At 44.3% G+C, this 72,089-nt stretch overlaps 1 pseudogene across 1 annotated transcript; it reads left to right on the plus strand.

Annotated features, from left to right (window-relative positions):
* Window positions 1-17,272: 17,272 nt before the first annotated feature.
* On the plus strand, window positions 17,273-36,911 carry LOC308640177 (repulsive guidance molecule B-like; annotated as a pseudogene). The gene is made up of 2 exons: window positions 17,273-17,891; window positions 36,804-36,911. The product of its transcript is annotated as a repulsive guidance molecule B-like (transcript).
* Window positions 36,912-72,089: the final 35,178 nt, after the last annotated feature.

Raw genomic sequence — 72,089 nt, forward strand, 5'->3', positions numbered from 1 at the left:
GATATTCCAAACAACCCAACCGTGCAATTTCAGTAACCTAAGGGGAAATGGACTATGTCCTTGAAAAACACAACTTAAAAAACCTACCCCCCCAAAAAAAAAAAACGAAGTAAGGCTGTATCTAAAAATATTAGTTGAAATAGCTATCAAAGAAAACTCCAGGCCCAGGTGGCTTTGTGGATGGGTTCCATCTGAAATTTAATGATGATCTTGGTTATAAGCAAACTCTTTTAGGAAATATGAGGAGGACCCCATCTGCTCTGGACACCTGAGAGAGGTTTTGCTACTAGAGGACTTGGACACCACATTAGACCATCTGGGCCTAAGACAGAGGCCACGAGGCCTCAGAGGGACCTTTAAGGTAGGATCCTGTGGGCCCCCAGTGATCCCAGGACACTGCGAGGGTGCTGGGAGCTGTGCCTCCCCATGGCAGAGCAGCTCTTGGACATGTTCTAGTGGAAACCAGGAAAAAGCCTGGCCAGGGCTTTTCACCAGAAGGCTGCCAGAAAGGGCCTTGTGGAAAGACAAAGAAGCCAGGGAGCAAAACCGAGGCTTTCTGTTGCCCTAATGGCAGAGGTGAAGGGTGGAGAGTTGGCAAGGCAGCCTCCAGTCATGCAAGGCTCCTGGTGGTGTCGGTGCCAACAGAGGAGGGAGGCACCGCTCCTCACCTCCCAGGCATGGAGAATAATCAGCCACAGCTTCCTGGGATCTCCCCAGAGCCTGAGTTTAGGGGGAGGTTGGATTTCATCCTGTCACTTCCTCCAAACTCAGGAAAAAGTCTTGAGAGCAGAGAGGAGCCAGGGCCTGCGGGATCCTGACCACAGGGCAGCCAGGCCTCAATTCCCCCAGGTCCCTCTTTCCTTCCACCAAAGGCTGAACTAGAAGATGAGGGTGTAGTTGGGAGGAAAGGCCTTTGGGAGGAATCCAAGATGCTATTAAAGGTCCTGGGGTGTGAACACCCTTTTCTCCTCTGCCGTCCACCACAATGTCCAGAAGGTACCTCGGATCCTGAGTTGGACCTGCTGCATGTTGTTCCTGGACTTTAGACTATAGAACCGTGAGAGTAAATCTCTTTTCAAAAGTAGCCAGTCTGTGGCATTCTGTCCCATCAGCACTACATGGACTAGGACCAGGGGAAGCCCAGGGTTGGACAGGGAAGGACAACACACCTACAGTCACTCTGGGTGGGATAAAGGTGGGGATGGGCCCACCCTGCCCTCTCCTTGGTATCCACCCAGTGAGAGTCTGAGAAATGAATGACTGAAAAGCAAGTAGTGACTTAGGACTCATCAAACCCAACGGCATGGGACATGTCCTCCGAGACTGTCTGGCCACCCCTCCAGTCCATCTAGCCACATGCATATGGCTTGCTGGGCTGTGCACTCACCTGGCAGATGTCTGCTGCCCACATTTCCTGTGCAGACCACATCTACTCCTTTCCTGTCTCTGCTGTGCCCTTCACCTCACTGCAGCCTCTGCAGCTGCTCCCACTCCCCAGGCACAGCCTCATTCCCAGCCCTGCCCCATCCTCGAGGGGCACCCGGCCTCAGTCTACCTGGGTCTGAGCTCTTCAGGGAAGATACAGCTCAGTATTCCCCACAGGATCTCCTCAGATGACCCAGGGGACCCCCAGAGGCTATGCTCCTCACACACACACAAACCCTCAGACACACATGGACACATGAGCCCACATGTACAGCCTGAAAGCACAATGGAGAACTCCGAAGGATCTCAAGGGTGGCAGGGATCCCTTTGTTATGGCTCACACCAAGCTCACTTCAATTGATCATTTGATTATCCAGCTTTATTTTTTATTACAGATGTGATTCTATCCCTGTGGAAAGTCCTGTCAGTCATCTCATAAATAAACATTACACACTGGGGCTTTCACATGACTTTCCTAACTGGATTTAGAAAGTACAGTGATTTTGATTAGACTTTTTAAAAAATGAGAAATAGAACAAAATAAGGTACTACTGAACAGGATGGAAATATAGAGTGTACCACATACAGGCAGGATTCCTATGCACCAGTTATGATGGAAAATATATTCCTTTCAGTGTCTTTTAGTAATAAAAAATAAGTTCAAAAATACACTTGCTAGGGCTCATCCTACTGAAAGTTAAAGGGGTAAGAGGCAGCTTTCCATTGCTGTGATAAAATACCTGAGAGAAAGAACTTGCAAGGAGGAAAGATTTCAAAGGTTTTAGTCCATGGTTATTTGACCCTGCTGCTCTGGCCTGTGGCACCACAGCATATCATGGCTGAAGTGTGTGGCAGAGGGGGCCTGTCCACCTCATGGCATCTGGGAGGCAAACAGTCAGAGCAAGGGCCAGGTCCCCAAAGACCTGGCCGCCTCACAACAGGCCCCACCTCCTGAGGATTCCACCACCTCCACCTCCCCAAAGCGCCACTAACTGGAACCAACCTTCAACCCAGGGGCCTCTGGTGGACACTTATCTAGACCACAGCAGGGTGCAGGTAGTCTCCAGAAGCAGAGTGTGGAACTGCAGGAGCCCAGTCGTGGTTCACTGGTGTGCTGGGCAGGCACTAGTCTCTGGCCTGGATCATGGGATCAAATATCCCAAGGCCAGAGAGAGTTGCCAGCACAAATCCAGCTGATGCCAGCCTGGGGTGGTGTCACTCCAACTGAACCCCTCTCCTGCCCTTTTATAGTCTGAATGTTTGCCTGACCCCAAATTCAAATGGACTCCTCAAACTTAATGTGATGTTATAAGGAGGGAGGCCTCCTGACCTGCCTAGGTTAGGAGAATGGACTCCTTCATAAGGGCCTTAGACACCAGGCACAGTCAGCTCCCTACCCAGTCCCCCAGGTGATGTACAGTGGGAAGAGCAGACTCAAGATGTGCTGTGCCTTGATCCTGGTCTGCCAGACTCCAGAATCCTGAGCATAAATTTCTGTTGTTTATGAGCTACCCAGTTTGGTTTTTTTGTTGGCAAAGCCTGAATGAACTAAGACAACTAGTACCGAGAGCAGACAGGCTGTAGCAAATACTGTTATGAATAACTAATTAGAAAATAAAATAAAAATTAAAAATTATATTTTAAAAATAAAAAACAGGACACTCTCTTAAAATTCTCATATTTTCCATCTCAAATTGTAATAAATAAATAGTAGTAAAGCTAAACCCTCAACTTGCCTTAGCATCGCCGACCTGGCCCAGGAGGTTTCCTTCCTGAACCGTCTGTCCTCTGGCCTGCGAGGTTTCCTTCCCGACGGTTGGGGGCGCGCGCGAGGTTTCCTTCGGAACCTTTAGGGGGCGCTAGGCAGGGGGGACGCGGCCACCCACCTCCCTGCTCCCCTCTGGACGCCGCGGAGGGCTTTCTGCGGGCGCCCGCTCAGGCTTCACAACGAGGCTGGGGTGCAAAAGGTCTTGTGCCACCAGCAAGAGATGGTTTCCTGCTCCCTCCCCCAGGATTCAGTCCCAGCAGGGCCCTAGCTTGATGGAATGCCTCTGCTCTTGAGCATGATCCTCCTGGCCATGCTTCTGATCCCAGCCTACTGGGGGAGGGTGAAGCAGGAGGATCTCAAGTTCCGGCCAGCCTGTGCAACTAATTGAGACTCTCTTTCAAAATAAAAAGTGGCTCAGTGGTAGGGCACCCCTGTAGGGGGGACGCTCTCCAAGCCTCGTGGCACACCTGGCCAATTCTTTCCATCCAGGAACCGGCCTTACCCATGGCCAACTGTGAATGGGGTTTGAGATTGCCAGCTCGCACTGCCTGGCCAGGGAGACTGCACTAGGGAGGAACGGGAACAGGGACTGTCCCGCTAGGAGGCACTAGTGGTTGCTAGGGCAGTGACTCCAGCAAATGTCCCAAAGCAGTGTTACCTTTGCCCATGCAGAGATTCAGAAACTTGGAAATTGAGGGAGGTAATGCCTACGAGGACAGCCAGCCGGCCAGTGGGCCAGCAGTGCTTGCTAAGATGCCCTACCCTTCAAAGGGACAGTGACACTGTGCAGGGGTTGACAGGCAGGAAGGATGTGTGTGAAGGTGGGGGAAACACAAAGTCCTGTGGTCCATTTTCCAGAATTTAGTATTTAGCTAGCTAGTCTGGTGTAAGAGCCAATTGCACCCATTTTAACTGCAGCCCTTCCCTTTTCCTGCTCCAGTTTCAAAGTCAATCACATAGATGGTAGGCCCTGAGCACGTCTTATCAGAGCAAGGGGCAGTGCTGCCTTAGGGATAAAAAGAGGCAGCCTGCCCACCCAGGTTGCTTTCTCACTGAACTGTTCCTTCTGCAGAAGTAATGTCTGCCTTGCTGAGTAACTTGAGCAGTGCCTGATTTCTTGCAGCACAGGGTATTTCCAACAAGGGGCTCACCAGCCTGAAGGCCCAATGCAGCTGCAAGGCAGGCACTGCAGGGAGACTGGAACATGGGGTGGAGACACTGTGACTGAACCTGGAGCGTTTCCAGCTCAGACTCTTGCCCCACTGGCTGCAGGTGCATCTGAATGTCAGCTGCCCGACCCTCACCATGCACTCAGCACCCTGGCCTGAGTAGGGTGACAGAGCTGGGTTTTTATTACTGTTTACATGTTGTCTTGGTCTAATCTTGAGACTCCAGCTGGAGCTGGCCAGTATGGTCCTTGAGCAGCAGTTAAGTTCAGTCCCTAACCACTTCCCTTTTCCTGCTAACAGGAAGCTCTGCCCTAATAGCCTCAGGGCCCAGTACAGGACAACTAGGGGAAGTCCTATGCCCCTTTGTCCACCCAAATTGTTCAAATTAACCAATCAACAGAGAGCAGGAAAAACCTAGCTACCCCTACCCTGTGAGCCATTTTCAGCTCCCTATAGTTCCAGAGGGCCGTCACCCAGCCCCAGGGACACCCCCTGTGACCCTACCTGGCAGCTTCCTCTTGGTTAGAGCTCTGCCTTCCATCTCCCCAGGGTCACTCTGGGAGTCCACATTGAAAGACCCTTTAAGTCTTCTGTAACAGGGCTCTGGGCAGCCTCTGGCCCCAGCCCCAGGAGGATGAGGCAGGGTGATCCACAGGAAGATGCCCTGAGTGTGAGAAATAGAAAGTCTGATGCCTCTTTTTTACAGTCTGATATTCAGCCTTTATTGGATCCTAGGCAGCCCTTCCCTTTTGGTGGCCCTAATTTTAAAATTAGCCAACCATGTAGATTGTAACCCAAACTCTTCTGATGGGAGTAAAGGGTGTTGCTGCCTTAGGTTGGAGACCAGCTGATTGCCCACCAAGGCACACTTGCTGACCAGGTTCCATAGCAGCCCTCCACGAGAAGCAAAGTTTGCCTTGCCTGCCTACTTTTTGAGCATGCATTTTACTTCTTGCAGCACCTTGGTATTTCTAACAATTTTGGCAGCCAATGTGGGGCTTCACACACCAGTTGGGGTTCATGGGGACCCTCCTCTTTGGAAAAGATATGTCCGCTGCATTGTTGGGGTGATATCAGAGCAGGAGAGAGGAAACTACCCTCCCTGAGGCTGACAAAGGACCCCAAACCCAACAAAAATTGAAAGTGCATCAGAGACACAGGCAAAGGGCCCAGGCAAGTGCCCAGGTGGCCAAGTAATTCTATGCATAGACTAAGGTAGGAAAATCTATTCTCAGTTTTTAGGGAGAAGTGCTCCTTGGTGGTTGGCCCATCCTCAGAAGTTTGTGAGTGTGTGTGACTCACAAACTCAAGATTGTTACCAAGAACTCAGTCCTTGTCCCCAATGTCAACCCAATACGGAGGATGTAGTTTGAGAAAAAGGCAAAGAAATTTTATTTCTTTGGTTAACAAAGGACAAACACAGGGGACTCCTATCCCAGAGGCTGTGATTCTGCCCAACAAGGAAAACAGAGGGCTTTTTAAAGAAGCTGTTCAGTGGGTCCCGGTGCACCCTGATGGTGAGTTGAAATTCACTTGTCAATTGGAGAGACAGTCACTTCCCAGTTCTTCAAGTGACATCTCCTTCCTATGGAGGACAGATGAGTCTTTTACTCCACCCCCAGGTTAGGGAGGGAGAGAAAGGAGAAGAGGAAAAGAAAAACACATCCTTCTTAAAATAAGCAGCCAGTGCTATATGAAGGTGAAGTGGATCACTGTTAGAAGATCACACACAGAAAATCAGTATGGGAGAGTATTCAAGAAATCCCTAAATGAGATGGAGCATACAGGGACCTAAAATATGGAAGAAATCCCCAGAATAGGGGTTTGAATACATGATGAGGTCACAGGGTATGTAAGAAATCCCCAGTAAGGGGGATTGAATGGGGAGAGGGAAGGAGAAATTAAATGCACAGGAGGTAAGCCAAAATAAACTAAACTGGAACAGATCTTAACAGATTAGCAAGCAGTCTTTGTTCAGCAACAGCAGAATATCTAATTTTCAGTGGAGAATATGGCAACTGGTTACATGAGGGGTCTTTTTTTTATAGGGTTTAATGAGAGTTAATCATAGCAGAAAGTTTAATGTGACTTAATAATTAGGTGCCATTGAGCAATCAGGAAACTAGTTGTATAGGTTTAAAATCTAACTCAGGAAAACAGTTGTAAAAGCTTGAAACTCATTTTTACTGGGATGAAAGTCCAGAGTCCAGTGGCTGTTGTTTGCCTCCTCCACCAAAGACCCAATGCCACTCAATGGGAAAGGACGAGCTCAGGGGCCCATAGTTTGCCTTTCCTCCTTCCCCCCAGGATCACACTGTCCTCCTTTTCTTCCTGGGGACTGTCATTCCCCTTTTCTATTTTCCATATCCTTCACAGGGGGAAATTTAATTACAGGAATCTAACAAAAACAAGGAATAAAAATTGTAGAGCTAAATACGGGTAAGAACAATGGAAAGAACCCATATGTACAAAATCTTTTTTTTTTTTTTTGCCTTTAAAGAGTTCTGAGCAAGAACATGAACAGTGATAACATGGAATAAGAATATCTTAGTTTTTTTCAAACATGGGAAGTACACCCGGAGGAGGCTAAGTGTAGACGTATTAATGAGCACCATCAAGGCATATTTCAAATGTAAATGACCTTGAGGCTCCCCTGTGGGAACTAACATCTCTAAACAACTCCTTTCTCCCAGAGGTTGAAATCTGAAGATGGAGGTGAACCCAGATGGAAGTTACAGGAAGAAAGTGGGGTGAACCCAGGGGGAAAGTAAGACTATGGCCTTGATAAGATGACTGTTTAACATACCTTTTGCTCCATGCTCTACCCAGAACCATGTATAAATTCCTAAGCTGGCACACCAAAGTGGGTTTCTCTGCTGTCAGGGCCCCTCCCACATGGCAAGATTTATCCCTTCTCCCTTAAGTAAATCTTGCTCCTTGTACTCTTCTCTTCCATGATTGTCTGTGGATTTTACTCTTCAAAATTTGGGAGACAAGAACCCAGAAGAAATTGGCGAAGTCCTCCATGAGGCCACAGGAAGCCACGCTCCTCCTGGGCACTGGAACCACCAGCTGACTGCTATCTTGACACTTCTCAATCTCAAGGACCTTGACTTATATGTAAGTCTCAGAGAGGTTCCTTGTCTGCCACAAGCTGTGGACACAGGGAACTTTGTCATCATGGTAATTGCCATTCGCCACCAGAGGGCAGGGTGGCAACAGCTCTGATCTCCATGATCCTGAGGGCCTGGCCCTGCAAAGGCACAGTCACCCTGGAATTGAGGGAGGAAGCATACACACACATGCCAGGTGCACATTATATAGGACAGAAGAGGCTAGACACCTGAAGACTTTTCAAGAAGCAGGTTTACTGACTGAGGGGTCCAGAGGGCTATCACCTAAACGATTCTCTGGACCCTGAGTCTGGAAATTCTTTGAACTTTATACTCAGTGGGAGGAGGGGTTTGAAGGTTTCCATGACAAGTGCTTTTTGTTCCATTTTTTAAAGACTAGACAGAGGTTTTACAAGCTTTTTCTTCTTCTTCTGCAAAGCTGTTATTTAAGTAAGAGAAAAGTACCAACCACAGTGCCCCCTGCAGATGTTTGTCTGATATCCTGTGTAAAAAGCTTTCTGAAAAAAAAGAGGAAATTATGTTACAAATAGGATGGAAATTTCAGGTTAATTATAGTAGGGGTTGTCAGGGTGAGGGGCATTGTGGAATGCTTCCCGCACACACCTCCTTACATATCACACAACACACACACAACCCAACACACATGTCACACACATTCACTCAACACACAGTACTACAACTCATAAGCCACAAAACACACCATCCTGTACAATCAACACATGACATGCACAACACCCTACTATCCAACACAAACATAGCACACACAGGGCAGGTACACATCACACACACACTTCACACACACTTCACACACACCGCATGTGTACACATTACACTACACACTCACGCCATTCTTTGAATGCTATTGAAGTGTTTTTGTGGCTCATTATATGGTCAGTGTATGGACATGTGTCCCTATGTCCTGAGGCTTCAGATCATGGTCCCTGTGTCATGTGGGGTGGCCATGGGGAAACTGGGGTCTGGAGGAGGGCCTCACACTCCCCTGGGGCTCATCCTCCTGGGCCCTGTTGACCCCCACCCCCCACTCCAGCTGCCTCTGGTGATACTAAGGGATCAGGGCCCAGCCCTCTCACTGACCATCAGCTCAGGCCATACCTGGGAGCCCACGGGTTAGCAGCCATACCACACAACCCAGCACCCTCATGCTCTAGAGCTGTGGGCTCCCTCCACCCCTCACCCTCATAGCCTTTCCTTCTGCTGGCCCAGATGCCAAGGGCTTCAGCTCATGCAAGTTGCATGGTATCCTCCATTTTCTCTAGTGGGATGGACTCCAGCTGCTGCTTCCTGGAATGCAGAATGGGAAGGGGGCTATTAATCAGGGGGTGTGGCTCCAGGGTGGGGCTCAGAGACCCTCCTCTCTGAACTTTCCCTCTAGTCCTAACTGTGTGTAGCGACATACCCTGAAGCCCAGGAGTAGCTTGGGGTGGTCTGGGCAGGTGGGGGCTCCATGCCCTTAGGAGAACTTGCTCTGGGGGCCTGGCACAGGGGGAAAAGGGAAGAAAGGTGGGGAGTCCAGGAGGGAACTGAGGGGACTCTGGAAGCTAGAACACCACAGGCCCAGGCTGGTCATGGCCACCAGCTGTGTAGGGGACATGGACAGTGCCTCAGTGAGCAGCCTAGATTCAGCAGGCTGTGGACCCTTGGGAGTCCCAGAAGGGGAGCAGGCATTGGGGAAAACCTTTTCTATTCTTGGGGCCCAACAATCTGGAGTCTCTGCTGACTGTATTGGGGCATTCACCAGCATCAGAAATAAGAGAAGGCAATGTAAGAAGGAAACATGGATTTAATCTCAATTTGGCCAAAATGGAAGAAGAAGCTGATCTGCCTCCACCCGACCATAGAAGCACTGCGGTCTTCAGGAATGAAGCCAGGAGACACCAGGGAGAAGCTGATCTGCCTCTTCTGTCCCACAGAAGCACTGCTATCTATGGGAACGAAGTTGGGAGATGCAAATATGTAGTTGGATGGGGGCAGGGGCCCTGCTAGGCATTGTGGTGAGATCCATCCAGCCCTGAATTTTCCTAAGCCAGGGCTTTGGCCTGGCCAAAGCTTCCATCCTGGGCATGGGACAGTTCATCCTCAGGGAACTGGGATGTTGGCAGGAAATGACAGGGCCTGAGAAAAAAAGAAATTTGGAGCTTCTTTGAAAATTTCTGAATTTATTTGTGCCCCATCACAATTCCCTGTATTGTCCATCCTGCAGTCTTGAGGGATATGGGGCTCTTTATTGTGAAATTGGTGGTGAGATCCCCTTAAGGGCACAGAGAGCCTGAGGGTAAAAAGAGCCAAGTGCAAAGATTCCCACTGGCCTGACCTAGTGGAGGACTTGGGAACCCTCTTCCTAAGCCTTGGCAATGCCCGCTTTGGGTAGGGTTAGCATGTGCCCATCTTCATTATGACAATTCCCCCATCTCTGAATAAGTTTTTCTGAAGACATCATTGATTGTCCCACCAAGTGGTCTGGGCCCATGTCATTGGGATGGACTTGTCCCATCTTTTGGTCTGACCTGGTCCCTCCCTCATCAGAGGGGAAGTAACAGATTATTAAGAGTCAATGTCAAAAGATCCTTTTTAAGGCAAGTTTGAGAAAGAAAACAGACTTAGAAAGAGTGGTTCCCAGGCTAAGCTTTTACCAGAAGTCCTGAAGCACCTGCTGCCAGGTGCAGCACCAAGTGGGCTTGCAGTGGAGGTGCAGCCCTGGTCGGCATCTGCCCTCCAGCCCAGCTCCAGACTCCAGGTTCCCTGGCTGCAGTCACTGTCCTGTGCAAGTTCCCAGGGCCCCCTTTCACAGCATAGGACTCTACTTCTCTCCAGGGGTCTGTGAGTATCTACCATGAAGTCAGTGGAAATGCCTCTAAGGACGTCGGCCTCTTGTTGAAGATGCTATCCTTCCTCCATTGCATGTTTTTAGCCCCTTTATCAAATATAAGATAGTTGTAGTTTTGTGGATTAGTCTCTGTGTCCTCTATTCTATACCATTGGTCCACCCGCCTGTTTTGGTACCAGTACCATGCTGTTTTTGTTACTATTGCTCTGTAGTACAGTTTGAAATCTGGTATTGCTATACCTCCTGCTTAGAATTGATTTTGCTATTCTGGGTCTTTTATTTTTCCATATGAATTTCATGATTGCTTTATCTATTTCTACAAGAAATGCCGTTGGGATTTTGATTGGCATTGCATTAAACCTATAGAGAACTTTTGGTAATATCGCCATTTTGATGATGTTAGTTCTGCCTATCCATGAACAGGGTATATTTTTCCATCTTCTAAGATCTTCTTCTACTTCTCTCTTTAGGGTTCTGTAGTTTTCATTGTATAAATCTTTCACGTCTTTTGTTAGGTTGATTCCCAAGTATTTTATTTTTTTTGAGGATATTGTGAATGGAGTGTTTTTCCTCATTTCCGTTTCAGAAGTTTTGTCGCTGATATACAGAAATGCCTTTGATTTATGCGTGTTGATTTTATATCCTGCCACTTTGCTGAATTGGGAAAACTGGAAATCCATATGCAACAAAATGAAACTGAATCCCCTCCTCTCACCATGCACAAAAGTTAACTCAAAATGGATCAAGGAGCTTGATATCAAATCAGAGACTCTGCGTCTGATAGAAGAAATAGTTGGCTCCGATCTACATATTGTAGGGTCGGGCTCCAAATTCCTTAATAGGACACCCATAGCACAAGAGTTAATAACAAGAATCAACAAATGGGACTTACTTAAACTAATAAGTTTTTTCTCAGCAAGAGAGGTAAATAGGGAGCCTACATCATGGGAACAAATTTTTACTCCTCACACTTCAGATAGAGCCCTAATATCCAGAGTATACAAAGAACTCAAAAAATTAGACAATAAGATAACAAATAACCCAATCAACAAATGGGCCAAGGACCTGAACAGACACTTCTCAGAGAAGGACATACAATCAATCAACAAGTACATGAAAAAATGCTCACCATCTCTAGCAGTCAGAGAAATGCAAATCAAAACCACCCTAAGATACCATCTCACTCTAGTAAGATTGGCAGCCATTCTGAAGTCAAACAACAACAAGTGCTGGCGAGGATGTGGGGAAAAGGGTACTATTGTACATTGTTGGTGGGACTGCAAATTGGTGCGGCCAATTTGGAAAGCAGTATGGAGATTCCTGGGAAAGCTGGGAATGGAACCACCATTTGACCCAGCTATTGCCCTTCTCGGACTATTCCCTGAAGACCTTAAAAGAGCATACTACAGGGATACTGCCACATTGATGTTCATAGCAGCACAATTCACATTAGCTAGACTGTGGAACCAACCCAGATGCCCTTCAATAGATGAATGGATAAAAAAATGTGGCATTTATACACCATGGAGTATAACGCAACACTAAAAAATGACAAAATCATGGAATTTGCAGGGAAATGGATGGCACTAGAGCAGATTATGCTTAGTGAAGCTAGCCAATCCCTAAAAAACAAATACCAAATGTCTTCTTTGATATAATGAGAGCAACTAAGAACAGAGCAGGGAGGAAGAGCAGGAAGAAAAGATTAACATTAAACAGAGACATGAGGTGTGAGGGAAAGGGAGAGAAAAGGAAAATTGCATGGAAATTGGAGGGAGACCCTCATTGCTATACAAAATTATATATAAGAGGTTGTGAGGGGAATGGGAAAATAAACAAGGTGAGAAATGAATTACAGTAGATGGGGTACAGAGAGAAGTTGGGAGGGCAGGGGAGTGGGGATAGTAGGGGATAGGAAAGGTAGCAGAATACAACAGTTACTAATAGGGCATTATGTAAAATTGTGGATGTGTAACCGACGTGATTCTGCAATCTGTATTTGGGGTAAAAATGGGAGTTCATAATCCACTTGAATCTAATGTATGAAATATGATATGTCAAGAGCTTTGTAATGTTTTGAATAACCAATAAAAAAAAGGACGTGGGCCTCACAGCACATGCTTAGACTGACCTCCCATCTTATTACCCATCCTCCCAACCCTGTGTGCATGGATAACTTTGCTATTTGAGCCCCCTACACTCCCCTCATTCACCCTTGGGGTACATGCACCTGAGTGTAGTCCCCAAACCCAGACCCTTTCTTCAGTGGTACAGATAGGAGCTCCCACATCTCCTCTGCCTCATCTTCCACCTTCAAAAGTGTGGATCCTGCACATCTATCTGGGAGTCCATCTCTGATAGAGGACAGGTTCCCAGAGGACCCAGTAGTGAAGTCAATGTGGCATCATCACAGTGACCAGGTGATCCTGGATGTTAACTCACACTCAGGGTGGTTGGGAAAACATTCTATCTGCAATTAAATCCTTTCTTCATTTTGTTACAAAACAGCACACAGTGCTGTGGAAATCTTGGGGAAGGTGGAGAAGATCAGAGCAGGAGGAAGCAATGGCCCACATGGAGGAGCACTCCAGACCTTTACCTCTGAACCTCGGTGGTGTCTGAGTTCTGTGAGCAGGGAAATGGAAGCCATCAGAATCAGGGAAGTGTTGCACATTTGGCTGCCATAGCTGACCTGGAAGGCACTTGGTAGGTGCCTCCACTCCACCTGACCAGGGCTGGATGTGGCCATTGCCTTCTCTCCACTTGGCACGTATGAGCAAGGCCATCATCACAGAGAGTTGGGGACATCTGTGGTCTGGGTTTTCCAAAAGAGCCAATGCTCCCTTTGCATCTGGGAGATAGCATATATTTTTATTTACCTTTCCCTACAACCACTTCTTCCGTGCAGGGGCACAAGTGCCTCTCAGGTCAGTGTCATTCCTCCAGCCACAAGGGGCAGGTCCTTTTTCTAGTTCTGGGTTGGACTTGTCCCATCTTTTGGTCTGTCCCTTTCATCTATAAACTGGACCCATCATCTCAGGCCTGGTCAGGAGCACAATCTGCAGCCACATTCCCAGCCAAAGACAAAAACTACCCCAGCCCCCAGGGGCTAAAGACTCAGGAGGCTCCTAGAACCTGTCAGAAGTTCACTCCAGATGAGACCTCAGGACTCTCCCTACAGTGTGTACCACCCTGAGTGTGGTCACTGGGTTAAAACATCCATAGATCCTGGTGCAGTGGCCACACCTGCAATGCCAGCTACCAGGAGGCTGAGGCAAGAGGAACACACATTTGATGCCAGCCTGGATGACTTCCTAAGATCCTGTGTTTAAAAAAAAAATTCTGGCAGAGTGCCCCTGGGACCCACACCTAGTACCACAAATCAACAAATACATATATGTTCTTTAAACATTCACACACTGATGTAACAAGAGCCAGCATCAGGGCCTAGGATGATTCCAGACCTGCCTGTGGCAGAAACAAATACCCGGCACCACCACACCTAGCCCTGCTGCCTGTCATAGCTATCAGCTGAGCTTGGCTTAGATATGTATAGGAAGGGATTGCTCTGGTCATTATCTTGGCATTTGGCCTTGTCTTCATCTGCCTCAGCCCTGGGCTTGGTCTGGGCTTTGATTTTAGTCTTGAACTGACCCTTGGCCCTGCACCTTACTCTGTTCTATATACACAGGCTTCTGTGTGCTTCTAGATTTAACTTAAATCTAGATATGTCCAAGTATCTGAAAGAGCCCACTAACCCGTGGGTGTCCTTTGGGGACAATTGTTGGTAGATCACACCTGTCATTTCATTGGAATACTGAGACAGAACAGCCTTAAAGGCAACATGACAGGAGCCAGCCCCTCCTTGACCAGCTCCTGTCTGCAACTTTCCTTGGAGGGTGATGTTAGTACCACACAGAGGATGGGCTTGGAGGTAGCTGGGCCTGGGTTCTGGAACCTGCTCTGCTTCTTGCTGCTTGGAAAAGTCACATCAAGTCCCTGAGATTCCTTTGCCATTTGGAAACTGAGGCAATCACTGCTCCCTTAGACCGGAGGCAGATGGTCAAGACATCAAGTGTGTTGAGCATCCTGCTAGACTCAAGGAATAAAAGATGCTGTCACTACATAAAAGCTGTGCCCTCCCCAGTCTTAGCAGCAGGGTGGAGCCGGGAGCTCCTCCTTCCTTCACACCCTCAAGTCAGCACCCTCACTGGGAACCTCCTCCCCAGCAGCCTGCAGTTCCTGTCCCCACACCCCCTACTTGCTCTGTGCTCACATTCTCTCCCTCTTCCTTCCAACCTCCACTACCCAGCTTCCCCTGTAGCCTCCAGAACACCCATAAGGAGTCTCAGTCCCATTGCTTGGGCTGGGTGATTGTGCAGAGGCCAGTCCGTCTCCCAGCTCAGGGAGGGCCCAGTCTGGCTAGGAGGGTGATGGTGCCAGCTCTGTGGCCATCCCTGCTTGAGGTTGGCACACAGGCCTGGCCAGGGCACTGCTAGGGATGGAGTTTTGCCAAAGAATGCTTCAGGGCTGCTGGGAGAAAGCCGCAGGGAGTGGCAGGCAGCAGTGCAGGGCTCTGGAGGCACAGGGCAAGTGTCAGAGCTGAGCCCTATGTGGGAAGGAATACTGTCCAGCTTCTAGCAGACCGACAGATGTTCAACAAAGACCCAGGTAATGAATGCAGACGGTATTCCATGAACACGTACCTATGGACAAGTGCACACAACCCATATGGTCAAAACTTCAGAAGCAGAAATGTGCAGAGCCGGGGGTACCTTGGCCTAAGTCCATCTAACAGGCTGATCCGTTCCCTTGGCCTTCTCTGCAGCTGCACCATGGCCCTGCCCACTTTGTCCAGCTTCACTGCTTCTTCACCTTCACTCTTTATCACCCAAGTGTTTCTTCCCTTGGTCTGAAAAATTTTTTTCATATCACATTGCACTGCACATTTCATGGGCTCATCCTGCCTTACTGGGTAAACACTCTCCTCCTCCCCCTTTCAAGTGCTTTACAATTTCTAGAAGTGGCCAAGTGAGCAGAGTTTTTTCTGATTGCTTCATCTGCATTATTGAGCCCTAGGCATGTAAGCTTGAGGCTGGGTTGTGTGCTGGTCCAGTTACCAACTTGCTTTCCAAATGCTTCCTACTGACTTGTTGGGCTTGTACTGTATTTGGAAAATTTCATTTCAAGTCATCTCATTGGCACTTGGTATTTTTTTTTTTTTTTATTTTTTTTTTTTTTTAGGGTTCTATTTTTTTTATTGGTTGTTCAAAACATTACATAACTCATGACATATCATCTTCCATACGTTTGATTCAAGTGGTTATGAACTCCCATTTTTGGTATTTTTATTTTAAGAAAGGTCACTGATCAAGAGGGTGAATTCTGACTTCTAGGCTTATGTTTCTGAGTGCTTGGTCCTAATGCCTCTCAAAGGTGCATGAATTTGCCCAGCCTCTTAACTCATGGTAGATTTTTTTTTCTCCTGAAAGTCCCTGTTGATTGCTTTGAATGAATATAGATATGATTTCCTTAAACTCTGATTTCAGGTTCAGAGAGGCAGTACAGAGCCCAAGACCAGCTTTGAGCACCATTTAGGTTCCTCAATAGAGATACAGTGCAGGAGGCTCCAGGAGAAGTGAGATGTGGAGGGGCCTGAGGGACAGGAGAAGCCTGGGGATTTAGAGCAGCCCTGGATGCTGGAGGGGAGCAATGGAGGCAGTGAGATTGGAGGAGCCTCAGCAGTTGCCTCCAGAAGTGAGGTCACTTGACTTCTAAACTTTCTTGCATTGTCTCACGAGTTTTTGAGGGACACCATATATCTAAATCATAACATGTTTATTTATTTGTGTATGTTGAATCATCCTTGAACCTATGGGATATATCCCACTTGATCCATGGTGATAATCTTCATAGTGTGCTGTTGAATTTGATCTTTTAGTATTTAGTTGAGGAATTTTACGTCTATGTTTATCTAGAATATTGACCTGAGTTTTTCTTTCTTTTCCTTCTCCCCCCCCCCCTCTAGTATTTTTTCCAGTTTGGGGGTCAAGGCAATTCTGGCCTCATAAAATATGTTTGGAAGAAATCTTTCCTCTTAATTTTTGGGAATAACATAAGGAATTGTTAAATGTTTTATGAAACTTGACAATGAAGTCATGGGGCCTGAGCTTTTTTCTTTGATGGAAGGGTTTTTATTACAAATTCAAATTTGCTACTTGTGCTGCTTGTTATTGTTCTCTTCAGGTTTTTATTTCTTCATGATTCAATAATAGTAAGGTGTATCCCTCCCCCCCCCTTTTTTTTTAGTTCATCAGAAGTATGACTTTTTACAAATTTTTTCTTTTCTGGTACTAGGGATTGAACACAGGGGCACTCAACCACTGAGCCACATCCCTTCCTTTTAAAAATTTTATCTAGAAACAGGGTGTGGCTAGGTTGCTTAGGGCTTCATTAAGTTGCTGAGGCTGGCTTTGAACTCCTGATACTTCTGCCTTAGCCTCCCCAGCCACGGGGATTACAGCATGTGCCATATACTGGTTAAGTGTGTCTCAGTTTAACAGCTTTTGAAGACGAATTTTGATATAATAAAAAACAATTGATTTAATATTCTACAATTTAGAACACCTGACTAGCATGCATAAGACCCTGGTTTGGGGGAGCTTGTGCCCCTCCTGTAGGTCCACGTCAGGACTCCACGCCCGCTGAGGCCACGCTGGCCGGGGTCGGGCGCTGGCACTCTCAAGGCTGGCACTAGCTCACCTCACCATCTCTGTATCTTAGCTCTAGCTCCTCTCTCCTCGCCGGCTGGCTGTCAGGCCACGGCGATGCTTTTGCTCCTCCCGCTGCCCACCGTGGCCCTGAGCTGCGCGGCGGTGAGGGCGGCGTATCTTCTTTGCTGGCCTGAAGGAGGGAGAAGAGCAAGCGGGGCATGTCGTCTGTCCCACTGCAGCCACTGGCTCAAGGCAACCTCGCCGGAGCCCAGGAGACCTGTATGGATGGGCATGGCTTGATAGCAGCGACTGCCTGCACCGCCGGGGTTGTACAGCAGGGTCCCCTAGGGCTTTGCCCACCGCCGCTGGCCCTGCTGCTACTGCTGCTGCTCAGCCTTGGACTTCTCCACGCAGGTGACTGCCATCAGCCGTCCTAATGTCGAATCCAGAAATGTACCACGGACTTTGTATCCCTTCGAAAGCCTGCCTTGGCAACCTGGTGTATCATTCTGCTGTGTTAGGGTTCAGTGACCTCCTGCGCTGGAGGAACTGTTCCAAGGATGGACCCACATCCTCTACCAACCTTGAAGTGACCCATGACCCTTGTAATTATCACAGCCACACAGAACCCAGAGAACATAGGGGAGGGGACCATAACCCTCCCCCAGTTACTTTTTTTGTGGCTTGTTCGGGGATCCTCACCTGAGAACTTTGAAGGATCACTTCCAAACTTATAAAGTGGAAGGGAACTGGACACTCAAAGATAATAACTAGCTTTCAGTTCAAGTGACAAATGTGCCTGCGGTCCCTGGATCCAGTGCCACTGCTACAAATAAGGTAAGTGTGCTTTCTTTTTTCCCCTCTTTCTACTCATAACTTCCAAATGTTTGATTCTTCGGACAACTTTCAAAATGTGGTATAAAAGGGTTATTTTAAAGGAATGTTTTTTAAATTTTTTTTAACATTTTTTTGAAATGCAATTAACAAGAATTGATAAAGGATTTAGTAAGGAACTTGCTCTGGAATATAAAGTGTGGGTCTAAATTTAAATAGATGAGCTGGGGATGTGGCTCAAGCAGTAGCTCGTTCACCTGGCATGCGTGCGGCCCGGGTTCGATCCTCAGCACCACATACCAACAAAGATGTTGTGTCTGCCGAAAACTAAAAAAAATAAATATTAAAAATTCTCTCTCTCCCTCTCTTCTCTCACTCTCTCTTTAAAAAATAAATTTAAATAGACAATGATATGAAAAATAAATAGTAAACTATGAAATGGCTTTCTCCTGGGAGAAAATGCAGGCCAATTTAATGAAGAAATGTGTGTGTGTGTTTTGTTTTGTTTTTCGGTGATGACTTTCGAGTGCATGTGTGTGTAATTCCTCTTGAAGAATTCCATATTCAGTTTTATCAGATGACTGAAGTGGACATTTTGAATAAAGAAAACTGTGAAGCTTGAGGCAGTGACCCATAAGGAAATACATTTTTAAAAAATATCTTCAGGGGCTTGGGATGTGGCTCAAGTGGTAGCGCGCTCGACTGGCATGCGTGCGGCCCGGGTTCGATCCTCAGCACCACATACCAACAAAGATGTTGTGTCCACCGAGAACTAAAAAATAAATATTAAAAATTCTCTCTCTCTCTCTCCCCCCCCACTCTCTCTTTATAAAAAAAAATAAAAAATAAATAAAAAATATCTTCAGTTGTAGATGGACACAATATCTTTATTTTATTTATTTATTTTTATGTGATGCTGAGGATCGAACCCAGTGCCTCACACCTGCTAAGCAAGCGCTCTACCACTGAGCCTCAGCCCCAGCCCCATGGAAACACATTTTATTGGTGATTTGGAAGTTATAGTAAAATGCAATGACTATCAGCCAAACTTCCCAATGGAAAACCCATAATGGTATTTGTTCCTAAACTTTTGGTGACCAAGGAAGATACAAATTGGATATTGCATAAAGGGATATATAATCCCCATGTAATTTCGGGCCTTGGGTTAACAGTTTAAGTCAGAGCTAAGGGAAAAACTGGCAAAATTAAGTTAAGCTTACCCTGCCTGCTGTCCATTGTCTATAGCCCATGTTTGTTTATTTTGAAAACACTAGTACTGTTCAACAGCAACTTCCAGGCACCAGTGTCTTCCTACAAATAGGTAGAGAGGAGCTATCAATAGGGTTTCCAATTGCCAGTCAATGCTAGACAAAAAGGGTTTCTACTAAAAGAGCATCCCAAGTAAACCACTTCCTTCCCTATTATCCTAACCACAAAACCATACATATGGCTTTGTATGTAAAGCAAGACCATCTCATTTGCTTTAACTTCCTTTATTTATTGTATCTATTCATAAGCTGCTTCAGATTAAAATACAATTGGTGAGAATCAAGCTTTTGAGATACTTATGACTGTCTTTTGATTCTGGGTCACCTTCCCTTGCCTCCGGGACACCTTCCCTTGCCTCCAAACATATGTGGTATATTTTTAAAACAAATTTTAATCGTTTGACTTGGCATTTTATGGACGCAATTTTATAATACCTACATATATATCTGCATAACCCAGGGATTTGTATCGCACTGAGTTAATTCTAGCTCCTTACCTCTTTAGGAAAAATTTAATAGCACCCATCACCACCATGCTCCCAATTAGTCTTTATGTCAGATTACCTCGAAGCCGGCTTTTCCTTACCCTGAAATTGATCATGAAAACATAATTGATATTTATAATTCCTTCTTCTACACCTATTCCATGTTTCCTTTTTCATCACTTTAGCTAGACTCATCTTTCATTCCTAGGGAATCTGAATCCTCATTATGTTTCCCTTTATTGGGTTACTGAAATGGTTTCCCATTAACATTTACTTGTGACACCCCCCAACAATCTTCTGGATATCATAATGGTCTCTTCTTTCTCATGATGTAGAAAAAGGCAAATTTCCATTATTAATTGGAGTTGAATTGCCTCTGGCAATATAGTAACTCCCTTGTTTATTGTTCAGTGACATAAAGAACTGCCAACTGGTAGATTTGGTAGAATCATTCCTTTCTTGGAAATTGTATCAGATACTTCTTGTGTGCCACTGGAAATTCTCTCAGCCATTATCTTTTACATCAGACATGGCTGAAATAAGCAGTTCTTCACAGATTTTAACCACCAGCCTTGTGCATGTAGTTAGTCTGACAGCATTACCTCAGACATGTTCCACCTGCTTCTTGTGTCCTGCCATTGGGTCTCTCTGATTCCATGGAGGGAATATCATGGAAAACCAGCTCAACTCTCACACATGCAGAACTTGTAAGTACACGGAGTTAATGCCAATGATTCAGTTTTTACAGGTGCTGAGTGATTATGAATTTATGCCTCAGTCATCACAGAGCCAAGTTATAAAGTAGGGTAGTATATCTTGTTCCCTATTTAATATCCCTCTATTCCTTACTTCTCACAATCATATACAATTCTCAAATTACTTGCAAATAAGATTTTGTCTCAGCCTCTGTTTTTTTTTTAATTATTTACATCACAGGCTATGACAGAAAGTAAGATCTCTAATCTTCAAATCAACAAAGCCCAACACTATGGTTGTGGGAAGCAAAAATTCTGTGTTATTTGGCTTAATAATGAGAGATTTTCCTGCTACCATCCCATTGATTCCCAGACCTGTGAATCATGTCTATGGCAAAAACAGCACCAAAATGGATTTCTGGTTCAAATATATATCATATTCTATAAGAGACTACAATGACTTTTTTTTATTATTCTGTTTAGTACTTTGTTTCCAGCATTTGAAAAAAAAAAGCCTGACATAGAGTAGATTCTTAATAAATATTTGAAGCAGTGCTTTCTTTATGGCACACATCTAAAACTCAAATTGTCACCAGCTTGCCAGGCTGGCAAGATGAGCTGGGTTCAAAGGAGCTCGCTGTATCAATAACTAAGAAAATGGCTAAAAAATCCATGTAGCACATGAACACGAGTTTCTAAGATCGAAGGCAGGAGGGCTCAGTGACCCCAAAGGTCAGCTCCATGCTGTGCAGTGCTGGAAAGAGCAAGAGAGTGAGCATACCCGAAACTCCACTATTTATTGGGGAGAAGACATTCGATAGAACATTCCACCCAAATAAGGCAAGGGGTAGGGTTTCAAAAGGTGGAGTCTTGCCTGGTGATGTCTTGTGGTCAGCAGATTGATTGACATCTTGGCAAGTCACACCCATCTCAGTTGCTGTGTGAGATCACAGGCTGAGAGAAAGGAAAGGCACATTTTTGTCGCACAATGCCAGACCAGTCTTCTCATACATTCAAATGTGCATAGCTCACACACACAGCCCATGGATGGCTCGTGACACCAAATGATACAGAGAAGATAAGCATAGGCTCTGCACCAGATGACACACAAATGCATGAAGTGTTTCATATTTTTCTGAAGAGACAAACATGTCATTAAAATATAAAAAATAGTTTTGGGTTTTAAGTAATAAAATAGAGAAGCATTTTGGAATGAAAAATGGCAGGCAGGTTAGTATGGCTAAGGATTGTGACTAGTGAAAGAAGCTAAATACCTTGCACTAGAGTTCATACCTTGTTACCAGTTCTTAAAACATTTTAGAAGCTATCACTAGTCCATATCGCTTCATCTGTCTATTATCCCATAGACCAAGGAGAGAGACCAATTGGGATATGACTGCAGTAGCCTGTCCGAAAAGCAGAAAGAGGATGGGAAAGAAGGAAGGAAAGTAACATAAAATAAATTAGAAGGAACAGAATTGAATGAAATAAACTGACACCAAGTAAAAGCAACACAGGATGTGTTACTTGCTATGTCTGTTGAACTGCGATTGAAGCTACGTAAGGTTAGATGCCTCCATAAAAATAATTGACTTTTATAGCTTAAAACTATATTAAGCAACCATCTTTCAAATCTTTGATTTAACTGTTTCCTAGTATTTTGTACACAAGAGGAACAGAATAAAATGTTGTTCTTTAAATTAAAAAAAAACGATGAAGTAATTAAATGAACCACATAAACCAGCAGTTCCAGAACAGCACTTAATAATAATACTGAAGAGGAATGGTACTGATAGTGAGAATGCTTTTAGTGATACCCACTTAAGTGAGACACTGGCTTTTGGGCTACTTCAGATATATTATTATCCCATGTTGAAGAAGCACCCATCTATTTCTATTATAGTGAGCATTTTTATCTGACATGGTCACTGAATTTTAACAAATGCATCCTATCTTTGAAAAACTATTTCCACATTTTCAAAAGGACTTAAATATTTTAATTCAAGAAGTGAAATACAGAAAGACAGTTGCTCCATAACTATACAAATGGTAAATTAAACAAGATAAGAAAATGTTTTAATTTATACTATTTAAATTTCATTCATTACTTTAGGATAATAACTCATCTCAACATCTACAATTTTAACAAGCATCTGGGAAGTTTGTTTAGTTGTTGTTCAGAAACAGATGTTGGCCTGATAGAAACACATTTGAAAACATTCTTGTTCTGGTCATAGTTTCCACTATACCTATGAACAATGCCTCTAATAAGTCTCAGAAGTTCTCCTGTTTTTCAAAACATAAATATTTTTTAAAAAAGTATTACTTCACCTAAATTTTATATTTTAACAAATATACACCAGAATCACTCCAACGCTAAAGTTTCCTCACTTGAGTCAGTGCCCCACTGCTGACAAAGACTATGACAGTCATATATGGATGCCCTGTCACAGAGTAAAGACACGGACTTGGATAGGGCTTCTTACACGATAACAAGATGCTGCTTCTTAAATGTATTAATAATTCCTAATGTAATGGCACAAAAATTATCCACTCTCCTATCAAACTGTCAGAGTTCCACTTTCAGTATATGGCAGAACAGGTGATTCACATCAACTGACTCCCAGCTAAGAAATAGAATAGCTGGATAAAAAAAAAAATTGTTTAAAATCCCCTGCATAGGCATCAGACATATCAAAGCAGTGAGGAGTTATATAAACCTCATCTGGGAGAGCATGGAAGTTCAAGTTGATTTGGGGGTGCATTCTCCCTTAAGATATCTGCCAACTACAGAAAGGTCCTTTACAAGGAGTGAGCAGAGGTTTTAACAGTCTTAGAGCTGGGAAAACAAAAAATGGAGTCTGATGACCTTAAAGAAAGAGATTTTAGCAAGCACTCACACCCCACCCCAGGTTTAGGATTGAAACCAAAACAAAGCTACACATTTAAGGGGACTAGTTATTCAGAATAAAAGACCAGAAATCTCCAAATCCCCTCAATCATGAATAAAACTGAATAATTCTGATATTTCTTTCACTAAAAGGTCATTAAAAGCACTTAAAATAGAGGAAAGGACTTATGATTTTTAAAAGGGACTACAATAAAATGAAGAATTTCCCTTCATCAAAAGCCACCAGTGAAAAAGCAGATCATGGAGTATGAGGAAAAATATCTGCAATAAATGTTAACAAAGAACTTGTACCTAGAACAACTTTCTTCAAAAAATTCCCATAAATCAATAAGAAAAAGACAAATAATGCAATAGGAAAAAAAGCAAGAGACTGAAACAGACTTTGAAAAAGAAGATATCTAAATGGCCAGTAGTTATATGAAATGGTGCTCAACAACACTTGTCACCAGGCAGAGAAGTAAGATAACACTAAACTTACTGAGGGAAGCTACAATAAAAAGAAAATACTAAGTGTTGATAAGAATGCTGAGAAACCATGACTATCCTACACTCCTTGTTGGTGTGTGAACTGATACAATCCTTGGAAAATCCTTTGACAATAACCACTGTATTAGCTCTGTAATGTGACAATTTTACTTCTACAGATAGACCAAACAGAAATGCATGCATATGCACAAGAAATATATACAAGAAAGTTCATATTCATTATGTTTATTATTCATAATGGCAAAAAACTCTTCAACTATCCCAATACCCATCAATAATAAAATGAAATTCTAAATTGTGGAATATTTGCACAACCAAATATCTACATAGCAGCATGAATGAATGAACAATAGCTACATGCAATAACATAGATGAATCCTACAAATATTGTTGAGTGATAACCATACATTTAAAAAAGGATATACCATATGATACTATTTATATAAAATTCAAAAGCAGGCATAATTAATTTATGACATTAAAAGTCAGAGTAGTAATTGCTTTTAGGTAAGAGGTAGTTAATGGGAAGAGGTTCAATGGGGCTTCAGAGGTGATGACAACATTTTGCTTATTAACATGGGAAGTGTTCACTTTGATGCTCTATTGAGGTATACAATTTGGGTTCATGAACTTTTCTGTATAAGTTATACTTCAGTAACAAGGTTTTAAAAAATGCTTAAACTGGAAAAAATAAACATTCAAGATATTAAAATAATTAATATGACAATTACTATTTCTTGATAACCTACTGTGTGTCAGGCACTGTGCATTTGTTTTATTGTTTCATTTCTACAACAGCCTTTCAAAGCAGGAATTCATCTCCCCATTGCAGATTTTTAAAAACCGGAAGCTCAAATAGTTTGAGCAGCTTACTTATGTCATAAGGCTGGTAAATGATGAAGCACACTAAACATTGGAAACCAAGTGTGATTTCAGAATTAAGGCCAATTTCAGAAAATAAAGTCAAGCCCTTTTACAAAACATGTAGGACTTATAAGGTCTCCAGCCTCCTTTGGGAACTATAGCCTTATTTTTCACCAAGCCTCTTGCTTATATCTCAGGCCACTCCTGCCATAACTTCAGAATCCCTATCCCCAACCCCTTCACTTACTAACTCCACACTCTGGTAATTATATACTACTTGCAGCTCCCCGAACAAGTCAGACTTTCTCATAGCTTCATGTCTTTGCATATGCTGCCCCCTCACTTTAAAATGCATCTTCTCCACCTCTTGCCCTACCAACACTTTGGCTGAGTTGGCTCTTATGGGTTCTTAAATATCTAAGGTAATATAAGTGATTATCTCCTTTGAAAGTCTTTCTCTGATCTGGCCCACCCTTCTTATCTACATGTGTAGCACCCTACTTGTACCTCTGTCATACCACAGTGTAACATTTATGTATCTGTCTTTCTATATGAAATTAGAAATTCTTGGAGAGAAGGAGCCATTTACCACTTATATTTACCTTTCACTAAAAGATCATTAAAAACACTTAAAATAGAGGGAAGGACTTATGATTTTTAAAAAGAACTACAATAAAACAAGGAATTTCATTTTATTGAATGAAATTCTTAGTAAAATGAATTTCATTTTATTAAGAATTCAAGGGTATATCCCTTGCACCCAGTGCAGTGCTTGACACACAGGAGGCTCTCCAGATTAGCTAAACAAATAAACTTGTTTAATATCTGAACTAAAAGCAAACAAAATGTTTCAAATACTAAACAAATGGAATTTCTATTGCCATGAAATTATTGTCTGCATTTTTGTTTTGTTGGCAGAGGCTTTGCAAAGAATCCTTTTAGAATTTCATTAAACACACAAGACAGAATATTTTTTCCGTCTCTCATAAGAAAACTCTTTGAATAATATGGTCCAGGTGTAAGAGCTGAATCAAGAACAGCTAAACCACATTGAAATAAGGGAAAAAATGTTGGAAATGCAAATAAAAAGTAACAAAGAAGATGATATTTGAATAACTTCCCACATCAACCTCTTATAGTTCTATTAACAGTGATAAAGAAGACAGTTTTTAAAAAGGAATGGTATTTCTGAAACAATATGGAAGAAAAATCCAAGCCCTTTCTTATTTAGAAAGAGATTACAAGTTCATACAAATGACAATGGTGGGCCATCTGAAGATTTTTTCCATAGACTGTGTTCTCTATAATAGTTAAATCCCCAGATGAGTCTACTGCATTATAATAGTAAGTACATTATTAATAATAACAAGCATGACAGCTTAACAGAAAAACATCGAATTATAATCAGAAGTCATGCATTCTAGTCCCAGTTCTTCAACTAACTAATATTTTGTAACTTCAAGAAAATTGGTTTTGAAATTTGTTTTTATCATATGTATTTAGGTTATACAATAAGATATGTACATATATGGTATTGAAAAATGTGAAATAATTAGTACAGATAAGCAAATTAACATATCCATCACCTTCTATAGTTACCTTTTTGTATATGGTAGGAGCACCTAAGATATACTCTCTGCAGTTTTTCAACATATAATACATTAATATTAACTACAGCCCTCCAGCAATATATTAATTATATCTCTAGGCTTATTCATCCTACAACACTGAAAGTCTCCCCATTTCCTTCTCCTTGAGCAAATTATTCAACCTCTTTACCAAACTGTTTATCTATAAAATGCAAATCCTAATCCATGCTTATCTTCAGAAAATTTTATCAAATTACATTACTTATTCTTTCAATAACTATCTACTGAGTACTGGTAGTAGGCATTTGATATTTTGAGGTCTACTTACATTTACCTTAATAAGATCCAGATTTTCCTGTAGGAAATCTCTATTGGAAACCAGATCTATTCCATTCTTAGATTTGGATGAGCTTTCTCCCCACACCTAGATCCAGGGGTGACCTATGAGTCACTTAAGCCACTCAGCATATTCCATTCCCCAGATATACAGGTCAGGGTTTCAGTGATAGGGATGTTTCCAGTCAGAAATAACAATACATAAAAGTTCATTTGTTAATTTCTGGGAAAGAGCAACCAAAAGAAATTCATCTAAGAATGTGACAGTGTGGTGTAAGTCAAAATGGGTCAGGCAAGTCTGTGTTTCTTTTGAAAGCTTCTAGACACTGCATTCTTTGACTTCAGACTCCTTCCTCCATCTCAAAGGTAGCAGATATTATCTTGCAATCTCTCCCTCTCTGATCTTCTGACTTTGACCTTCCTGCTTCCCTTGTAATTATGTCAGGCCCACCCAGAAAATCCAAGATCATCTTTCCTCTGAGATACTTAATTTAACCATATGATCCAAGTCCCTTTCACCACATAAGCTAATATTCATAGTCTTTGGAAATTAGGACAGGCATCTTAGGGGCCAACACTTTAACTACCTTAGGCACTATTGCCGCAGTCTGGCTGGGCACAATTCAGGAGCCACTTGTCAAAAGAAACTAACTTTATTTTTAGAACTACAAACGCCAAACAAAACAGCTCCTCAGGGAAAAACCCCTCAGAGCCCAACTGCCACCACCGGCTTCCCACAAGCCTCTCACCCCCACACAACCCTCACCACCTCCCACAATCCTCCTGTTCTTGAGGCCGATTGGCTGGGTTGCGTGGGCGGAGCCAAAGAAGTCCCCCAATGAGCAGCTCCGTGGAGGAGCCAATCAGCTAGATGTTGCTGGGGCCGCTGTGAGCCAATCATCAGCTGGCAGTCTGAAGGGCAGGGAAACAGTCCAATGAACATCACCGCAGAGGAGCCAATCAGCTAGATGTTGCTGGGGCTGCTGTGAGCCAATCATCGGCCGGCAGCTAGTTGCTGGCAGCTGGAAGTTTGCTGGGGCCTCTTTGGCTGTGGCTCTCAACACACTATCATTAAAATTGCAATTCTTTGAAATACTTCAGGGAGCAGGAAAAATAAAACTTTCATTTCAGAGGAAAAGGACTAACAAGAGATGGAAGTTAAAAATGAAGAAACAACATGGCTAAATCTCAAAAACAATACTGGGTGAAAATGCAAGCTGTGTAGTTCTATAATACATAAGTAAAAAAAAAATAAATTATTGGAATCAAATGTACATTATAAAACTATAAAAATCAGAGACATAAAGGATACTACAGTCATTATCTCTAGAGAAGCAAATGTATGGGGGCTTCAAATTTACCTCTGACATGGACATATGGATATGCATTAAATTCTCTGTACTTTTCCATATGTTGGGTTATTTCATAATTTAAGTTAAGTAGTATTTATTTAATTAAAATAATGGAAAAAATATGTTTTGGATCTCTACTTGTTTATCTCTTCATTCTAAGTAAGATCAAGCTCCAGAAACATTCCACAAGCTCTTCCACTTTTAAATGCTAATTTAGAAAACAGATTAATTATAGTGTGGTTATTCTTATTAGTAAAGTATTCTCAATATTCTTTCAGAGTATTTCAAATATGATTTAATTTATATTGGTATTAGCACACACATATACACCTACCCCAGGCCTTGCTCTAGCTAATTCCTGTGTTTCCTTCCAAATGCAACTCAACTCTCATTTTAGGTATGAAGCCTTCCTCTCTATCTGACTTAGTTGCCCCATTTGCCCATCCTTCCATCTATGCCATCTCAAGGACATTAACAGAGTTTTTTTTAGGATCTGCAATCTATTAAATGCCTAAGAAAGGTGAGTTGAATAAATGAGTGAGCCCAAATGCCCTTCTCTACCTAAACAACTCCACATTCCACCAATCTCCCTCCTTCCTTTTTCCTTCTTTCTCAGTCACTTCCTGGGTCTTCTCACCACCTCTCTTGAGTGAAACTCACTCCATCCCACACTCTTCAGACTGTTACTGTATCTCAAAGGACAGCAGGAGAAAAACAGTAGTAATAAAACACACTTTCAAGCCTACAATCCCATCAGATTAAACAGGGAAATGTTCCCACTCAGTAGTTCCCCCATGTGAGACATTTTGGTGGCTTCTACTTACCCTTGAAATGAAGTGTCAAAGCCTCACCTTGATGGGACAAGCCCTACATGCTCTGGGCATGGCCACCCCTCCAGCATCATCTCATGTCACTTGGCTCCTTGCTCCAGCAGTTGGGCCACACAGACTTGATTCTCCAGACCTCAGATGCACCAAGCTCCCTACTACCTGGGAGTTTTTGCCCATGTATTTTCACTTCTTGAAGTCTATCCCACCCTCTCATCCCTTGACCCAGAGGACACTTGTCCTCAGTGTGATCCAGCCTAGATTAGGCCCCTCTGTTATACAAACACACTAACTTTTATATCAGACTAGCACATACCACAACTGTAAAAGTATTAATTTATAAAACTGGAGTAAATGACAGTTAAATATCTGTTTACTTAAACTGCAAAAGCTCTAAGGGAGCAGGGAGAGTGTCTTGTTCTTTGAAGTATCCGTAACTTTGAACACATTGCTTACCACCTAGGAGTCGGTCAGTCTTGTTGCGTACATGAGATTGATCTGATGAGTGTAAAGCCACCCCAGAGGGCTTCCTCTGAAGGGCAGATTGACTCAGAGACCACAGAAGATGTGCCTGGAGAACACTAGATGCCACTGGGACAGGAATGGTGACCTACATACTGTTACTGCTCCAATAGGAAAAGCAAGTTGGAAGGGGCAGCGGGGAAACTCTGAAGACCGAGGTGACCAAGGCCATTGCACTGAGAGAGGAGCCTACAAGTCCTGGGTGCTCCAGGTGAACTGGACCAGGGCACATCTGCAAGGCCTGCATTTGCATACCCCAAGCAGGCACAGTCTGAAGGGAAGTGACTGCGTAGGGACTCCCCAAACCTTTTAATACCCTTGTATTTCCACATATATTGCCATCAAGAGACATATAACTTACCCATAGAGACCTTCTTTATACCCCCAACCCCAACACAGACACACAAAGTCCAGTGCTGGGCAGATAGGAGTTCCTTAACACATCAGATCAATGACTTGGAGGCTCTCTATGGAGTATTTCACCCAGGGTTGCCACATAAGGCTTCCTGGGTCACACAGTACACAACTCCAGGGACGCAGGGCTGTACTCACATACGACATAAAGTGAATGGTCAGCCCAGGGTTTTACACCCTATTAAACTGAAAAACAGAATTGGTATTGCCTCTCTTGGCTGAGAAAAAGAACAGGGACTTGATCAACTAATTTCAACCGCCCTCAAAAAAACTGGGGTCCAATAGAAGAATGCTATGATTATCATATAATTAATATGAAGTGAAAATTTAGAAAGAAAAATATTAGAGCCAAATTAGCTAAACATCATAAAATATTTTAAGATATTTAGTGTGACACAGGTTAGGTTAGGCCCTAAATATCATTTTAGGCCCTTTCGGTTAGACCCTAACGTTAATTTTAGAAAAGAGATCTGTTAAGTGGAGAAATAAATTTCACAATCATGAAATAGCATAAGAAATCTCAAGGAAGTAGAGAGTATCCCCTGACAGGATATTTCAATGCTGTGGGTATGAATACACATAACTTTGTAGGTTTGGTGGTCAAAAGTTGAAGGTGTTTCCATCTGATGGCTTCTATTTTCCCCACTAAGTAGGAGATTAAACTACCTATAGGTTTTTAAAGAGAAATGGGGTCAAGAATGACAGCTTTGAAATAACTACTGGAAAATATAACAGAATTGATGAAGGAACTAGAGTAACCACTGGGGTATTGTAAGGATTAAATGAGACTCTGTAGGTAAAATGCATGGCATGTTGTAGGCACTCAATGTTCACGTCCTTCCCCCTCCTTCCACCATTTTTAAGGAAAGAAGTTTCTCACTCATATTTGTCTCCTCTATCATTGGGCATATTGGATGTCTAATGTTTATTGAATTAGTTCTAAGTCCTCACACACAGCAGGTGAGATACATTTTTATAGAATTGCATTGTATCCCTTCCTTTCTGCGAAATGTTGCTGCATTGTCAGAGAAACGGCCTGGTACAGTTAAAAAAAAAAGTGGTCTCTCTTGATACCAGCCTAACTAAAGTTCATAGAACTTGGATCTTCAGGCCAGGAAAAATCATGACCTTTGCATCTCATGCCATTTATTCCAGGTCTCATTTTCCCCTCCTATTAAACTGGGATATAATATTGAACCTATAAAACTATCTTATTAAGATAACACACAAATGAAAGAGCTATAGGGGATAGCCTATTGTTTCAAAGGCTGAAAAAAACTGCTGTGACCATTTTGGCAGTTCATTTTTCACAGTATCATGTGCCATAAAAATGTTCATGACCATTGACCTAGGTGTCCCATTTCCAGAAATATATCCTCCAAGAAGGGTTTCCACCCTTTTTCTATCAGCCTACCCAGAATGTTCCCATGAATGGCCCATTCCTAGATCCTGAACTAAAACCTATTTACACTAAGATGTGATTGTGTACAGGAGCATCATTTTTTTTGTACCAGGAATTGAAACCATGGGTGCTTTACCACTGAGCCACATCCCTATGCCTTTTTTATATTTTATTTAGAGACAGGGTCTCACTGAGTTGCTTAGGGACTTGCTAAATTGCTGAGGCTGGCTTTGAACTCCCAATGCTCCCACCTCAGCCTCCTAAGCCACTGGGATTTCAGGTGTGCATCACTGTGCCTGGAAAAATAGCCTTTTCTTGGCCCCTCAATAAGACTTGCCTCAGTGAAGGAAGATATTCTGGGAATCATTTAAATCCAGTACACTAAATGCAGTATTTCACTTAATAAATTGGTCACACTTTCCACAAGATAAAGCAGTATGGGAAGAATCAAGTTGAAAATAATCATCTTTATGAAATAACTAATGAGAAGTTGTACTCTTTGTGTACAATGTCAAAATGCATTCTATTTTAATGCATAACTAATTATGACAGATTTTTAAAAGAATAAAAATGCTCACACATATGAGTTGGGCTGAGGGGCAATAAAGATAGTAACAGTAGCAGCTCTTTCATGCTCATTCTTCCATTGCCTCCTCATGAAAATTCTGTAAGTCAGATAGGAAGATTTGGACCTTTGGTCTCCTCATGGAACCGTGGGGTTATAGCCATGCAAAATAAGCTGAGAGCCAGCAGGGCCAGATGGGTAGAGCACTGCATGGGCATCTTGTGGCCTGAACCACTAACACCATCTGACTGTGAATCCTTTACTCAAGCTGCTTCCACCGTTGCTAAGGGGTTCAGATAGAATCCTGGACAGGCATGCACATTGAAGTGTAGACAGTATGTGAAGGTCACATGTCTTACAGCATGCTGGCCCTGAACTGGGACCAATAATGTTTTTGGTCCAAAAACTGGCCTTCCTCATATCCATTCCTGTTAAGCAATACTCCAGGATTTCTAGTCAGTCTTCACATTCACATACCAAGAATAAAATGTGGCCATAACAAGGCAAAATAAATATTTATTAGAAATCAAAAAGGCATTTCTTCAATGAGATTAAGATATTTCACTCTTTCTATGATCCCTTTCTCGAACATAGCTTCACACACACATTTAAAATAAAAAACATTAAGAATATAACTATAAATTACAACTTACAAGGGTTAGCACCACTGATGAGAATGGGGTGACAATTCTCTGTTTGGAACCAAGATCACAGGAAAAAAAAACAATTGATACAGACATCAAGTATGGCTTACAGGCCTGGTGGCCTGGATGACAGCCCATCCCCCTGGCCTCCACCCAGAGCAGAGGATACAGCTCACTCAGCCTTGAGGAAGGAAAGGAATGTCAATAATACTGCATTTTCCTTCCTTCCTTCCTTCCTTCCTTCCTTCCTTCCTTCCTTCCTTCCTTCGTTCCTTCCTTCCTTCGTTCCTTCCTTCCTTCCTTCCTTCCTTTCTTTCTTTCATCCTGTCTTTCTTTCGGCCAGGTGCCTTTAAGAGTTGAATGGCTTCACAGTACACCCTGGCACTCCTTATCCCACATTTATTAATATGTGGTGCTAATAATTAAACTCAGTGCCTCATGCATGCTAGGCAAGCGCTCACTACTGAGCCACAACCCTAGCCCGTGAAAGTCTTTTAATCTACCTCTCTATCTCCTCTATCTCACTGCAAGTTATTTGTCTGCTTAGGTTTTCTTTTTCCTCTTGATTCAGTTTTGGCAGATCTTTCTTCTGCATCCACACATTCCCAATCCTCAGAGCAACTTATTTAGAAATGTATCCACTTCTTCTAGGTTTTTTCAGTGTATTGGAGTAAAAGTTTTCAAAATAGTCCTTAATGATTGCTGGATCTCTGTGATATCTGTGGTGATTTCTCCTCTTTCATCCCTAATTTTATGAACATAGCTTTTCTTTTCTTTTTTTTTTAGAAAGAGTGAGAGAGGGAGAGAGAGAGGGAGGGAGGGAGGGAGAGAGAGAGAGAGAGAGAGAGAGAGAGAGAGAGAGAGAGAGAGAGAGGGAGAATTTTGATGTTTATTTTATAGTTATCAGCGGACAGAACATCTTTGTTTTGTATGTGGTGCTGAGGATCGAACCCGGGCCACACGCATGCCAGGCGAGCGCACTACCGCTTGAGCCACATCCCCAGCCCCAGAACATAGCTTTTCTACGTTTTTCTCTTTGTTATGTTTGCATAGGGTCTTATCGATCTTGTTTATCTTCCAAGAAAAAATTCTGTTTTATTGATCCTTTATACTATTATTTTCTTAGGCTCAAGTTCATTATTTTGGCTCTGATCTTTTTTTAAATTTTTTTATTTGTTTTAATTAGTTACACATGACAGTACAATGACCTTGACATATTATACATTTGAATCAGATGGGATATAATTTCTCCTTTTTCTGAGTGTACAGGTTGCAGAACACATTGGTCATGCAGTCATGTATATACATACAGCAATAATAATGTCTATTTTATTCTGTTGTACTTCCTTTCCCTCCCCCTTCCTATCACTTCTCTCTACCCAATCTAATGTGACACACTTCTCTCTTTTTTTCCTCACATCGTCATGTTTATATTCTGTATAACGATGAGGGTCTCCTTCCATCTTCCATGCAATTCCCCTTCTCCCTCCCTTTTCCTCCCACCTCTCTTCCCTCTCTAGAAGTAGTCTTCTTCTCATGCTCTTCCTCCCTACCCCATTTTGAGTCACCCCCCTTATATAAGAGAAGACATTCGGCATTTTTTTGGAGGGGGGATTGGCTAACTTCACTTAGCATAATCTGCTCTAATGCCACCCATTTCCCTGCAAATGCCACGATCTTGTTATTTTTTAGTGCATTGTGTATAAATGCCACATTTTTTATATCCATTCATCTATTGATGGGCATCTAGGTTGGTTCCACAGTCTAGCTATTGTGAATTGTGCTGCTATTGATGTGGCTGTGTCCCTGTAGTATGCTGGTTTTAGGTCTTTTGGGTATAGTCCAAGAAGAGGAATAGCTGGGTCAAATGGTGATTCCATTCCCAGCTTTCCAAGGAATCTTCATACTGCTTTCCAAATTGGCTGCACCAATTTGCAGTCCCACCAGCAATGTAAGAGTGTACCTCCCCCACCCCCATCCTCGCCAGCACTTGTTGTTTGACTTCATAATGGCTGCCATTCTTACTGGAGTGAGATGGTATCTTAGAGTAGTTTTAATTTGCATTTCTCTGATTGCTAGAGATAGTAAGCATTTTTTTTGTGTATTTGTTGATTGATAGTATATCCTCTTCTGAGAAGTATCTGTTCAGGTCCTTGGCCCATTTGTTGATTGGGTTATTTGTTTTTTTGTTGTTTAACATTTTGAGTTATTTGTATACCCTAGAAATTAGAGCTCTATCTGATGTGTGAGGAGTAAAAATTTGTTCCCAGGATGTAGGCTCCCTATTCACCTCACATATTATTTCTCTTGCTGAGAAAAAACTTTTTAGTTTGATTTTGTCCCATTTGTTGATTCTTGGTTTTAATTCTTGTGGTATAGGTGCATTATTAAGGAAATTGGTACCTAGCCCCCGTGACGGAAATTAGGGCCAACTTTTTCTTCTATTAGACTCAGAGTCTCTTGTTTGATTCCTAGATCCTTGATCAATTTTGAGTTAACTTTTATGCATGGTGAGAGATAGGGATTCAATTTCATTTTGTTGCGAATGGATTTCCAGTTCTCCTAGCACCATTTGTTGAAGATGCTATCCTTTCTCCATTGCATGCTTTTAGCACCTTTGTCTAATATAAGGTAGTTGTAATTTTATGGGTTGGTCTCTGTGTCCTCTATTCTGTACCAATTTTCTACCAGCCTGTTATGGTGCCAGTACCATGCTGTTTTTGTTACTATTGCTCTTCAGTATAGTTTAAGGTCTGGTATAGCGATACCACCTGTTTCACTCTTCCTGCTTAGAATTGCTTTAGCTATTCTGGGTCTCTTATTTTTCCAGATGAATTTCATGATTGCTTTTTCTATTTCTATGAGGAATTCCATTGGGATTTTGATCCCACCACTGGACTCTGGAGCTCTTCGTTGCTGCCACCAGACTCCATCATGGACGCAAGACAGCGATACTCAGCACTGGATGCTGACTTCACCCTCTGCAGTCAGACTCCTGTCAGCACTTCAGGATGAAACTGATCATGGCAACATCCCTCTGTTGTCACCACTGCTGCTTCTGGACTCTTCTTCTGCCACCACCACTGTGAGTATGCAGCAACGGATCTCCCAAACTGCAGCTGGATGCGAACACCTCCACAGATGCCACCCCACACGCCAATGCTCAAGTCCGGACCTCGGAGGCCTGATGCCCTATGCCTGAAGCAGTTACATGTTGCTGCTGCTGCCACCAGATGCTGCCACTCCACGATGCCCCTTCAGTGACTCTGTCCCACGGCTTCTGCTGTGCTGCCCAAGACCACAGAAGTTGGGAAGTTGGGCATCCTCCATCACAGTCACCTCACCAGAGTCCACGGCTTGCCACCTGCCTTTCTTCACCCAGGAACAGCCACCACTCCTTCTGGGTGCTTGAGGAGTTGTTGTGCTAACTCAGGGAACTCATCCAAGGAAAACAAGTGAGTACTTTAAATAAAGGCTGCAGTCCTCACAGCAGGCAGTGGGTGAGGCTAGGTGGGTCCAGCCTGCTGGTGAGGAGGCTGGGCAGAGCCTGGGGGCTGCTGGCCTGGTCTGGACATTGACCCTGTGGTGCAAGCTGGAGAGGGATCTCTGGCTTCTCTGGGAGCCCAGCCTGGAAGCAGCTTCCCACCCTCTGCCTTTCCCCCACCCTCACACTCCTCTCTGAAGGGGACTCTAGATTCCACAGACAGAGCCATCTGGGCTCTGGGCCTCTGGGTAGTGGTGTGAGGCCCTGGTACGTTGCAGCAGTCTGGTGACAGCCAGAATGGTCAGACTCCAGCCGCCTGGACTTGGGGAAAAACAGCCTCTTGGGAAAATACCCTCCTAGATCTACCAAAATTAGCCTGCCATTGGCTTCTTTCAAGAGATTATCAAGAAAGGAAAAATATCTTACCAAGTTTTGTCTTGCAAATGGTAGTGTGGGGAGAGGCAAAGACATCAGTGTTGGTACAGCTAGATTCAAATCCCTCTTAACTGGGTGACCTTGACCAGGGAACAGAACAAGTACAACCTTGGTTTTGAAGAAAACAGGGAGGATGATAAGCCATGGGTTAAATTAAGTTGTTCTGCACTACCTCCACTTGGGAACTAGGCAGGCATTCAGCATTATTTCCATGCAGAAATATACTCTCAGACTAAAGGTGACACACTTAGAAATGCACCTTTGGAAGACAACTGACCTCTGAGGTAGGGAGTTGAAACTTACTTCATGTTTTTATAATAATATATGGAAGATCATAAGCCAAAGCATGAAATGTTGGGTCAGGCTCATGAAATTATAAGCTGTTTTCAAATTTGTTTAAAGTTACATTGAGATAAATCTGTGTAATTCAAGCCCCCTGGGATATCCCCCTCCTCTGCCACACACACAAGGAGCACTGTCCACAATTTTGTACTCTGCTATACAGTGTCACCAATTATATCATTACATGTATATACACATACATAGATACATATTATGTAATATTTTTTTCCTTTTGGTTTGTTTTGGGACCTTCTGGAAATAGAATCTCATATACATTCTTTTGCACCCCCTCAGCTGACCATCAGGAAGAAGGAAACACCAGAGAAGCTTGAGGATCAGAAGGACACCAGCCCTGCTCTGGTCACCCTGGAAGCTGACTGGCCTGCACACACCGAAGCTTGAGGAAACAGCAGTCCTGCTTCAGCCACTTGGGGGCTGGCTGATTAACACAAGGTGGAAGATTAACTAACCAACAGACAAATGGACTGTTTCATCCTCTAAGAGGGCTCTCATACTGTGACAAATTGCCACCCTTACTTCTATCACATACATAGTCCTTTCCTTGGTCTTTAATACAGGACTGATAACAATCAATCAATCATATAGCTAACCCATAATGGGAAGGGGCAAGGGAAGACTGGGGGACTTTGGATTGGGCAGAGGGGAGTGAGGGGAGGGAAGGGGGTATGGGAGTGAGAAGGATGATGGAATGAGATGAATTTTATTACCCCATGTACATGTATAATTGCAGGAATGGTGTGACTCTATATATAACCAGAGAAATGAAAAGTTGGGCTCCATTTGTGTATAATAGTAAAAATGCATTCTGCTATAATTGAAAAAGAAAAGACAAATTCATAAAGCACTAAGGCTTAAAAGGAAGTCTGAGAACTTTTCTCATCATGAAAATATGTACACTTTTCTTGTATATAATTAAAACTTATTAATTAAATTGCTTAAAAAAAAAAACCCTAACCTAGCACATGTACAAGTTCAAACCTGAAAGGGCATTAGGGCATCAAGCTCACTATTTGGAGGCTGGTGTTCTATTCTTTTTTTTTTTTAAAGATAGAGTGGGAGAGGAGAGGGAGAGAGAGAGAGAGAGAGAGAGAGAGAGAGAGAGAGAGAGAGAGAGAGAGAATTTTTAATATTTATTTTTTTTTTAGTTCTCAGCAGACACAACATCTTTGTTGGTATGTGGTGCTGAGGATCGAACCCGGGCCGCACGCATGCCAGGCCAGCGCGCTACCGCTTGAGCCACATCCCCAGCCCTGGTGTTCTATTCTTGATATTTTCAAAAGTTTAATTGACATAGTATGAATTATGCTATTAACTTGTTTATTGCTTCCATGTTTGTCTCCCCTTTACATTGAAACTATTGAAGCAGCTGTTGAGAGAGAGAGAGAGAGAGAGAGAGAGAGAGAGAGAGAGAGAGAGAGATTAAGATTATGACATTATATAAAACTTTAAGCCAAGAAGATAAATGACGTTTTTTGATTTAAAGGAGTAAATAATGAGCTTCAAAGGAGTAATGATGTAATCCCCAAAGACTCCAAATGATGTAGTGCCCAAAAGACCCCACACCTTAATTGTAATATATAGCCTCTCTCCTAATCAACAAGATATTTATTTTTTTAAGTCAACAAGATTTCTAGAGAGCTCATTGTGGTCTGAGCTCCTCTTTTTTGTAAAGGTCAGGTTTCTCTTTCTTGTAGAAGTTAGGTCTGCAGGGCTGGGATTGTGGCTCTGTGATAGAATACTTGTCTCATAGGTGTGAGGCACTGGGTTTGATTCTCTACACCACATAAAAATAAATAAAATAAAAGTATTGTGCACATCTACAACTTTAATAAAAGTTATATCTGCAATCAAGCCTGTTGATGTGCAAAAGTTACTATTTCTCTTTTCTTAGTAAAAACTTGTGAAAACTCTGTTCAATCTAAGAGCATGGAAGAAAAAGTAACTGTTATGTTAACCTTTGTGTTGTGTAACCCACTGAGTAGAAATCTCAGAGAATTTTCATACCTGGGGCACAAACTTTTTGGCATTAGCCCCTCTGGATTAAATTGTTCTGCACTACCTCAACTTGGAGCTAGGTAGGTATTCAGCATTATTTCCATGCAGAAATATATTCTCAGACTAAAGGTGATTCTGGATTCCAGAGACAGAGCCATCTGGGTTCTGGGCCTCTGGGTAGTGGTGTGAACCCTGGCACATTTCAGCAGTCTGCAAATTCCTCAAGTGTCCATCTTCATCTGTCCTACATCAATACCTGCTTGAAATGCTAGAATGTCCCCATTCTAGAAGGGCACACAAAGACAGTCTGACTCTGCCACAGTATGAATTCTATGCAAAGTAATTAATCACACAAAACTAAGTGGAGATTACACTATGGTGACCTCCTGGAAGTGAATTCCATGTTGCATGATAAAACTTGTATACATATATATAATTGCTATGACATAACCCATAAGGATATAGAAATGATACATCTGAATAAACATGTTTTGTGAGAAATCTGAATGCCATGTTTGCATTTTGAGTTGTTTCTAATACTATGCTGTAACAATATTTAATAATGTGATCATATTTTTAAAATCTGAAAAAGACATCAGAATTTTGTACTGTAATATTGTTAGTAAAGGGGATAATTTGGTGACTAGAATTTATGCTTTCCAGTTTTTAAAGCTAATATGTTGAATTAAAGGTTTGCGGCAGACATCAACTCCATCAGAACCTCAGTCTGGTGAAGACACAGTGTGGTGCCTGACCAGGGAAGTCCCCGTTTGTGCCTGGCTCTTTGCCACTCAGTAGATAGGAGCCCTAACCCAGGGTGGTGGGACCTGCATTCCAGCCCCCTAACTTGCTCATGTTGGGGCATCGTGACTGCTGTGCTCTGCTTTAATTTCTCATCTGTGAGAACATTTGTGCAATCTGTCCACAGGGCTGTTAAGGATCAGTGATTAAATTTATCAAATTTAATGAAGTCTGGCTGGTCTACAGTGTGATGAGGGGCCCCCTGCCAAAGCTGCCTCTGTGACTGCCCTCTACCTTCTTTCCTGTGTCGTCCCTGTGGAAGGCAGGGGGACTCCTATTCATCAGCCATGCAGCCTGCCAGTTTCAAGGCAAAGGTATCCTGCTCTGACCTGTACCTGCCAAACCAAAGAAGGTCGTTGTCAGTTCTCTCAGGCGGTGGGAGATGTTAGGTAGCAGTGAGTAGCGAGAAGTGAAATGCAAACCAGTAACAGGGCAAGGTAATGGGTTTTCTTTAAGTTACTTTTAAGGGTTTCTTTAAATTAATTTTAAGGTGAGTGGGTAATTAGATAATGCATAAAACAACAAGTATACAAATAAAGAGAACAAAGGAGCCAATTAAGAAATACATAGAGAAGGTTTAATAAGGCTAACTCTTTACAGGGTCATTTGGAGGTCATTGTAAAGCTAGGTGTCTCAATATATATAGTGCCAGAGTACACAGGTAAATTCTATCTGATCATTGACCCCAATTCTCACATTAACATAGGATTGACTTATAAATACCCCCCCCCCCCCGCATAAGATGGCCACCATGATAGTTCTGGAAAGAACCAACTAGGGCCAAAAACTCTATTGCCTGACATGAAGGAGTCAAACACCTGATTGGTAAAGAGTGCTGAAGGTGGACCCCAGTTCTCAAGGCAAGCCCTAAAACACCAGTCCATTTGGAGACAGCACTGTTGTCATTCTCTGTTGGGAGATGACCCACTTTCTTAGGAGTGCTCTTTGTTTGAGCCTTACTTTACTTTTACTTATAATGAAGTTCTTTTGCATGGATTCTGGTGTCTGCCTTTAATTTTTCTGTCTTTAGAACACAAGCATTGAGGTTTAGAGCTTCAACTTCCCACTCTCCTGGAGTCCCTTGTCAACCCTAATGACCTGCATCTTGGTGTACCATTGCAGTAAGATGAGTTCCTTGTTTGGAGCTAAAGTTTTATGGCAATAAACAAGGCATCCTGTAAATCCACGAATAGTGATAGTAGCAGAAGCTTTATGAATAGAGAAAGACACTTATATTTGGAATATGAACCACCATGTCTCTACTGTTGTCTGTGAGCACACTGCCACCTCCAGGACTCTGTGTTAGTCTGTTCTCAACAGGAGAAACATGCACCAGTAGTATAGCTAGGTCGATTGAGGTTGGAAGCGGCCCATGTTCAATAGCCCCAGGTATGCACTCCCTTTCAAAAATGTGGGGTGATAACAAGATTCCAGAATGTGGCCCCCCAGTTATAGTCCATACCTTCAATGGTAACTTAAATCTCCCCATCCAGAAAACACTAGACTCAAGTGGTTTTGCCAGCAAGTTTTATCAAATGTTAAAAGAGAAAATAATTTCATTTTTACACAAAATACTCCAGGGTACTGAAAAACGACATTCCTCATTTCACATGAACAATATGAGGGGAACATTCTAGGCCAGTCTAATAAACATGAATGCAAAAATTCTTCACTAAACATTAGCAAATCAAGTGCAGTGTAATAAATGTGTTCATTATCATTTCTCCCAGTAATACTATATATAATTCTCCCACAGGGTAAATACATACATACATAACATTAATCCTAGAATGCAAGGTTTAATGTGAAAATCAACGTGATCCTCTACCTCAATAGATTAAAGGAAAAATATTAAAAGGAAAAACATAGAGGCAGAAAAGCACTTCATGCTAAGTGACATGCAGGGCATTAGGACTAAAGAGCAACTTCCTTTTTCAGCTCAAGAGTAGTTTCAAAACTCCAACCACTCTTACGTAAGGCTGGGGATATTTTATGGGAGGCAGGTTGGGCAGGTCAAATGGTTCATTCTTGCAAATCCACACTTAATGGGTATCCCTTTGACCTCTCTGTTCAACTTCTGTTCACATAACTTGGAGGGAATCTGGAAACGTAATGAAATGTAGAGAAAAAGAAATGCTCCTGAAGGCTCAGGTGGGCCTCAGAGGAGAGTCAAAAGGAGAGTTGGAGCTGGTCCTGGGAAGGCATCGGCATCCACGGTATGAGCTGCTACAGCCCACTGGTCCCCCTGACAACCTGCAGCCTGGCCTTTGGACAGGGCCAGCTCGGCAGCATGGGCAGATCAGGAGGGCAGTGAGGCCAGGAGAGCTTCTCAAAGAACATGAACTCAGTCAAGGTCTCCATGGACAGGAGTGAGGTGGAGCAGAGAAGAACCAAGGCAGTTTCTTCTTCTTCCCCAAACCCAAATCCCAGCCCCCTTCCCTTGTGCCCTTTCCGACTTTTCCTGACCAGATCTTAATTGAATCCTGTCTCCTCCAGCGAAGCCACTGGAATCAACTCTCTTCATTGGTGGGAGTGGGAGGGTTGCTGCAAGCTGGGAAGCAGCACGAATCCTACGCTCCTGGAACACCATCAACACCACTTCCTGCCAGGCAGTAGTGTCCACGTTGTCACCCAAGGAAAGACTGGTGTCCCGCAGACCACACATTTCCTAGTCTCGGGTTCAATCTTCAGTTTCTCCAGTCCCAGCCCTTCCAAGTTCTGGGCCAGGTGTGTCTCTCCCAGCTGGTCCTGCAATGCTCACTGTGGAGCTAACCCATGTCCCGATCCTGGCCACACACCTGCTTCCTGTGTGCTCGATGCCTGTCTTCTCATCTGCAAATTGGAGGGAACAGCAACCCCTACGAGGCCAGGGAGCCTTGAGAAGCATGGAGTAACGTGTGGAGTGTGGCTGGCTTGAGCCCTGGACATGTGTGCTGTCCTTGCTGTGGTTATTTCCCAGATGCCAAGAGCTGCCCTCATGGGCTCTCCCTGTCTTCACTTCTCCCTCCTCCTGCTCTGGCTCTTCCCTCCTCACCACCTCTCCCTCTCTCTTCCCACTGTCCCTGCTGGACTTGGCCCTACAGAGTCCCTCCTCTCTCCCCACCCCATCTTGCCCCTTCCTGTGCCCTCTTGTCCTCCACTGTCCCTCCCAAGCTGTGTCCTGGGATCATCCCCTCCTGGATGTTGCCCAATCACCTTCTACCAAATGGTTGTGAATTTCTCCTGTTCCAAGCCTGCTCCTTCTCATCCTCCCAGTCACTTAACTATGCACCCGACATCTGCAGCAGCCTTCTGGTGCACCAGCCCCACAAGCTGCCACTGGTGAGCTGGTCCAACAGCACCCTACTGCCTCCCACCTGTCCAGCCCTCCATCCCAGCTGCCTGGACAAGGCCCTGCCATTTCCCCTCTGTCCTGCCCTCCGTCCTCTGGTCCTGGCTGCAGTGCACCTCTTACCTGGTCACTGCCCTGCTCTCCTACAGGGACTTTTTACCCAAGGAGTGCTCCTCTCTCCCACCAGTAGGAACCCAAACTCCTGGGTCCCCACTGAAGCTAAGAGGCCCTCTGAGACCCCTGACCCATTTCACTTTCTATCTTTGGACCTTTTTCTGAATGCTTTGCTGTCGCTGTTGTGTTTCTCACCGCTGAAAACAAAGAATAAAAACGAACAGTAAACACACAAAAGCTCTTACATGAACTTTTACACAGGGATATACCCCTGCAACCACTCTCCTGAAGTCCCTGTGCTACCCCTGCCCCATAACCACTGTTCTGATTTCTGTCGCCAGCTCACAGTCTTTTCTATTTTGGAAACATCCTCAAGTAGAATGCGGAGGTGAGGCTGCTCCATGCTGTGCCTGTGCACCATGGTCCTGTCCCCTCTGCTCTGTGCTGCTGAGTGATGTGCTGTTGACGAGTGTGTCACACTGGGTCCCTCTTTCTTTTGTTGATGGACAGACTGGGAATGAACAGTTGTAAGTCCCTGGGGATGCTGACTTTCATGCCTTCTGACTTGTGTGGCTGGGAAAGCAAGTGCTGGGGCACAGGGAGGCTGATGTGGAATGTGAGATTAGCTTTCCATTGCTGTAACACAATACCTGAGGAAGGGTTTATTTTGTCTGAAAGTTTAAAAGTTTTCCAATCAGGGCTGCTTTGGGGCCTGTGGTGAGACAACATATCATGGAGGAGACCATGGCAGAGCCAAATTCACAACTCACGTCTGGGACGCAAGAGAGAAAAGGGAAGAAACAGGGTGACTTGAATGAATCCTCCCACTAGGCCTGACCTCCTAAGTTCCACCACTTTGCAGAAGCACCATCTGGGGACTGGCCTTTAACATGTGGGCCTGTGGGGCACTCTGTCCTCCAGGCAGTCCTGCTGGGATCCATTCCTCTTGATGCATGAGACATACCTACACTAAACAATTATTCTTGTTCCTATGAAACCCAGATCCCACCAGTGCCCTTTCTGCTGAGGCAGGCCCAGGGCCTATGGGGTTGCCGATCTTCACCCTGTGGGGAAAGCATGAGGGCTGCCACTTCAGGGCAGGACAGAGCCACTGACATTTCCTGTTTCACTTGCCATCCCCATGGCTACCCCAGTGTCTGTCTCAGCCAGAGCCTTCCCTGCCTCCTGGATGGCATGGCCTCCCTCATCCACTTCACCCATCTGGTCTAGGCAATAGGTGACTCCAGGCCTTGGAAACAGCAGGAAAGGGCACAGAGCTCTCAGAGCAGATGGGGGGCAGAAGGGTGGCCCTCCTCTCTGGAATATCCCTCCAACTGTGCCCCCAGTGACTGTGCCCCAGTGACCCGCCCCAAAGCCCAGGAGCAGCTTGGGGCGGCCTGGGAAGGTGGAGCTCTGCCCTCAGGAGGACTTGCTGTGGGAGTCTGGCAGAGGAGGAGAAGGGAAGAAATGTGGGGAGTCCGAGAGGGGACTGAAGAGACCCTGGAAGCTCAGACACTGCAGGTCCAGGCTGCTCACGGCCACTGGATGTGCAGGTAACATGGACAGCACCTCAGTGAGGGGCCCAAGGTCAGTAGCCTGGGGACACTTGGGAGTCCCAGCAGGGTCATAGGCACAGGAGAAGAACTTTTGTCTTTCTGGGGCCCAAGAATCTGCAGTCCCTGCTGATTGACTGGGGTATTGGCCAACATCAGAACTAAGACAACGTAAAAAGGAAAAATGAATTTAATCACAATTTGGTCAAAACAGTGGAAGAAGCTGACCTGCATCTGCCTGTCCCACAGAAACACTGTCACCTACAGGAAGGAAGCCTGGGGGCACAGATGGGTAGGCCCTGGGGACCCTGCTAAGGAGCATGGTCAGTCCCCTCCAGCCCTAGTTTTCTTCCTGAGCCAGGGCTTTGGCCTGGCAAATGCTTCCATCCTGGTCAAGGAACTCTAGCCTGCAGGGAGCTGGGACACCGCAGGAAATGGCAGGGACTGAGAAAAAAGTAACTAGGAGCTTTTCTTTGAAATTTTCTGATTTTAATTGAGCGGTGTCACTGTCCTCCGCCTTGTCCATCCCACAGTCCTGAGGGATGTCGGGCTCCATGTCATCTGGCCCTTTATTGAGGGGTTGATGCTGAGATCCCCTCAAGGGCACCCAAACTTTGTGAGTGAAAAAGCCAACCTGCAAAGACGTCCACTGGCTCCACCTAGTGGAGGACATGGGAACCCTGCTCCAAAGCCTTGACAACACCTGGTTTGGGCCATCTTCATTTTGACAATTCCCGCATCTCTGAATAATTTTTTCTGAAGACATTACTGATTGTCCATCAAGTGGTCTGAGCCCATGTCACCAGGATGGACTTGTCCCGTCATTTAGACTGATCTAAATGATCTTTTTAAAGGGGAAGTAACAGACTGTTAAGAGTCAGTGTCAAAAGATCAAATTTTTGCCAAATTTGAGCAACAAAACAGGCTTAGAAAGAGCGGTTCCCAGGATAAGCATTTACCTGAGTCCTGAAGCACCTGCCTGGGGTCTGCCAGGTGCAGCACCGGGAGGGCTTGCAGTGTGGAGCGAGCCTGGTCAGCATGTGCCCTCCTGCCCAGCCCCAGGCTCTCTAGCTGCAGTCACTGACCTGTGCAAGTTCCCAGGACCCTACTTTTCTCCAGGGCTCTGTGTGTGTCCACCATGAAGGTCACTGAGGAAGTCCGTGAGGACATGGGGCTCATAGCAGGTGCTCAGACCCACCTCCCATCTCATTCCCCATCCTCCCAACCCTGGGTACATGGAGAACTTTGCCATCTGAGCCCTCACTCTCTCCTCATTCACCCTTTGGCTACCTACACCTGATTGTGATGCCAAAACCCAGACACTTTCTCTAATGGTAGAGCTCAGAGCGCTCTTGTACCTCCTGTGTCTCATCCTCCCCCTTAAAAGTGTGGATCCAGCGGCTCTAGCTGGGAGTCCATCTGTGATCAGGAACAGGCTCCCGGAGGCCCCAGATGTGGGGTCAATGAGGCATCAGCACAGTGACCCAGTGACCATGGCTACAAACTCACACTCAGGGTCTTTGGGAAAACATTTTATCTTCAATTAAATTCTATCTTTATTGTGTTACAAAACAGCACACGTCATTGGGGAAGGTGGAGAAGGTGAGAGCAGGAGGAAGTGGTGGGCTGCATGGAGACGCACAGGAGACCTCAGCCCCAGAGCCAGGTGGGCATCTCTGCGGTCTGTGAGCAGGGAGATGGAGGCCAGCAGAGCAGCCAAACCTTGAGCACTCTGCTGTTGAAGCTGATCAGGAGGCACTTGGTAGATGCCTCCACTCCACCTCTGACCAGGGCTGCATTGGCCTTTGCCTCCTTTCCACATGGCAGGGCTGAGCAAGGCCATTGTCTTAGAGGGCAGGGGACATCTGCAGTCGGATTTTCCAAAAGGGCCAAGGCTGCCTTTCCATGTGAAGATGGCTTGTGTTACCTGTCACTACAGCCACTTTTTCCCTGGAAGGGCAGAAATAAGAACCTCTCAGATCAGTGTCATCCCTCAAGCCATGTGGATCAGATCTTTTCTCTAGTTATAGTCCCCCCATCAGTCTGTCCCTTTCATCTATGGACTAGACCCTTCATCTCAGGCCTGGTCAGGAGCACAATCTGCATCCACACACTGATGTGCCAAGAGCCAGCATGAGGATCCAGGATGATCCCAGACCTGCCTGTGGAGGAAGCGAGTACCCAGCACACCACGCCTGTCCCTGCCTCCACATGCCTGGTCCTGATGCCTGTCCCCTGTCAGCTGAGCTTGGCTCAGGTGTGTCTAGGATGTGGTTGCCCTGGTCTTTATCTTGGCATTGGTTTTGTCTTGACCTGGCTCAGCTCAGCCTGGACTTGGTCTGGGATTTTAGTCTTGTATGGACCCTTGGCCTTGTGACTTATCCTACTCTGTTTACATAGGCTTCTGTGTGCTCCTAGATTTAACTTCAGTCTAGGTATGTCCAAGTCTCTGAATGAGCCCCCCAACCCATGGGGCTCCCCCAACCCTTGGGGACAGCTGCTTGGTAAAGCACCTGTCATCTCACTGGAACAGTCAGGCAGAACAGCCTCATAGGCCAAAGGACAGGACTCAGCCTCTCCTTAACCGGCCCCTGTCTGCATCCTTCCCTGGAAGGTGCTACTAGTACCACACAGAGCATGGGCCCGGTGGCAGATGGGCCTGGATTCTGGTACCTGCTCTGCCCCTCATTGCTTGGGTTCCACTGACAAAGTCACATCAATCCCCTGAGCACCTTTGCCGTTTGGAAACTGAGAGGATCCCTGCTCCTTTACAGACTTGAGGCAGGTGGTCTATGACATCAGGTGTGTCCAGCATCCTGCTGACTCAGGGCAGGAAAAAAGCTCTCAACTTAGGAAACCTCTTTACTCCCCGGTTTTACCCCAGGATGGAGCCAGAAGCTCTTCCTACCCTTGTGCCTTTTCAAGTCGGACCAGACCTATGAAGTCCCTTCCCAGTGCCCCTCAGTTCCTGCTCCCACACAGCCGACTTGCTCTGTGCTCACATCCTCTCCCTGTTCCCCTCCAATTCTACTGCCTCTCTCCTCCTACAAAAAGAGGCTCAGTCCCACGCCTTGAGCTTGGTGCTGGGGCAGAGGCCAGTCCTACAGCTCAAAAGAGGGCCCTGCTTATTCTGGAGGGTGATGGTGCTAGCTCTGTGGCTGTGCCCTTCTTGAGGATGGCCTGCAGGTCTGGCTGAGGGATGAAGCTTGCACAAGAATGCTCCTCTGGGGATGTGGCTCAAGCGGTGGCGCACTCGCCTGGCATGTGCAGGGCACTGGGTTCGATTCTCAGCACCACATAAAAATAAAAAAAAGATGTTGTGTCCACCAAAAACTAAAAAATAAATATTAAAAAATTCTCTCTCTCTCTCTCTCTCTCTCTCTCTCTCTCTCTCTCTCTCTCAAAAAAAAAAAAAGAAAAAAAAAGAATGCTCCAGGGCGAGAGCTTCAGAGAGTGGCAGGCAGCAGTGCAGGGCTCTGGAGGCACAGGGCAAGCAGCCAGGGCAGAGGCCTGTGTGGGAAAGGCTGCTATATACCATCTAGTAGACAAATAGACCTTCCCCAAGACCAGCTAACGAATGCACACATCATATTCCACAGACATGTACCTGTGGACCAAGGCACACAACTCCAAGGGCAAAACTTCAGAACCAGAACTGTGCAGAGAGGGGGTGCCTTGTCCTGAGACCATCTGACAGCTGGGTCTGTTCCTGCTCCCTGTGGCCTTCTGTGCAGCTGCACCATGTTCTGCCCACTCTGTCCAGCTTTAAGCTCCTTCACCTTCACTCTTCATCACATGGAGTTTCCTCCCTTGGTCTGAAACAGAATTTTCTTATCACACTGCACTGCCCATTTCATGGGCACATCCTGCCTTACTGGATAAACACTTCCTCCTGCCCCTTTCAAGTGCTTTACAATTTCTAGAAGTGGACAAGTGAGCCAGAGTTCCTTCTGATTGTTCCATCTGCATTATTGAGCCCAAGGCATGTGTGCTGAGGCTGGGTTGTGTGCTGGTCCAGTTATGAACTTACTTTCCATATACTTCCTACTAGCTTCTTGGCCTGTAGTTTATTTGGAAATATCCATTTCAACTCATCCTCAGTGACACTTGATATTTTCATTTTAAGAAATATCTTTGCTCATCAGAAGGGTGGCTTTGCTTTTATTTATGTTTCTGAGTGCCAGATCCTAAAGCCCTATTAAGGTGGATGCGTTTGCCCAATCTCTCAGTTTTCAGCGGTATCTTTTTCTCCTGAAAGTCCCTGTTGGTTGCTCTGAATGAAGGTATATATGGTTTTCTTAAACTCTAACTTCAGATTCAGAGGAGCCCTGCAGAGCCCAAGCCAAGCTGTGATCTTTGGTTTGGGTTCTTCTAGAGGGAAGCAGTGGTGGAGGCTCCAGGAGGAGTCATTTGGAGGGACCAGAGGGCCAGGAGAAGCCTGGGGAGGGAGAGCAGCCCTGGAAGCTGGATGGAAGCAGGGGAGACAGCAAAAGGGTATTAGCCTTCACAGCTGGGCTCTAGGACAGAGCTGGCCTTGTGGCCCCAAACCCTGCCAGCTCTGCTGCATCCTCCCTCAATGCCATGTGCATGGGAACATGCATGTAGAAGCCATGCTCAGCCATGGCAGGGCTCATGCTTGGACATTTCAGCCCACCATATGCTGCTAGGACCAGACTCTGGGCCTCCTGTTCCCTGCTATTCTTATGGCTTACGACATGGGGATCTCTCCACCGAGTCTTGCTATCACTTGAGTCTTTTTCAGTTGCAAACATGGCGTGCTCTACTCCAGGTCCCTTCCTAGCCATGCAGAGTACGGGTCGCATGAGGCATCTACAAAAGGAAAATCGGCAATCACCACCTGTTGCAGGCTGGTTTGGTGTTTTGATAATTGTCTCAATTTAATGATGAGATGGAGAAAAGGTTAATAATGCAGGAATGTTTATGTCTGTAGCTATTCCATTGTGAATAGCTACAAAAGTGTGTGGAACTACACTTCCAGTACTCAACACTAGCATCCATTCAACCAAAAACACCCCTTTGCCCTACACAAAGTAGTGCAATGCACATGAATGTTCTGCTTGCTTTGTTTTTGTCTTATGTATAAATGAAATTATCAACCAACATTCTTCTCAGAACTACACTCGACTATCAGGGCCTGTCCTGTCTCACATCTGGCCTCCTTGGCCAACTCTGTGAAGTTGTCAGGAGCCAGCGGTGAGCCACTACCTGCTTTCTCAGGAAAGGCCCCTCTGCAGAGCTTTCCTGGCATTTGGCAATCCTCACCTCAGTGGGTACCAAGAAAGACTGACTCTGTCCTTGGTAAATCCAAACAAGTGAGCCCACTGGGACTGGGACTGGGACTGGCTCTGGGTGCCTGGCTTCCTGGATCCCAAGTTCAGAGAGTTCCATCACCAAGGAAGTGAGGTGAGGTCACTTCCTTCAGGAACTGAATGAGGTCACTGCCTTGGCAACCACTGTGTCCTAACAGTTGCTTCCAAGGCTCCCATGAGATGGAGGCTGCCCCTCCTTCCTGTGACACTTTCACAAGTTAGAATGGAATATCAACCATAGGCACCAAGGAACAGCTCTCCACACAGGCCTGCTTTGGTCCATCTTGTCTACATTAAGAAGAGAGAGGCTCATTCAGACACATCCCTTCATCCTGACCAGGTTGTTTGCCCTGGAAGATGACTTTTGCTCTCTCAGGTCCTTCGTAGCTGCCTACATCTTCTCCAGGGATCATTTCTGCATGGACCTTTGAGGTTCTCAGCAGGAGGAAGGTCCCCTACATTCCTGTATTGTAAGACCAACTCTGTCCCTGCTCTTCTGTAAAGTTAGATTGAGGGAACAGTGTATGGTTACCATTAAGAACCTATTCGATTTCGGTTAGGAATCACTCTGCTGGATGAAGAATGGTATTGGGAACCTGGGATATTTATAATAATATATAGGTGAAGTATATGTATGAAAACAGAAATCTAAGTAAGATTTGAAGGCCAGAAGGGCATTGGGCCCTTGATTGGGATACTTAGCTTTGAATGACTTTCTGTACACATGTCTCAGATAAATCGATATACAATGGCATAGGACCTTGTACCTAAGATGATTGAATGTAGAAGAGAACATCCAGTCAAAAAGGGATAGGATGTAGGATTAGGAAGATAGTCGGTAGGTTTAGGAAGAAGTGTGAATATAAAATTTGGACCAAAAGTTCTTTAGTAATAGGGTGTCGGTTAGAGAGTGAATGTAAACGTCAGCACATGTGAAGAGTCAGTCACAATGATGAACTGGGAAAAATATGTAGGAAAACAGATATCAATAGAGACATTAGGAAATCAGGCAAAGTATAAAGTGAGTGAGAGGATTAGACATTTTCAACAGGGTTGAGGTCGAATATATAATCTTAGGAAGAAACCAATGTGTAGTCACCAACAGGATTGACATTTGAGAGCATTAGGCAACCTGGACAAGGATGCTTTGAGTAATCCATGCTCACTTTCCAATTAGGCTTTGGTACAATCATAAGTGTGGCCTTGGCATTTTGTGTCCAGAATATCACTGTGGTAAAATGTATATGTAGATCAGGTGACATGAGTATTTCTTCCACCATTTCTGGGAGCAATATGTTGAAGACGTATAAATTAGCATTTGGGCGTACAAATAGGTGTACCCTGGGTCTATGAATATAGAGATAATGCATGAATAGACCCTACTGTGAATAAATATTATAACTGGTTCCAATTTAAATAATGGATTGAATTGATATCTGAAAATATATAGGAAATCTTATATTGATACACAATCATTCATTCCAACCAGTTATACATCCAAAGGCGATATTAGGGTTATGGTTTACCATGAAGGGTGTGTGAGTTTTGCTTCAAAAGTGATTATGGAAATGGAAAACAATGTGTTTGGAAAGAAGTCTCATGAAAAGACCAGTCCAGGAACATGGAGGAATACATGTGTTCTGAAGCAGGAAGTGATTGAAAGTGAACCAAATGCCTAGAAATTTGTCAACTTGAGGATGAAATATATATCCCATGATGTGCATCAACTGAAGAAATAGTAATGTACCAGTGTTGAATGAAAAAGAACGTCAAAATACACATCATGTCCCAGAGGAATCTACTAGCATTGATGTGAAACTGGGTCAGTTACTGTAGAAATATTAGGATTTCTATGCACCATTCACTGAAGTTACTTTTCACTACTAGGAAACACATATGCATTTCAGGTGGATGAATATTTCTGAGAATAATCTTGGGAAAAGTTGATTATAAATCCACATACATGAACATGAATGAATTTAGGGAGTGTATAATAAGACACATATATTTCATATTTTGAAAAATCTGGAGAGTGTGTTTGTGTGTGTGTGTGTGTGTGTGTGTGAGTGAGTGTATACATACACACACACAAAACACACACACAGACATTAAAAATTAGAAATATGTATGCCAATCGAAATTCATCATGAATTATATATCATCCACAGATCCAAAAATATTCATTTTACTGAACATGGATTTATGTACCATGTTGTTCAAGTAGGAAGCTCACCCGGAGGTTGAATTTTCTGTTCCAACAGCGTTTAGGAGGAGTGATCTCTTCTCACAATTTGTATCTGCCAAGTCAGCCACCTCACAAGAATGTACGTGGGATACCCGGTAGGATTCTATATGTGCATGTAAAAATACATGTGCTGAATAGGCTACAGAGAAAGGTAGACAGAAATTCACATATTTGTTAACTTTCAAAACACATGGAGAACTACTTCTATTAAATTGGACTACATTTAGAACACCTACCCTTTATAATGCAAAAGGCAATCCAACTATACACCGTGCCTCATCTGAACTGCTTGTATTTCTATTCTGTCTGGGTGATTTTCCTCCATATTATTAGGATTCGTAGTCAGAGTCTAGTAGGGTATGGTTCAGTGTCAGGGATTCAGTATTTCAAATGGAAAATAGGAAAATGAATCCAATGTGTAGGCAAATACGTGCTACACAAAAATCTTCCCACTCTCATCCAGAACAATGCCTTGACATTACCTTCGCCCCAAGTAAGACGCAATTCAAGGAGAAGAGTTAGAAAATCTGTGAATACATATGTGGAATGGAAAATGCTCAGGAGTTCACAACCTTGGAGGTGGTAGAGGTGTTTCCATAAGTAAGGGACAGGGTAAACACTCCACAAACATGGAGCTCTGCTGGCCTAAAGACTTCGTGAGAAACTGCCTCTGAGGTTGGGCACTTGAAATATATGTTGTTGTCAGGAGCTTTAGCTTCCTTTGTAGTGAGACCATCAAAGCTGGCTCTGCATCTATGTGACCTGGAGGACATGGTTTCTGATTTTCCAATGAACATGCGGCACAAGTGCTGAATTCTCTCTTTGCAGGTAAACTGTGGCCACTGGGGTCTAAGTGTCTCCCCGTGTGGACTGTGAAGCCATTTGGTCATCCTCCACTTTTCGTGGTGTTTCTTGCTGCTGCACTCTAGGAGTTTGGTATTTGCTTCATGAAATACAAGGAGTTCAACTGGGACACAGTGCTGGAGGGAGTTCTGTCACGTGTGGTGGGTCAGGGTCCTAGAAGAATGCACCAACCAGGCTTCTATCCCACAGAGTTTGCCCCCTTGACCATAGCAACCTGATTCTGAACATTGCCCTGAAACCTCTCCATATAACAAGATGCCTTTACATAGAAGGGTCTGCTGGCTGCACCATGTCAGTCACAAGCCATTTGGAAGCCAATGGCAGATCCACATGGCCCCACCACAGTTGTTCTATCACACACCTGCACACCACTGCTCTAGGCCCACTACTCAGCAGGCCCCAACTCACTGGCATCTCTGTTCTACACCATTTTCATGAAACCCAGTCAATCAAGGCACTGTCTGGTAAACTCATGATCAGCAACAGGACATCCAAAGGTTCTCCAGTGCCACCTGGTCATGGGAATTTCAAAAATTCCATGGTATTTATCTAGCCATTTTTAAAGGATGAAGTTGGAGGCACTGTGGGTTTCCATTCCTTCAGGAAGCATTAAATGGTGAACAAGTTCATTTCAATGAAAGCTCTGGAGAACTCTCACAAACAAGGCTTCCCAAAGAGTGGCCAAAAGGTCACATGAAGCCAGGCCCATTGAGGTCTACAATGTGAGGTCCACGTGTGTTTTGACTCTCAACTATGGCTGCCAGGTCTTTAAGATTAAAATCATGTGATATCCGGGCTGAGATTCCCAGTGCTCTGTGGAAAGCCACCCTGGGCCTAGATCTCAGTTTCCAAGGGCGACTCTCATGCGTGGCCTCCTAAAATCCCAACACAATTCATGGCAATACTTCTCTGAGGTCAGTTCCAGAACTCAGTCTCCAAGGGGAATCACACCAGAGTTCAAGCCCAGGTGGACCCAGTCATCTCTTCCAACCGCCACGCCAATGACCACAATTCAAACCAAAACACTGCCACATGGCCATCATCTTCTTCCACATAGACAATCATCATAACCTCTGGCTGGAGGTTTCCATGAGGGGCACAGCCCAAGACAGTGTCCACAATAAGCTCCCTCGCCCCTCATTTGCCTAATGTCAGGGTGGCCTGGACACCCTTCCTGTGAACCAGGAGTGATCCAATAGGCCTGCCGTTAATACTGCTCCGCTTCTCCAATTGGAGGCCTACTGACTGCCCGGTATAGATTCTTTGTGTGAATTGGAGTCATGAGAAAACCCAAGCACCTATGGGCTAGCCTCTGCAGGGCTGTGAAGAACTCATTTGACCCAAAGGATCCCTATTCTCACTGGATGGAGATCAGGAACCTTACAGAGGAAGGCGAGAGACTTCATCCACAATGACCGCTTTTTTGCCAATTTGGCTTTGGATGCACACATGGGATCTTGCTTTGGATCCATCAGGTGCTGACAATCTAAGCCACAGCCTCACCCAGGGCCACGAGGCTGATTCAGACACATCCCTTTGCAAAGCAATTAAGCAAAGAGCCACAGGTGATGTCCATTCATTTCCATTTGAAAACTGTTTTCTTCAGGCTTCACAAAGGGGTGCCCTGGGGCAAAGGCCTTCCTGACATTCAGGGCAACAGAACAACAGGTAAGCAAAAGGCCCAAAGCAGGGTTTCTCCACTGAGACTTTACTGGTCACACTGATATCTGAGTTTTCTGAGATGCTCACCATTCCTTTCAGGTATCCAGTCCATGGCCATGTCACCGAGCTTGGAGGTGGTACATACCTTGGAAACAAAACCATGAGCCTATTCTGGAGAGTGGCCAGAATTCAGGAAGAAAACAGGAACTTAGGAAGATAGTAGGTGTTGCCCATCCATAAGGCAAGCCGCAGTCCATTCATAAATCAGGCAGGATGAATGCCGGGAAGCTTTCTACTAGACCGGACGCACATCCATTGATGCATTCTCTTCTCTAATGTCTACAACCAGGGACACAGTGGGATACACAAACATACAAACACTCGCCTCGTCAAAAGACTTACTAGAAACAGTCCACTCCAAACCAAACAAACCGCCTTTCCTACCTATTCTCAGAACATGAGACAAAACCAGAAACTCACACCCACACCCACAAAGGCACCTCCTTCTTCCAAGTTGGTCTGTGACTACCAGGAGTGTCGTCTGACTGGTTGGCCATACTATGTTCCCCCAAAATGGTCTGTCCTGTCTCACATCTGGCCTCCTTGGCCAACTCTGTGAAGTTGTCAGGGGCCAGCGGTGAGCAACTACCTGCTTTCTCAGGAAAGGCCCCTCTGCAGAGCTTTCCTGGCATTTGGCCATCCTCACATCAGTAGGTACCAAGAAAGACTGACTCTGTCCTTGGTAAATCCAAACAAGTGAGCCCACCGGGACTGGGGCTTGGACTGGCTCTGGCTGCCTGGCTTCCTGGATCCCAAGTTCAGAGAGTTCCATCACCAAGGAAGTGAAGTGGGGTCACTTCCCTCAGGAACTGAATGAGGTCACTGCCTTGGCAACCACTGTGTCCTAACAGTTGCTTCCAAGGGTCCCATGAGATGGAGGCGGCCCCTCCTTCCTTTGACACTTTCACTAGTTAGAATGGGATATCAACCATAGGCAACCAAGGAACAGCTCTCCACACAGGCCTGCTTTGGTCCATCTTGTCTACATTAAGAAGAGAGAGGCTCATTCAGACACATCCCTTCATCCTGACCAGGTTGTTTGCCCTGGAAGATGATTTTTGCTCTCTCAGGTCCTTCGTAGCTGCCTACATCTTCTCCAGGGATCATTTCTGCATGGACCTTTGAGGTTCTCAGCAGGAGGAAGGTCCCCTACATTCCTGTATTGTAAGACCAACTCTGTCCCTGCTCTTCTGTAAAGTTAGATTGAGGGAACAGTGTATGGTTACCATTAAGAACCTATTCGATTTCGGTTAGGAATCACTCTGCTGGATGAAGAATGGTATTGGGAACCTGTGATATTTATAATAATATATAGGTGAAGTATATGTATGAAAACAGAAATCTAAGTAAGATTTGAAGGCCAGAAGGGCATTGGGCCCTTGATTGGGATACTTAGCTTTGAATGACTTTCTGCACAGATGTCTCAGATAAATCGATATACAATGGCATAGGACCTTGAACCTTGGATGATTGAATGTAGAAGAGAACATCCAGTCAAAAAGGGATAGGAGGTAGGATTAGGAAGATAGTCGGTAGGTTTAGGAAGAAGTGTGAATATAAAATTTGGACCAAAAGTTCTTTAGCAATAGGGTGTCGGTTAGAGAGTGAATGTAAACGTCAGCACATGTGAAGAGTCAGTCACAATGATGAACTGGGGAAAATAAGTAGGAAAGCAGATATCAATAGAGACATTTGGAAATCAGGCAAAGTATAAAGTGAGTGAGAGGATTAGACATCTTCAACAGGGTTGAGGTCCAATAAATAATCTTAGGAAGAAACCAATGTGTAGTCACCAATAGGATTGACATTTGAGAGCATTAGGCAACCTGGACAAGGATGCTTTGAGTAATCCATGCTCACTTTCCAATTAGGCTTTGGTACAATCATAAGTGCGGCCTTGGCATTTGTGTCCAGAATATCACTGTGGTAAAATGTATATGTAGATCAGGTGACATGAGTATTTCTTCCACCATTTCTGGGAGCATACGTTGAAGACGTATAAATTAGCATTTGGGGGTACAAATAGGTGTACCCTGGGTCTATGAATATAGAGATAATGCATGAATAGACCCTACTGTGAATAAATATTATAACTGGTTCCAATTTAAATAATGGATTGAATTGATATCTGAAAATATATAGGAAATCTTATATTGATACACAATCATTCATTCCAACCAGTTATACATCCAAAGGTGATATTAGGGTTATGGTTTACCATGAAGGGTGTGTGAGTTTTGCTTCAAAAGTGATTATGGAAGTGGAAAATACTGTGTTTGGAAAGAAGTCTCATGAAAAGACCAGTCCAGGAACATGGAGGAATACATGTGTTCTGAAGCAGGAAGTGATAGAAAGTGAACCAAATGCCTAGAAATTTGTCAACTTGAGGATGAAATATATATCCCATGATGTGCATCAACTGAAGAAATAGTAATGTACCAGTGTTGAATAAAAATGAACGTCAAAATACACATCATGTCCCGTAGGAATGTACTAGCATTGATGTGAAACTGGGTCAGTTACTGTATAAATATTAGGATTTCTATGCACCATTCACTGAAGTTAGTTTTCAGTACTAGGAAACAAATATGCATTTCAGGTGGATGAATATTTCTGAGAATAATCTTGGGAAAAGTTGATTATAAATCCACATACATGAACATGAATGAATTAGGGAGTGTATGATAAGACACATATATTTTATATTTTGAAAAATCTGGAGAGTGTGTGTCTGTGTGTGTGTGTGTGTGAGTGAGTGTATACATACACACACACAAAACACACACACAGACATTAAAAATTAGAAATATGGATGCCAATCGAAATTCATCATGAAATATATATGATCCACAGATCCAAAATATTTATTTTACTGAACATGGATTTATGTATCATGTTCTTCAAGTAGGAAGCTCACCCGGAGGTTGAATTTTCTGTTCCAACAGCGTTTAGGAGGAGTGATCTCTTCTCACAATTTGTATCTGCCAAGTCAGCCACCTCACAAGAATGTACGTGGGATACCCGGTAGGATTCTATATGTGCATGTAAAAATACATGTGCTGAATAGGCTACAGAGAAAGGGAGACAGGAATTCACATATTTGTTAACTTTCAAAACACATGGAGAACTACTTCTATTAAATTGGACTAGATTTAGAACACCTACCCTTTATAATGCAAAAGGCAATCCAACTATACACCATGCCTCCTCTGAACTGCTTGTATTTCTATTCTGTCAAAATACACATCATTTTCCTCCATCATATTAGGATTCGTAGTCAGAGTCTAGTAGGTTATGGGTCAGTGTCAGGGATTCAGTATTTCGAATGGAAAATAGGAAAATGAATCCAATGTGTAGGCAAATATGTGCTACACAAAAATCTTCCCACTCTCATCCAGAACAATGCCTTGACATTACCTTAGCCCAAGTAAGACGCAATTCAAAGAGAAGAGTTAGAAAATCTGTGAATACATATGTGGAATGGAAAATGCTCAGGAGTTCACAACCTTGGAGGTGGTAGAGGAGTTTCCATAAGTAAGGGACAGGGTAAACACTCCACAAACATGGAGCTCTGCTGGCCTAAAGACTTCGTGAGAAACTGCCTCTGAGGTTGGGCACTTGAAATATATGTTGTTGTCAGGAGCTTTAGCTTCCTTTGTAGTGAGACCATCAAAGCTGGCTCTGCATCTATGTGACCTGGAGGACATGGTTTCTGATTTTCCAATGAACATGCGGCACAAGTGCTGAATTCTCTCTTTGCAGGTAAACTTTGGCCACTGGGGTCTAAGTGTCTCCCCGTGTGGACTGTGAAGCCATTTGGTCATCCTCCACTTTTCGTGGTGTTTCTTGCTGCTGCACTCTAGGAGTTTGGTATTTGCTTCATGAAATACAAGGAGTTCAACTGGGACACAGTGCTGGAGGGAGTTCTGTCACGTGTGGTGGGTCAGGGTCCTAGAAGAATGCACCAACCAGGCTTCTATCCCACAGAGTTTGCCCCCTTGACCATAGCAACCTGATTCTGAACATTGCCCTGAAACCTCTCCATATAACAAGATGCCTTTACATAGAAGGGTCTGCTGGCTGCACCATGTCAGTCACAAGCCATTTGGAAGCCAATGGCAGATCCACATGGCCCCACCACAGTTGTTCTATCACACACCTGCACACCACTGCTCTAGGCCCACTACTCAGCAGGCCCAAACTCACTGGCATCTCTGTTCTACACCATTTTCATGAAACCCAGTCAATCAAGGCACTGTCTGGTACACTCATGATCAGCAACAGGACATCCAAAGGTTCTCCAGTGCCACCTGGTCATGGGAATTTCAAAAATTCCATGGTATTTATCTAGCCATTTTTAAAGGATGAAGTTGGAGGCACTGTGGGTTTCCATTCCTTCAGGAAGCATTAAATGGTGAGCAAGCTCATTTCAATGAAAGCTCTGGAGAACTCTCACAAACAAGGCTTCCCAAAGAGTGGCCAAAAGGTCACATGAAGCCAGGCCCATTGAGGTCTACAATGTGAGGTCCACGTGTGTTTTGACTCTCAACTATGGCTGCCAGGTCTTTAAGAATAAAATCATGTGATATCCGGGCTGAGATTCCCAGTGCTCTGTGGAAAGCCACTCTGGGCCTAGATCTCAGTATCCAAGGGGGACACCCATGCGTGGCCTCCTAAAATCCCAACACAATTCATGGCAATACTTCTCTGAGGTCAGTTCCAGAACTCAGTCTCCAAGGGGAATCACACCAGAGTTCAAGCCCAGGTGGACCCAGTCATCTCTTCCCACTGCCACACCACAATTCAAACCAAAACACTGCCACATGGCCCTCATCTTCTTCCATACAGACACTCATCATAACCTCTGGCTGGAGGTTTCCATGAGGGGCACAGCCCAAGACAGTGTCCACAATAAGCTCCCTTGCCTCTCATTTGCCTAATGTCAGGGTGGCCTGGACACCCTTCCTTTGGACCTGGAGTGATCAAATAGGCCTGCCTTTAATACTGCTCTACTTCTCCAATTGGAGGCCTACTGACTGCCGGGTATAGATTCTTTGTGTGAACTGGAGTCATGAGAAAACCCAAGCACCTATGGGCTAGCCTCTGCATGGCTTTGAAGGACTCATTTGACACAAAGGATCCCTATTCTCACTTGATGGAGGTCAGGAACCTTACAGAGGAAGGCGAGAGACCTCATCCAGGATGACTGCTTTTGTGCCAATTTGGCCTTGGATGCACGCATGGGATCTTTCTTTGGATCCATCAGGTGCTGACAATGTAAGCCACAGCCTCACACAGGGCCAAGAGGCTGATTCAGACACATCCCTTTGCAAAGCAATTAAGCAAAGAGCCACAGGTGATGCCCATTCATTTCCATTTGAAAACTGTTTTCTTCAGGCTTCACAAAGGGGTGCCCTGAGGCAAAGGCCTTCCTGACATTCAGGGCCACAAAAGGATAGGTAAGCCAAAGGCCCAAAGCAGGGTTTCTCTAGGGAGACTTTACTGATCACACTGATATCTGAGTTTTCTGAGATGCTCACCATTTCTTTCAACTATCCAGTACATGGCCATGTCACCGAGCTTGGAGGTGGTACATATCTTGGACACAAAACCATGAGCCTATTCTGGAGAGTGGCCAGAATTCAGGAAGAAAACAGGAACTTAGGAAGATAGTAGGCGTTGCCCATCCATAAGGCAAGCCGCAGTCCATTCATAAATTGGGCAGGATGAATGCTGGGAAGCTTTCTACTAGACAGGACACATCCATTGATGCATTCTCTTTTCTAATGTCTACAACCAGGGACACAGTGGGATACACAAACATAGAAACACTCGCCTTGTCAAAAGCCTTACTAGAAACAGTCCACTCCAACCCAAACAAACCGCCTTTCCTACCTATTCTCAGAACATGAGACAAAACCACAAACTCACACCCACACCCACAAAGGCACCTCCTTCCAAGTTGGTCTGTGACTACCCGGAGTGTCGTCTGACTGGTGGGCCATACTATGTTCCCCCGAAAGGGCCTGTCCTGTCTCACATCTGGCCTCCTTGGCCAACTCTGTGAAGTTGTCAGGAGCCAGCGGTGAGCCACTACCTGCTTTCTCAGGAAAGGCCCCTCTGCAGAGCTTTCCTGGCATTTGGCAATCCTCACCTCAGTGGGTACCAAGAAAGACTGACTCTGTCCTTGGTAAATCCAAACAAGTGAGCCCACTGGGACTGGGACTGGGACTGGCTCTGGGTGCCTGGCTTCCTGGATCCCAAGTTCAGAGAGTTCCATCACCAAGGAAGTGAGGTGAGGTCACTTCCTTCAGGAACTGAATGAGGTCACTGCCTTGGCAACCACTGTGTCCTAACAGTTGCTTCCAAGGCTCCCATGAGATGAAACACTCGCCTTGTCAAGGAGGCTGCCCCTCCTTCCTGTGACACTTTCACAAGTTAGAATGGAATATCAACCATAGGCACCAAGGAACAGCTCTCCACACAGGCCTGCTTTGGTCCATCTTGTCTACATTAAGAAGAGAGAGGCTCATTCAGACACATCCCTTCATCCTGACCAGGTTGTTTGCCATGGAAGATGACTTCTGCTCTCTCAGGTCCTTCATAGCTGCCTACATCTTCTCCAGGGATCATTTCTGCATGGACCTTTGAGGTTCTCAGCAGGTGGAAGATCCCCCACATTCCTGTATTGTAAGACCCACTCTGTCCCTGCTCTTCTGTAAAGTTAGATTGAGGGAACAGTGTATGGTTAGGGTTAAGAACCTGTTTGATGTGGCTTAGGAATCACTCTGCTGGATGAAGAATGGTATTGGGAACCTGGGATATTTATAATAATATATAGGTGAAATATATGTATGAAAACAGAAATCCAAGTAAGATTTGAAGGCCAGAAGGGCATTGGGCCCTTGATTGGGATACTTAGCTTTGAATGACTTTCTGCACAGATGTCTCAGATAAATCGGTACACAATGGCATAGGACCTTGTACCTTGGATGATTGAATGTAGAAGAGAACATCCAGTCAAAAAGGGATAGTAGGTAGGATTAGGAAGATAGTTGGTAAGTTTTGGAAGAAGAGTGAGTATGCAATTTGGACCAAAAGTTCTTTAGCAATAGGGTGTCGGTTAGAGAGTGAATGTAAACGTCAGCACATGTGAAGAGTCAGTCACAATGATGAACTGGGGAACATATGTAGGAAAGCAGATATCAATAGAGACATTAGGAAATCAGGCAAAGTATAAAGTGAGTGAGTGGATTAGACATTTTCAACAGGGTTGAGGTTGAATATATCATCTTAGGAAGAAACAAATGTGTAGTCACCAATAGCATTGACATTTGAGAGCATTAGGCAACCTGGACAAGGATGTTTTTAGTAATCCATGCTCACTTTCCAATGAGGCGTTGGTGCAATCATAAGTGTGACCTTTGCATTTTGTGTCCAGAATATCACTGTGATAAAATGTATATGTAGATCAGGTGACATGAGTGTTTCTTCCACCATTTCTGGGAGTAATATGTTGAAGACATATAAATTAGCCTTTGGGGGTACAAATAGGTGTACCCTGGGTCTATGAATATAGAGATAATGCATGAATAGACCATACTGTGAATAAATAGTATAACAGGTTCCAATTTAAATAATGGATTGCATTGATATCTGAAAATATATAGGAAATCTAATATTGATACACAACCATTCATTCTAACCAGTTATACATCTAATGGTGATATTGGGGTTATGGTTTACCATGAAGGGGGTGTGAGTTTTGCTTCACAAGGGATTATGGAAATGGAAAAGAATGTGTTTGGAAAGAAGTCTCATGAAAAGACCAGTCAAGAAACGTGGAGGAATACATGTGTTCTGAAGCAGGAAGTGATTGAAAGGGAAATGAATGCCTAGAAATTTGTGAACTTGAGGATGAAATACATATCCTATGATGTGCATCAACTGAAGAAATAGTAATGTACCAGTGTTGAATAAAAATGAACGTCAAAATACACATCATGTCCCATAGGAATCTACTTGCATTCATGTTAAACTGGGTCAGTTACTGTAGAAATATTAGGATTTCAGCACTAGGAAACAAATATGTATTTCAGGTGGATGACTATTTCTGAGAATAATCTTGTGAAAAGTTGATTATAAATCCACATATATGAACATGAATGAATTTAGGGAGTATATAATATGACACATACATTTCATATTTTGAAAAATCTGGAGAGTGTGTGTATGTGTGTGTGTGTGTGTGTGTATGTATATATATATATATATATATATATATATATATATATATATATATACACAAAAGAAAAACACACACACAAACACAGACATTAAAGAGTAGAAATATATATGCCAATCGAAATTCATCATGAAATATTTATCATCCACAGATCCAAAAATATTTATTTTACTGAACATGTATTTATGTATCATGTTGTTCATGTGGGAAGCTCACCTGGAGGTTGAATTTTCAGTTCCAACAGCGTTTAGGAGGAGTGATCTCTTCTCACAGTTTGTATCTGCCAAGTCAGCCACCTCACAAGAATGGACGTGGGATAGGAGGTAGGATTCTATATGTGCATGTAAAAATGCATGTTGCTGAATAGGCTACAGAGAAAGGGAGACAGGAATTCACATATTTGTTAACATTCAAAACACATGGAGAACTATTTCTACTAAATTGGACTAGATTTATAACACCTACCCTTTATAATGCCAAAGGCCAGTCCAACTATACACCAGGCCTCCTCTGAACTGCCTGTATTTCTATTCTGTTTGAGTTATTTTTCTCCATCATATTAGTATTCGTAGTCACAATCTAGTAGGGTATGGGTTAGTGTCAGGGATTCAGTATTTCGAACGGAAAATAGGAAAATGAATCCAATGTGTAGGCCAATATGTGCTACAAAAAAATCTTCCCACTCTCATCCAGAACATTGCCTTGACATTACCTTCACAATAAGTAAGACACAATTTGAGGAGAAGAGTTAGAAATGCTGTGAATACATATGTGGAATGGAAAATGCTCAGGAGTTCACAACCTTGGAGGTGGTAGACTACTTTCCATGAGTAAGGGACAGGGTAAACACTCCACAAACGTGGAGCTCTGCTGGCCTAAAGACTTCGTGAGAAACTGCTTCTGAGGTTGGGCACTTGAAATATATGTTGTTGTCAGGAGCTTTAGCTTCCTTTGTAGTGAGACCATCAAACCAGGTCTGCATCTATGTGACCTGGAGGACATGGTTTCTGATTTTCCAATGAACATGAGGCAGAAGTGCTGAATTCTCTCTTTGCAGGTAAACTGTGGCCACTGGGGTCTAAGTGTCTCCCTGTGTGGACTGTGAAGCCATTTGGTCATCCTCCACTTTTCGTGGTGTTTCTTGCTGCTGCACTGGGAGTTTGGAATTTGCTTCAGGAAATACAAGGAGTTCCACTGGGACACAGTGCTGGAGGGAGTTCTGTCACGTGTGGTGGGTCAAGGTCCTAGGAGAATGCACCAGCCAGGCTTCTATCCCACAGAGCTTGCCCCCTTGACCATAGCAACCTGATTCTGAACATTGCCCTGAAACCTCTCCATATAACAAGATGCCTTTACATAGAAGGGTCTGCTCGCTGCACCATGTCAGTCACAAGCCATTTGGAAGCCAATGGCAGATCCACATGGCCCCACCACAGATGTTCTATCACACACCTGCACACCACTGCTCTAGGCCCACTACTCAGCAGGCCCCAACTCACTGGCATCTCTGTTCTACACCATTTTCATGAAACCCAGTCAATCAAGGCACTGTCTGGTACACTCATGATCAGCAACAGGACATCCAAAGGTTCTCCAGTGCCACCTGGTCATGGGAATTTCAAAAATGTCATGGTATTTATCTAGCTAGCCATTTTTAAAGGATGAAGTTGGAGGCACTGTGGGTTTCCATTCCTTCAGGAACCATTAAATGGTGAGGAAGCTCATTTCAACGAAAGCTCTGGAGAACTCTCACAAACAAGGCTTCCCAAGGAGTGGCCAAAAGGTCACAGGAAGCCAGGCCCATTGAGGTCTACAATGTGAGGTCCACGTGTGTTTGGACTCTCCACGATGGCTGCCAGGTCTTTAAGAATAAAATCATGTGATATCCGGGCTGAGATTCCCAGTGCTCTGTGGAAAGCCAGCCTGGGCCTAGATCTCAGTTTCCAAGGGCGACTCTCATGCGTGGCCTCCTAACATCCCGACACAATTCACGGCAATACTTCTCTGAGGTCAGTTCCAGAACTCAGTCTCCAAGGGGAATCACACCAGAGTTCAAGCCCAGGTGGACCCAGTCATCTCTTCCCACTGCCACACCACAATTCAAACCAAAACACTGCCACATGGCCCTCATCTTCTTCCATACAGACACTCATCATAACCTCTGGCTGGAGGTTTCCATGAGGGGCACAGCCCAAGACAGTGTCCACAATAAGCTCCCTTGCCTCTCATTTGCCTAATGTCAGGGTGGCCTGGACACCCTTCCTTTGGACCTGGAGTGATCAAATAGGCCTGCCTTTAATACTGCTCTACTTCTCCAATTGGAGGCCTACTGACTGCCGGGTATAGATTCTTTGTGTGAACTGGAGTCATGAGAAAACCCAAGCACCTATGGGCTAGCCTCTGCATGGCTTTGAAGGACTCATTTGACACAAAGGATCCCTATTCTCACTTGATGGAGGTCAGGAACCTTACAGAGGAAGGGGAGAGACCTCATCCAGGATGACTGCTTTTGTGCCAATTTGGCCTTGGATGCACGCATGGGATCTTTCTTTGGATCCACCAGGTGCTGACAATGTAAGCCACAGCCTCACACAGGGCCAAGAGGCTGATTCAGACACATCCCTTTGCAAAGCAATTAAGCAAAGAGCCACAGGTGATGCCCATTCATTTCCATTTGAAAACTGTTTGTTTTCTTCAGGCTTCACAAAGGGGTGCCCTGAGGCAAAGGCCTTCCTGACATTCAGGGCCACAAAAGGATAGGTAAGCCAAAGGCCCAAAGCAGGGTTTCTCTAGGGAGACTTTACTGATCACACTGATATCTGAGTTTTCTGAGATGCTCACCATTTCTTTCAACTATCCAGTACATGGCCATGTCACCGAGCTTGGAGGTGGTACATATCTTGGACACAAAACCATGAGCCTATTCTGGAGAGTGGCCAGAATTCAGGAAGAAAACAGGAACTTAGGAAGATAGTAGGCGTTGCCCATCCATAAGGCAAGCTGCAGTCCATTCATAAATTGGGCAGGATGAATGCTGGGAAGCTTTCTACTAGACAGGACACATCCATTGATGCATTCTCTTTTCTAATGTCTACAACCAGGGACACAGTGGGATACACAAACATAGAAACACTCGCCTTGTCAAAAGCCTTACTAGAAACAGTCCACTCCAACCCAAACAAACCGCCTTTCCTACCTATTCTCAGAACATGAGACAAAACCACAAACTCACACCCACACCCACAAAGGCACCTCCTTCCAAGTTGGTCTGTGACTACCCGGAGTGTCGTCTGACTGGTGGGCCATACTATGTTCCCCCGAAAGGGCCTGTCCTGTCTCACATCTGGCCTCCTTGGCCAACTCTGTGAAGTTGTCAGGAGCCAGCGGTGAGCCACTACCTGCTTTCTCAGGAAAGGCCCCTCTGCAGAGCTTTCCTGGCATTTGGCAATCCTCACCTCAGTGGGTACCAAGAAAGACTGACTCTGTCCTTGGTAAATCCAAACAAGTGAGCCCACTGGGACTGGGACTGGGACTGGCTCTGGGTGCCTGGCTTCCTGGATCCCAAGTTCAGAGAGTTCCATCACCAAGGAAGTGAGGTGAGGTCACTTCCTTCAGGAACTGAATGAGGTCACTGCCTTGGCAACCACTGTGTCCTAACAGTTGCTTCCAAGGCTCCCATGAGATGGAGGCTGCCCCTCCTTCCTGTGACACTTTCACAAGTTAGAATGGAATATCAACCATAGGCACCAAGGAACAGCTCTCCACACAGGCCTGCTTTGGTCCATCTTGTCTACATTAAGAAGAGAGAGGCTCATTCAGACACATCCCTTCATCCTGACCAGGTTGTTTGCCATGGAAGATGACTTCTGCTCTCTCAGGTCCTTCATAGCTGCCTACATCTTCTCCAGGGATCATTTCTGCATGGACCTTTGAGGTTCTCAGCAGGTGGAAGATCCCCCACATTCCTGTATTGTAAGACCCACTCTGTCCCTGCTCTTCTGTAAAGTTAGATTGAGGGAACAGTGTATGGTTAGGGTTAAGAACCTGTTTGATGTGGCTTAGGAATCACTCTGCTGGATGAAGAATGGTATTGGGAACCTGGGATATTTATAATAATATATAGGTGAAATATATGTATGAAAACAGAAATCCAAGTAAGATTTGAAGGCCAGAAGGGCATTGGGCCCTTGATTGGGATACTTAGCTTTGAATGACTTTCTGCACAGATGTCTCAGATAAATCGGTACACAATGGCATAGGACCTTGTACCTTGGATGATTGAATGTAGAAGAGAACATCCAGTCAAAAAGGGATAGTAGGTAGGATTAGGAAGATAGTTGGTAAGTTTTGGAAGAAGAGTGAGTATGCAATTTGGACCAAAAGTTCTTTAGCAATAGGGTGTCGGTTAGAGAGTGAATGTAAACGTCAGCACATGTGAAGAGTCAGTCACAATGATGAACTGGGGAACATATGTAGGAAAGCAGATATCAATAGAGACATTAGGAAATCAGGCAAAGTATAAAGTGAGTGAGTGGATTAGACATTTTCAACAGGGTTGAGGTTGAATATATCATCTTAGGAAGAAACAAATGTGTAGTCACCAATAGCATTGACATTTGAGAGCATTAGGCAACCTGGACAAGGATGTTTTTAGTAATCCATGCTCACTTTCCAATGAGGCGTTGGTGCAATCATAAGTGTGACCTTTGCATTTTGTGTCCAGAATATCACTGTGATAAAATGTATATGTAGATCAGGTGACATGAGTGTTTCTTCCACCATTTCTGGGAGTAATATGTTGAAGACATATAAATTAGCCTTTGGGGGTACAAATAGGTGTACCCTGGGTCTATGAATATAGAGATAATGCATGAATAGACCATACTGTGAATAAATAGTATAACAGGTTCCAATTTAAATAATGGATTGCATTGATATCTGAAAATATATAGGAAATCTAATATTGATACACAACCATTCATTCTAACCAGTTATACATCTAATGGTGATATTGGGGTTATGGTTTACCATGAAGGGGGTGTGAGTTTTGCTTCACAAGGGATTATGGAAATGGAAAAGAATGTGTTTGGAAAGAAGTCTCATGAAAAGACCAGTCAAGAAACGTGGAGGAATACATGTGTTCTGAAGCAGGAAGTGATTGAAAGGGAAATGAATGCCTAGAAATTTGTGAACTTGCGGATGAAATACATATCCTATGATGTGCATCAACTGAAGAAATAGTAATGTACCAGTGTTGAATAAAAATGAACGTCAAAATACACATCATGTCCCATAGGAATCTACTTGCATTCATGTTAAACTGGGTCAGTTACTGTAGAAATATTAGGATTTCAGCACTAGGAAACAAATATGTATTTCAGGTGGATGACTATTTCTGAGAATAATCTTGTGAAAAGTTGATTATAAATCCACATATATGAACATGAATGAATTTAGGGAGTATATAATATGACACATACATTTCATATTTTGAAAAATCTGGAGAGTGTGTGTATGTGTGTGTGTGTGTGTGTATATGTATATATATATATATATATATATATATATATATATATACACACAAAAGAAAAACACACACACAAACACAGACATTAAAGAGTAGAAATATATATGCCAATCGAAATTCATCATGAAATATTTATCATCCACAGATCCAAAAATATTTATTTTACTGAACATGTATTTATGTATCATGTTGTTCATGTGGGAAGCTCACCTGGAGGTTGAATTTTCAGTTCCAACAGCGTTTAGGAGGAGTGATCTCTTCTCACAGTTTGTATCTGCCAAGTCAGCCACCTCACAAGAATGGACGTGGGATAGGAGGTAGGATTCTATATGTGCATGTAAAAATGCATGTTGCTGAATAGGCTACAGAGAAAGGGAGACAGGAATTCACATATTTGTTAACATTCAAAACACATGGAGAACTATTTCTACTAAATTGGACTAGATTTATAACACCTACCCTTTATAATGCCAAAGGCCAGTCCAACTATACACCAGGCCTCCTCTGAACTGCCTGTATTTCTATTCTGTTTGAGTTATTTTTCTCCATCATATTAGTATTCGTAGTCACAATCTAGTAGGGTATGGGTTAGTGTCAGGGATTCAGTATTTCGAACGGAAAATAGGAAAATGAATCCAATGTGTAGGCCAATATGTGCTACAAAAAAATCTTCCCACTCTCATCCAGAACATTGCCTTGACATTACCTTCACAATAAGTAAGACACAATTTGAGGAGAAGAGTTAGAAATGCTGTGAATACATATGTGGAATGGAAAATGCTCAGGAGTTCACAACCTTGGAGGTGGTAGACTACTTTCCATGAGTAAGGGACAGGGTAAACACTCCACAAACGTGGAGCTCTGCTGGCCTAAAGACTTCGTGAGAAACTGCTTCTGAGGTTGGGCACTTGAAATATATGTTGTTGTCAGGAGCTTTAGCTTCCTTTGTAGTGAGACCATCAAACCAGGTCTGCATCTATGTGACCTGGAGGACATGGTTTCTGATTTTCCAATGAACATGAGGCAGAAGTGCTGAATTCTCTCTTTGCAGGTAAACTGTGGCCACTGGGGTCTAAGTGTCTCCCTGTGTGGACTGTGAAGCCATTTGGTCATCCTCCACTTTTCGTGGTGTTTCTTGCTGCTGCACTGGGAGTTTGGAATTTGCTTCAGGAAATACAAGGAGTTCCACTGGGACACAGTGCTGGAGGGAGTTCTGTCACGTGTGGTGGGTCAAGGTCCTAGGAGAATGCACCAGCCAGGCTTCTATCCCACAGAGCTTGCCCCCTTGACCATAGCAACCTGATTCTGAACATTGCCCTGAAACCTCTCCATATAACAAGATGCCTTTACATAGAAGGGTCTGCTCGCTGCACCATGTCAGTCACAAGCCATTTGGAAGCCAATGGCAGATCCACATGGCCCCACCACAGATGTTCTATCACACACCTGCACACCACTGCTCTAGGCCCACTACTCAGCAGGCCCCAACTCACTGGCATCTCTGTTCTACACCATTTTCATGAAACCCAGTCAATCAAGGCACTGTCTGGTACACTCATGATCAGCAACAGGACATCCAAAGGTTCTCCAGTGCCACCTGGTCATGGGAATTTCAAAAATGTCATGGTATTTATCTAGCTAGCCATTTTTAAAGGATGAAGTTGGAGGCACTGTGGGTTTCCATTCCTTCAGGAACCATTAAATGGTGAGGAAGCTCATTTCAACGAAAGCTCTGGAGAACTCTCACAAACAAGGCTTCCCAAGGAGTGGCCAAAAGGTCACAGGAAGCCAGGCCCATTGAGGTCTACAATGTGAGGTCCACGTGTGTTTGGACTCTCCACGATGGCTGCCAGGTCTTTAAGAATAAAATCATGTGATATCCGGGCTGAGATTCCCAGTGCTCTGTGGAAAGCCAGCCTGGGCCTAGATCTCAGTTTCCAAGGGCGACTCTCATGCGTGGCCTCCTAACATCCCGACACAATTCACGGCAATACTTCTCTGAGGTCAGTTCCAGAACTCAGTCTCCAAGGGGAATCACACCAGAGTTCAAGCCCAGGTGGACCCAGTCATCTCTTCCCACTGCCACACCACAATTCAAACCAAAACACTGCCACATGGCCCTCATCTTCTTCCATACAGACACTCATCATAACCTCTGGCTGGAGGTTTCCATGAGGGGCACAGCCCAAGACAGTGTCCACAATAAGCTCCCTTGCCTCTCATTTGCCTAATGTCAGGGTGGCCTGGACACCCTTCCTTTGGACCTGGAGTGATCAAATAGGCCTGCCTTTAATACTGCTCTACTTCTCCAATTGGAGGCCTACTGACTGCCGGGTATAGATTCTTTGTGTGAACTGGAGTCATGAGAAAACCCAAGCACCTATGGGCTAGCCTCTGCATGGCTTTGAAGGACTCATTTGACACAAAGGATCCCTATTCTCACTTGATGGAGGTCAGGAACCTTACAGAGGAAGGCGAGAGACCTCATCCAGGATGACTGCTTTTGTGCCAATTTGGCCTTGGATGCACGCATGGGATCTTTCTTTGGATCCACCAGGTGCTGACAATGTAAGCCACAGCCTCACACAGGGCCAAGAGGCTGATTCAGACACATCCCTTTGCAAAGCAATTAAGCAAAGAGCCACAGGTGATGCCCATTCATTTCCATTTGAAAACTGTTTGTTTTCTTCAGGCTTCACAAAGGGGTGCCCTGAGGCAAAGGCCTTCCTGACATTCAGGGCCACAAAAGGATAGGTAAGCCAAAGGCCCAAAGCAGGGTTTCTCTAGGGAGACTTTACTGATCACACTGATATCTGAGTTTTCTGAGATGCTCACCATTTCTTTCAACTATCCAGTACATGGCCATGTCACCGAGCTTGGAGGTGGTACATATCTTGGACACAAAACCATGAGCCTATTCTGGAGAGTGGCCAGAATTCAGGAAGAAAACAGGAACTTAGGAAGATAGTAGGCGTTGCCCATCCATAAGGCAAGCCGCAGTCCATTCATAAATTGGGCAGGATGAATGCTGGGAAGCTTTCTACTAGACAGGACACATCCATTGATGCATTCTCTTTTCTAATGTCTACAACCAGGGACACAGTGGGATACACAAACATAGAAACACTCGCCTTGTCAAAAGCCTTACTAGAAACAGTCCACTCCAACCCAAACAAACCGCCTTTCCTACCTATTCTCAGAACATGAGACAAAACCACAAACTCACACCCACACCCACAAAGGCACCTCCTTCCAAGTTGGTCTGTGACTACCCGGAGTGTCGTCTGACTGGTGGGCCATACTATGTTCCCCCGAAAGGGCCTGTCCTGTCTCACATCTGGCCTCCTTGGCCAACTCTGTGAAGTTGTCAGGAGCCAGCGGTGAGCCACTACCTGCTTTCTCAGGAAAGGCCCCTCTGCAGAGCTTTCCTGGCATTTGGCAATCCTCACCTCAGTGGGTACCAAGAAAGACTGACTCTGTCCTTGGTAAATCCAAACAAGTGAGCCCACTGGGACTGGGACTGGGACTGGCTCTGGGTGCCTGGCTTCCTGGATCCCAAGTTCAGAGAGTTCCATCACCAAGGAAGTGAGGTGAGGTCACTTCCTTCAGGAACTGAATGAGGTCACTGCCTTGGCAACCACTGTGTCCTAACAGTTGCTTCCAAGGCTCCCATGAGATGGAGGCTGCCCCTCCTTCCTGTGACACTTTCACAAGTTAGAATGGAATATCAACCATAGGCACCAAGGAACAGCTCTCCACACAGGCCTGCTTTGGTCCATCTTGTCTACATTAAGAAGAGAGAGGCTCATTCAGACACATCCCTTCATCCTGA

Source organism: Spermophilus citellus, assembly GCF_964194105.1.
Source record: "Spermophilus citellus genome assembly, contig: SCAFFOLD_423, whole genome shotgun sequence".
NCBI classification, from domain to species: Eukaryota; Metazoa; Chordata; class Mammalia; order Rodentia; family Sciuridae; genus Spermophilus; species Spermophilus citellus.